The 65,289-nt window shown below is 49.7% G+C and overlaps 2 protein-coding genes and 1 long non-coding RNA gene across 16 annotated transcripts; 2 read left to right on the top strand and 1 right to left on the bottom strand.

Moving 5' to 3' along the window:
* The first annotated feature begins 26,003 nt into the window (after positions 1–26,003).
* Positions 26,004–29,194, top strand: Islr (immunoglobulin superfamily containing leucine rich repeat). Of its 2 annotated transcripts, none has more exons than XM_005316787.5 (2): positions 26,004–26,409; positions 27,221–29,194. In XM_005316787.5, the coding sequence occupies exon 2, from the start codon at positions 27,229–27,231 to the stop codon at positions 28,513–28,515; it is 1,287 nt and encodes a 428-aa protein (XP_005316844.1). In that variant the 5' UTR covers positions 26,004–26,409; positions 27,221–27,228; the 3' UTR covers positions 28,516–29,194. The 2 variants fall into 2 exon arrangements, with proteins under 2 accessions (XP_005316844.1, XP_040130350.1); XM_040274416.2 differs by lacking the exon at positions 26,004–26,409 and adding an exon at positions 26,910–27,036.
* A 2,349-nt stretch (positions 29,195–31,543) lies between these two features.
* On the bottom strand, positions 31,544–63,472 carry Stra6 (signaling receptor and transporter of retinol STRA6). Of its 13 annotated transcripts, XM_078049301.1 has the most exons (21): positions 63,333–63,471; positions 59,206–59,325; positions 58,559–58,704; positions 52,328–52,455; positions 49,078–49,158; positions 48,778–48,844; positions 48,385–48,470; positions 47,162–47,301; positions 46,464–46,630; positions 45,119–45,241; positions 43,324–43,391; positions 43,080–43,159; positions 42,762–42,823; positions 41,683–41,845; positions 37,072–37,147; positions 35,769–35,902; positions 34,547–34,664; positions 34,361–34,462; positions 33,551–33,714; positions 33,072–33,227; positions 31,544–32,433 (listed from the first exon to the last, which is right to left on the bottom strand). In XM_078049301.1, exons 3-21 carry the CDS (start codon positions 58,562–58,564, stop codon positions 32,264–32,266), a joined length of 2,091 nt encoding a protein of 696 aa, XP_077905427.1. In that variant the 5' UTR covers positions 58,565–58,704; positions 59,206–59,325; positions 63,333–63,471; the 3' UTR covers positions 31,544–32,263. The 13 variants fall into 13 exon arrangements, with proteins under 13 accessions (XP_077905427.1, XP_077905429.1, XP_077905428.1 ...); XM_078049303.1 differs by lacking the exon at positions 58,559–58,704 and having other exon boundaries at positions 59,177–59,325; XM_078049302.1 differs by lacking the exon at positions 58,559–58,704.
* LOC144377697 (uncharacterized) lies at positions 63,420–65,040 on the top strand. The gene is made up of 2 exons (XR_013438703.1): positions 63,420–63,558; positions 63,867–65,040. It is a non-coding gene; the product is annotated as an uncharacterized LOC144377697 (long non-coding RNA).
* Positions 65,041–65,289: the final 249 nt, after the last annotated feature.

The following is a 65,289-nucleotide window of genomic DNA, read 5'->3' as shown; positions in this document are numbered from 1 at the left end:
CTCTGAGTTCTAGAAGTGGGGTGGGGGGTACTTATGAGAACAAGACTGCTGTGGCTTGAACAAGAGAAACAACACAAATATCAGAGCAGGCAAATGATGTCAACCAGCAAAGGGGAAACCTGGCAGGTTGATTCCACAGAACAAGCTGGCACCTTAACCAGCTTGTTAAGGTTAAGTACTGTCCCCAAGTGTGAGTGTCTTGTGGTTGCAGGTGGGGAGTGAATAATGCATGGATGGAAAGCATGTATGGAATCAGGCTTGAGATGGTAAGTAGAAGAGGTGGAAGATCAAGGGAGGATGCTGTGCTCCTCACCAGCCTAAAAGGCTGGGGGTGGGCTGCCTGTATGTTTCTGCTGAATCCCCTCAAGGGGTAGGAAGTGGCCAGGAAGGGAAGTGAGAAAAGAAAAGAACAGAAATGAGGGGAACAAGTAGATTCCATCCTTTTCCTCTCTCTTCCTGCTTCAGATCTCTTCACCCATGCCCTCTTTGTTAGTTTCTTGTCTTCCTAATCGGGCTTGTGAGACACTAAATGGACCCAGGTCAGACATCCAGCATCTTGACCTGGCCCCAGGTCTGTCTTCCTGTTGAGGTGATAACTCAGGGTCTGGGCCCAGGTTCCCTTCCTAGACCAGCAAAGCTGTTTCAGAGGGAAAAAATCCTTCTTAGGGTCACAGGCTCAGTCTGCCCCAGGTCCTAGACCACGTCCTGCCACTGCAGCCCAACCATTGGAATATTATCTTTTAGAAAGAGGACTGCTTTGTTCCACCTGCCAGTCAATTCCTAGGGCTGGTTCAGGGATCTACCCATAAGATTGCTGCTAGGTACAGGCCTGGCTGGGCCAGAGGGTGCTCAGGGATTTGAGTCCAACCAAATCCTCTGGCCATAGGTCTCCAGTGAGGAGAAGGGCTCCTTCCTGTCTCTCCCAGTCCTCAGGATTCGGGCCCTCCTGAGCCCTCCAAGGATCCTGGATGCCCACTAGGGAAGGCACAGAGGTGCTGAGAGTCCAGCCTCTTCTCTGCCTAGGACTAAGCTTCTTAAGAGATGAACAAGCCCTACTCAGCTAGACCTTGTGCTCCCTGGGAGAGGGCAGGCCCAAAGACTCTGCTAATGGGACAGGAATGGGTAGTGTTGGAGTCCAAGGACCAGGATGCAATGCCAACCCTCTCAGGAACTCTCCAGTTTCTGACCAAATGTTTGCACAGAATGGTCTCTAGACTCTGGCTTTCCTTCATATTTCCTTTTAAATTTTCTTTTTTCTTTCCCATCTTTTTCCTCTGTTCTCTTTTCAGTTGTTCCAATTCAACTACCTTTAGATTTAATTCTTTTTTACAGTCTCCATGTCAGGTGGTTGTGCAACCTTGGCTTGTACTTAAGTCAGAGGTGGGGGAACTCACTTTTTATCTCTCCCCTCAAGGTACACTTGTTGAGCAGTTTCAAATTTGTCTCTCCCTGCTGCCACCCCTCAGGCCTGAATGCCACTGGCATGGGCTGTGAGAACCTGCAGAGGTTTAGAGATGTAATCCCTACCTCCACCCCTGACTCCAGGGCTCCACAGTTTTTCTTTCAATGCATCTTCTTTGAATGTCAATACTGTATGCTTCAGGTGCTGTCCTAGCTTAGTGTCCCACATTGTCTTTAGTCAGAAAAGGTATTTGGATGCCACATGGGAATGGAATCTAATGGGTAGAGGAGTGTGTGTGTATGTGTGTGTGTGTGTGTGTGTATGTGTATGTGTGTGTGTGTGAATGTGTCTCTTAATGTGTTTTGGGGAACCTGGAAAATGGTCAGCAAATGCAATATGACAGCAGTAGCCTTGGAATTCAGAAAAATTCATTAGAGTCAGTAATTCTTTGAGCTACAGACACCACATGTCCTGGATGTGGACTTGAATCTGATCAGAAACCTGTCTGCACAAATGATTTGAAAGGAGAGCTCCCCCTCCTCTGCATGCTTCGTAAAGATCAGCTGGAATGAGAACCATCTAGATCATCAGAGAAAATCCATTAATATAAAGGAACAAAGGCTAGCTGGGCTTCTCTGAGAAAAAGCAGCTGATGTGGATCCTGGATTCCAGATCTTGTCTGGAATGCAGCCCTCCCCCCACCTGACAGTCCAGTAACATCTACAGCTAATGCTAACATCTCCAAAGATCAGGCATGGCAACAAATATTTAGAATATTGCTCCCTGATGGTGATGTGAATCTCAATTTTCTTCCCTGGCTTTCAGGGTAATGCAGGGATCTTGCTTGCTAAGACTGCCCCTTTCTGGATTTTTTAAGCCTAGAACTCAACCTGTTATCTATATAAAAGAGGTATCATCTGCAGAGAAAGGATCATGACTGCATGAGCACCTTTCAGGTACACACCTGATGGAAAACCATCTCCAGGTACAAGGACATTAAAAAGCTCTATGTTGAAGCCATAAATTGCCATAAATTGCCAAGTTTGACCTAATAAATACTTTTATCCTGAATATCTGCAACATACAGGTATCGATGAGAAATTCTGCTAGAAAACCTGGGCTAAAACAAGCAGAGCCATTTCAGTTGTAATGTGTCAACCAATTGATTGTTTTTGAAACACACCCACCTATACCTATATGTTCAATGACAAATTTTTCCTTAGGGCTCAACAGGGAATAACATTATATTGAAAATGAAAAATCTGCTGTAGCTGGCATATAGAAGAGATTGAATTACAAAATATCTTACAATGTTAGTGTTGCCTTTAAAATATAACCAATGCAGGGCTGGGAATGTAGCTCAGTGGTGGAATGCTTGCCTAGCATGCACAAGGCCCTGGATTCAATCCCTAATATCAGGAAAAGGGTGGTGGTGGAGAGGGGTAGCTAAATATGATCAATATTCCTGAGGAGATTTGATTTGGATTTTTTAAAAAATAATTTTTCTACCCCAGGCTGGGTAGAAAAAATAAATTGTTGGGTTAAATTATTTATCAAGACTTTGTATCATCCCTTGGTTAAATAAGTTATTTGAAGATGATTGGATTTCTGAAATTGTGCTAATTGTGTATGCTTTCTTTGGACATGCAGATGTAAGTTTAATAATGAAATTTAAGTCCACATGGAACAAGAAGAATAAGTGTTTATATTTTTATCAACTGCCTACTGCTTAAGTATACCCCCTTGTGTATTAGGAGTTAATTTGGTTTTGGCATATTAGATGCGTTTTCTCTTAGCAACACTCTAGCAAACTGGTCCTTAAATTGAGTCTAAAAGCCATTCAAGGCATCCAACCATTTGAGAGAAAAACTGCCATGATCACAGACATTAGAGAAGAACTTCATAAGAATTGATCAGTGTTGAAATGGGGAAAGAACTGGAATGGAGAATTAACTATCAAATGCTTTTTAATACAAGTGGCTTATTAAACATCTAAACCAACTAAGCGTTCTCAAGGTCATCACCTAATATTAATACAAATAACACCAATGTAACCAACATTTATTAACTCTTACCATATTCCAGGCATGTATTATGGACTTTATAAGCATCATTTTATTAATTCTTATGACAATCCTGTGAAGTGATAATATTCTTTTGCAATTTACAAGCAAATAAATAAAAGAGCAGAGAGGGTTAGTAACTCACTGAAGGCCCCACAGCTTTGTGATTTGCAGGGATGATATTTGTCTGGTTCTCTGAATCTAGTGCCAGAACTCTTAGCCATCAACACAATCCTCCTCTTGATATCTTTATAAATCAGATCCTGTGAAGGATATTTTATATATTATTAAATTTGCTGCTAATTATGGAGCTTGTCTAGAAGGGGTTTCTCTTGCTGTCTCTTATTTCTCAAAATAGCACCCCCCCATTATAAAAGTAACATGTGCTTAAACAATCAAAAATTTAGTCCTTCAAATCACACCAGCCACATTTCAGGTGCTCAATATCCACCTGGGACAAGTGGCTCTGTGTACTAAACAGCAAGGATACAGAACATTCCATCATCAGAGAAAGTTCTTTTGGTGGTGCTGTATGGAAAAGTTCAGAAATTTATGGTAAAAGTAGTTTATTATTTATAATTCCCCTGTCCAATGAAAAATGGGGTTAACAATTTATGTTTTTTCAGTCTCTTTCTAAAATAATTTTATTACATTACATGAGTAGCATATGAATGCATTCTTATCATAAAATAATAAACTGATAAACTGAGTTGTGTGTGGTGCTATACACCTGCCATCTCAACCCCTCAGGAAGTTGAAGCAGGAGAACCTCAAGTTCAAGGTCTGCCTTGGCAACTTAGGGAGACCTTGTCTCAAAAAAAAAAAAAAAAAAAAAAGAAAAAGAAAAGAAAAGAAAAGAAAGAAAGAAAGAAAGAAAAAAGGATTGTAGACGTGGCTTAGTGGTAGCAATTTCCAGTACCACAAATAAACAAATAAATAAAAATTTGATAAATGAAACTTCCCTTGACCACCTCCTGCAATTTCAGAGCTCTGCCTGATGGTAACCACTCTTACTAAAAAGGTAGACATCTTTTCAGACCATTTTTGGCATCACTTATAACATGCATATATCCATATGGAAATATGCAGTGGTGTAATTAATGCCATTCCAACTCAAGGAGCTTCCACCTGATTCCGCTCAGTCTCCCCAAGTGCCATCTACACCACACCAGAAGTCTAGGGTTCTTCTTCCCTTCATCTTGAGTTACTGTGGTCCTGGGATATTGTGAGAGGGGATATCACCTGGAGCAGGTCAGATGGGGACCAAACATAGAACTGACAGGTGCTATTCCTGTGGGGTGTTCCTAGAACAAGGTACTGATGGTCGTAAGTCAAGAGGAGTCCTTACTCCACGCTGACGCTGTGGGGAGCTAATCTGTGGCCCAGGGCCAGCCTGAAGGTGGTGCTAGCTAGGGTGGAATGTGTGAAGTCTGCAGGCTCAACTGGCTCCCAGTGGGTCTGCTCAAAGAGGTCCTTTGCTGTTTTCATGTGCTCCACACTGGAGCATGGAACTCTCCTAAGGCTGCCCTGGATCCTCTTGCACTCATTTAATAGTTTTCTTTCTGGTTGGCATTGCAGGGACGTAAAGCACAGTCTGATCCAGACCAATATATCTCTCCATGTTTACCTTTTGAGTTCAGTTCTTAATTCATGAATTTTTAAACTTTCTTCATCTTAGTGTATACATTTATAGTTATTAATGTTCCCTTAAATCCCACTTTAACAGGTTCCCCCAAGTTTTGATAGGTGATGGTTTGCGTTGTCATTCTGCAAGATTTGCTCTTTGGCTCATGAATAATTTAAACACATGCTTTTAAACTGTCAGTTTTATGTGAGTTTTTTTTTTCCTTGCCATTTTTGTTATGTTTTTGATACTAATCTCATTGCTTTGTTGTTAGAGAATGTTGTTTGATGTTGATTATTTGGTGATTATTAGAACTTGGTTGGAAGAACAGCATGTAGTCCATTTTTATAAATGTTCATATAAGTTTGAAAAGAATGTTTGTTCTTGAATTATTGGGTTCATGATTTTTACAAGTTCATTAGATCTGGTTCACTAATATTGTTGATTCCATAGTCTATTTTCTCACTGATTTTTGGTCTGCTTGCCCTATTAATTTCTGAGAAAAGTGTTTCAGAATCTCCTATGATTGTGGATTTGTCCATTTTCCTTGTAATTTCACACTGTTAATTTTTAAAAAATTTTATTAATTGATTGATTGGTACTAGGGATTGAACCCAGAAGTGCTTAACCAAAACACAAAAGTGCTAACCACTAAGCCACATCTACAGCTCTTTTTTATTTTTTGTTTTCAGAGAGGGCCTTGCTAAGTTGCTGAGGCTGGCTTTGAACTTGCGATTCTTCAGCCTCAGCCTCCAGAGCTGCTGGGATTACAGGTACATGCTCCCATGCCCAGCTCGCATTGTTTATTTTTTAGGTCATGTCTGAAGGTGTATGCATCTTTCGTGAAGTGCAACATACAGAAAAATATTTCAAAAAGAGAAAATAACCATATAACCTGCACCTAGTTCAACAAAAAAAAAGAAAACTACCAGCACCCAAGCTGCCTCTCCTTGTTTCCTGAGTTGCCCCTCCCTAACCATCCTGACTTCCAACATGATGTGTTAGTTTGCTTGTATTTGAACTTCATATAGTGGAATTACATAGTGTGCTCTCTTTGAGTCTAGCTTCTGTTCAACCTCATGTTTGTTTGAGATTAATCTATGTAATTAGAGAAATCATCCATTCTTGCTTTTGTGCCATTCCATTGTAGGGAAGGTACCACATTTCCTGTACTTATCCTATTGTTGATGGACATTTATGATGTTTCCAGTTTGGAGCTATTACAATAATGCTATTGTAATTATTCCCCTATAGGTCTTTTGGGGATTGTTCACATTTCTGTAGGCTTGTGCTCAGTGTATTTATGCTCAGCTTTGGTAAATACCGCCAAAGAATTTTTCAATATACACTAGTTTACACCTGCACAGTTGTGAGAGTCTCACCAACACTTAGGGTCTTGATAAATTGCTGAGGCTGGCTCTGAGCTCACAATCCTCCTGCCTCAGCCTCCCAAGCAGATAGGATTACAGGTGTGTGCCACGGCACCAATCTTTATTCATGGATTTTGGTCAAGGTTTTGTCTCAGAGGTATGAATGAATGCCTGTCGTGCCTTCTGCGTGGACAGTACTGTCCATTCATACAGCACAGCCTCCTTGTTCTTCATGCATTTTGCCTTGAATTCTTTTTTTTCTGATGTTAACATTGCAATGTCTGCTTAATTTTTTTAGTATGTGACTAATATACCTTTTTTCTATTATTAAAACTTATTAAAAATCAAATAACTCTCTAAGATTTATAATTAAAAAAATACAGTCCTGTGCTTCACCTGTTTTTCCAATTCCCTAGGGCAACCCCTTCCAACTTTGTTTCTTCTGCTATTTCTCTCTCTCTCTCTCTCTCTCTCTCTATATATATATATATATATATATATAATATATAATATAATATAATATAATATATATATATAAACATGCTTTCCTGTTTTTTTTTTCAATTTTCTATATGACTTACTGACTTCCTATAGAGATTGAAGAAGTAGCACTCTCTCTCTCTCTCTCTCTCTCTCTCTCTCACACACACACGCACACACACCTTCCTTCCATCCTTTCAGTATGATTAAATTGCAATTTTTGCTTAAGTTGGTGTTCAATGTTTTTATTATGATAATTATACAAACACTATTCATGGCTGGTTCATGTAATAAATTATGCTCATACGTCTTTTCTTGTACAACCTTTTGTTCTCTCTGGAGTTGATAATTACCTTGTTTTTCTCATTTGCTTATTTTCTTTATTTCCATTGCTGCAGCCCAAAACTTGCAGCAGAAAAACAAATTTCTTCACAATATGTTTACATAATTAGATATTAGATTGGTTTCTTTTCTTCTTTTTGGGACACCTGGAGCACTGGGTCTCTCCTCCCACCAGGGCTGCTGGCTCTCTAGGCTGGCTGCATGGCTTTCAACCTGGGACTTCCCTGGCCAACATCCCTGTCTCCTGCAACCTCTGTCTTCCTCTTCTTGATTTATTTCCTCTTTGAGATGAAGCACCATTTCTAGAGAAGCAGGTGATGATCCCAATTTTGTGGGCCCTAAAATGCACACAGTTATAAGAAAATCATGAATGGAAAATTATGCATCCTGGAACATATTTCTTTAACATGGAAAAAAGAAATGACAACAAATTGCCATTTTGGAAAATGGTGAAAATAAGCACAAACCACTAATTCAAGGGAATTAACATTAAATTGCATTGCATACTTTATAATAATTTTCTCCTGAACTTTTTAGTTAGTGTTAGCCAAGGTTCAGTCAGAAGAAGATGCCACTAGAAGGACATATTTCTACTTTTCTCTCCTATCTATCTAACTAACTATCTGTCTATCTATCATCTCTCTATGCCTTTGTTTCAGGGCTCTGACCTCACCTATCCAGCTGTGGAAGCCAGTAAAGGTGTCATGCTTTGTATAGCCTTTCCTTTGCTGTCCACAGGGCAGGCCTGATGGAAAGGAAGATGGGTATTAAAAAGGAAGTGACCGAGGCTGGGGCTGGGGCTCAGTGGCAGAGTGCTTGCCTCACATGTGTAAGGCACTAGGTTCATTTCTCAGCAGTGCATATAAATTAAACAAAAAAATAGGGCTGGGGTTGTGGTTCAGTGGTACAGTCAGTGCTCACCTAGCATGCATGAGGCAGTGGGTTTGATCCTCAGCACCACATAAAAATAAAGGTCCATTAACAACTAAAGGAAAAAAAAAAAAAAAGACAGTGACTATGAACAAGCTGGAAACAAGAACATGAACTGGACGGCCCATGAGGAGAGACCAGAACTCTCTCTAGCCTTGATCTGTAGGTGTCCTTCAGGAGAAGTTGGTGCCTCACTCAAACAGCTAACTCTACACCTGACCCAGTTATCAGAGAAGTTGGAGGGGAAGGTGGAGTATTCATAGACCTGCTGCTGTTCCACACCTCAGAGGTGAACAGGCAAGTAATCAACGATTGGCTGCTGTTTTTCTTCCGCCCTCCATGCTGTCTTCTAAAACATCTCTTGTCTCTCCAACTGAGATTATTCCAGAAACGCAATTCTAAGAAACAGTTCAGCTTAGCCAAGTTAACATATTACAAAGCCACTGGGCTTTGTCTTAGTGATAATGATTTCACAATATTTTCCTCAGAGAAAATAAAAAGATAGTTCAGGCTTTTCTTTAGCATTTTTGATCAAAAAAATTTTTTTTCCAGTGCTGAGAATCAAACTCAGGTTTTCGCACATGCTAGGCAAGCACTCTTCCACAGACTACATCCCAGCCCCCTAAATTTGTTTTTATTATTGTTAGTTGAGATTCATAAAACACCTGAATTCCCATAGGTAGATTGAACTTCCTGATGCAGTTGCATTTTTGTATTCTACCAACAGAGATTCTGATAAATTCTATTTCATGTGATTCCCACTCAAAGAGAAAGAAGAAGCCAGTTGTGGCATACACCTGAATTCCAGTGACATGGGAGTCTGAGGCAGGAGGATCCCACGTTCAAGGCTAGCCTTGGCAACTTAGCAAGATCCTGTTCCAAAATGAAAAAGGGTTTTTTTGTTTGGTTTGGTTTGGTTTGGATACTGGGGATTGAATCCAGGGATGCTTTCCTACTGAGCTTCATCTCCAGCCCTATTTATTTTTTATTTTGAGACAGGGTCTTGTTAAGTTGTCCAGATTGATCTTCCTGCCTTGGTCTCCTGCATACCTGAGATTACAGGTGTATGCCACTGCTCCTGGCTTCCCTTAGTATTTTGCAATACAGAATATATTCTTGACAGAGAGACTCTTAGCTTTGACTAAGCCTTAATAAGGATTGAATATTCTCCTTATAAATTTGTACATCTAATAATGGGAAGAGTTTTCTTCAGACATGTTTTGCCTCTATATTTTTTTCCTTTCCTACCCACATACATCATTGCCAGATGCTGTAGAACAAATTCATATAATGATATAACATTTGGCCCTGTCCCTTCAAGTCAAGGTGCTGGTGAGTGGGCCCAGTGGGTGGTAGGACTATCCCCAAACATCCTTTTTTTAAAAAAAAAAATATTTATTTTTTAGTTATAGGTGAACACAATATCTTTATTTTATTTTTATGTGGTACTGAGGATTAAACCCAGTGGCTCAAGCATGGTAGGCAAGCACTCTGCCACTGAGCCACAACCCCAGCCCCCCAAACATCTTTTTTACAGTAAGATAACCACCAGCACATAAAGACAGCTGAGGTGCCCAGCCAATAGCAATTATCAACTGCCAGACATGTATGGAGGACATCTGGAACCCCCAGCCCTGCTTGAGTGGTCAGTTGACAGCAGCCACATCAGTAACCTCAGCAAGACCAAAAGAACTGCCTAAATCAGGATGAGTGTACACACTCTGAGAGGCTGGGAGTAGAGGCATGAACCCAAGTCATTGGGATTGCAAGTTTGAGGTCAGCTGCAGGAATTTAGCAAGACCCTGTCACAAAATAAAAATTAAAAGGGGCTGGAGATATGGCTCAGTGGTAAAGCACCCCTGGGTTCAGTCTCTAATACCAGGGAAAAAAAAAGAATAAAAAGGAAAGAAAAGAAAAGAAAAAAGAAAGAACTGCCCAGATCACTAACCACAGGATTGTGAGAAATGATGATAAATCATTTTTGTCTAAAACTACTAAGTTTTGGAGTGTTTGTTATGTAGCAATAGATAACAAAACACTAGAAGAAATGCCTTTCTTTTAATGGGTGACAACTGATTGACAATTTATTATACTTAATGATACATTTGACTTGGTTGGAAACATCTTATTTTGAGTTTTCTGTCCTCATGCTCCCCTCCCCCTCCCCCATTATGTTGTGTTTCATTAGCTAGGTCACATTTTGTTTATTGTATTTTTCCTCCCATTGTCTGGACATTACAAATCCTATTTCAATTCTTCTGGCCTTTCTTATTCAAGAAACAAAGGAATCTATCTAAACCCATTTCCTCATTTTTCCCTTAGCTATTGGATGTGCTTCAGGTTTAATTAGGTTGAATTTTACCCATCAGAAGGGAGTTACAGTGAGTGGCCTAGAAAACTATGAAATACAGAGTAAAGCAATCAAAATCACCACAGGAAGGGAGTCCTGTGGGTCTGTCTGTATGGGACGTGCTAATGGATGCTTCTCAGAAAATGGTGGAGGAATGCAACCCATCACAGAAGCCTTTACTTACCAGCTACCCATCTGACACTTATCGACAGCATCAGTTCCAGAGATTGACCAAGTGTCTGCTGTGGCTTGTTTCTTACCCTCTGCTTTGCCTTGATCAAGAGTCTCTTTCCTAGAGACCTCTGAGCTCTGCATTGCTAGCACAAGGAAAAAAAAAAGTGGAACGTGACCCCCCATATCAGCCTGTCCTGGGAGTTGCCTGACTGCAGCCAGCACTTCCTGTCAGACCCTACAGAGAATTTCCCCTTGCAGGTTCAGCTTTTTCTGGGAAGATTTTGCTTGTTTCTGCTCATCAGTCCTTCACCCTAAAAAAGAAAACCATTTTTTGTTTGTTTGATTTTGAGATGCTTAACAGATTCCAGAGATGAGATTCTCCATATTGGAATCATGTTTGTTTCTTTCTTTTAAATATTTTTAGTTGTAGATGGACACAATACCTTTATTTTATTTATTTATTTTTATGTGGTGCTGCGGATCCAACCCAGTGCTTCCCACGTGCCAGGGAAGTGCTGTGCCACTGAGCCCCAGCCCCAGCACTTGTTTTTCTTTCTAATTAAAGACTCTCCCTATGGAAGTGTGGATTTTTTTAATTTGACAAATGATACATAGTCACCATTTCATGAGAACGAAAATGTGCATAACGTCAGAAACCTGCAGGGCCTACTCCTTACAGTCAGAAATACTGGGACTTAGACAGTGCTTAGGGTGTAGTAGGTGCATTAATGTGTGTTTTACCAATGAATGAATGAACAAACAGTTGCTAAACACAAGAGACAGAAAAGGACCTGGTGTCTGGCCCCGCCTTTGCCTAGGAGCTACATTCTCCTCTGTCACAGCTGAAGCTTATGGAAACACATCTTGCTGCTATGGAAATGAATGCAGTCACACAGAGGGTCGGGGTGGTGGTGGTGGTAGAAAACCGAAGTTACTTTTCTGAGAGAGTTAAGCCTCTTAGGAGCAAATCTCTAAAAAGTCTTGGCTTTTGCAAGAGTTGGTGACTGGGTGACAGTAATCAATTTCACATGGTTCATTGTGACAGTGTCACATGAAGGTAAAAGAACTGGTTGGAGACACAAAAATTATTGCCAGTTACTTGAGATCCCCACCAACCTTCGCCTTGCCTTGCCCATGTCTACCTTCTCTGGCTTCTTGCAACCAGATGTATACAAGCGTCCCAGCCACTGCCTGGCCCACCCTAGGCAGGAAGTCGATCTCTGAGCCTCAGCTGCTTTTGAGAAAGCTGAGTCAACTAAAATCTGTTCACTCTTCTCTCTGAATCTGCTGCTCAGGCTGCTCCCCACCCTCTGGCGGCTTTGCTAGGTCTTGTCATCACGCTCCATCGTCTCTGGACTATTTCTGGACCATATCTGCCCTCTGACACACCTGGCATCTTTGCCAGCTTCCTGATGTCTGTAAGTCTAAGGGGCATGGAAAAATGACACTGTCCAACAGAACCTGTGTCCACTGTGCCAAAAAAACAGAATCACCAGAAATAATGTGGGCACATATGAATGTCCCTAGTAATGGAACACTCCCAGTCCCTGCTTTTCTCCATCTGGGTAATTTATTTTCCAAGGAAAAGTTTTCAAACATTTATGCATCTTGAGGCATTTTTAGGATATGATTTTATAATTTTGATGGATTTTTCCCCCTTAGTTAAGAAATCATTAAAATCCATTTTGGGCTGATTATTCCTCCTCTGTTTGTAACAGCAACAAGCTAAGACTGACTGAATTATCCAGTCATAAAAGATACTTCCCCACTGCCCTGTGTGCTCTTTGGGGTTTGGGCTGAGGGCTACTGATCTCCTCCCGCTGGCCTTGTGGCTAACCTGTGGCTTGGTGGCCCAGCCCTCTCTTTTCCCAGAAATCTTTTTCAAAAAGCTGATCTCTGCTTGGCCCTTGCCAACCTGAAAGAGAGCCTTCTTGTTCAGGGTGGGAAGAAGGGCTAATGGAACACAGTCCCACCCACGAATAACTGCTGACAAAATTGCATCCAATCCATGTCCCTATCCTGCTCACTGTTCCATGAAGGAGGCTGCATCTGCCCATCTCTTCCACCCCCTGCCCACCCACTTTCATGTTACTGAAAGCCTCCTCGCTCACCCCCACTGCCCAACACTCCCCTTTTCTCTCAGTCACTTGGGAGGCCCAGGAACAGGCAGGATGATTACAGTATCACCTCCCACCTTCCCAGCTACATGGTTGAATAGCTCAGCACATCAGTCTAGAAAAGTCACCCTAAAAAACAGTTCTAGTTTGGGGAGGTGATACATTCTTGCTTTATCTCACTGCTGTCATTGCAATGAGGGGAGTGTGTGTCCTGGGCTGAGTGCAGGAGGAAGCTGAGTCTCAGCAGTCTGGGATGAGACATGTACTTCAAAATCAATCAATCATTCAATATCAATCAAGATTTTTCCACTTTCAAAAAAACACTAATGGCCAGTTGAAAATAGCAGCCACTGAATTAGCTTGGGTTTATCACACCAATAACTTGCATTATCACATTGTTTCTTTATTTTGTTTAAAAAAATAAGTTATGTTTCATGGTTTGGAGGTTGCAACTAAAATATCCTGTGAGGGAATAAAAGGAGAAATTTTGATAAAAGATAGGATCCCCCTTTACAGTGTAGAGCTGATTCTGTGAGTTTTTCCAACAAGCATGCTTTCTATATTATATTAAGCAAATATTGGCAACAAAAACCTATTCTCCCTGTCTCTTGGGTATTTTGATTTGAAAAATAGAGTTTCAAGTTGTTTTCCTGATTTCTATAAAGATCTATAATGGTCTTAATGAAATTGCAGAAAATTTTTGATATTTTGATATTTTGCCTAAATTCAAAGTAGACTTTGCTCATCTAGCTGCACTTCTGGCAAATGGAGTAAATGTAAATTTTGGAAAATTCCACTCAGTTTATAAACTTTATATCAAAGAAAATTTTTAAAACTTATCTCACTAAATGTCCTGAGTACCTTTTATATAACCATGCTAAAAAGATATGTGATTTGTTTCCCTGCAATATTGATGATTTCATAATGAAATTTGTGATCCCCTTTTCAGTTCCCTCAAAACATGCAGAAGCAAGCACTTCATGAGCTTTCTGACTTATGGAAATGGAAGGAGATAGATTTCTTAGACATATGCCTACAAGATGTCGTGTAGAAAAGATGTTAAAATATAGGCCTATCATAAAATCACATTTTCAAAGTGTGAGATGAGAAAAAAAAATGTCCTTTCTGTAGTTGAAAATATACTGAGGATGAGAACAGAGAAGGTTATTGTTGATGGGAACATGTCTGCCATGTTCTTTAAAACTGCTTCAAGACCTTAAGGAGGCAGAGAAAAGGATGAACTTTTTACCTGACTTCTTCCATTTAGATGTGGGTTGTGACAAAAAACTCATCTGGTGGAAAATGACTCATTTCTTAGTATAAGACTCTTTTGGAACTTGAAAAAAAAATCGTTAGAAAAGGACAGCCAAGTTAAACAGGACTTTCTCAATGTCTTGCTAAAACTGTAACTTATTTAGAATCCAATTTCAATTTCACAAGTTTGAATTGCCTCTGTGCTTTACATCCATTTTCCAGAGAAAAGTGGCTTACCTTAGATGACATCCAATGTCCTTTGAAGTGTTTTGGGATGATGGAGTTTAGACATGGTTAGCTTGTCTGATGAATTTATGGATGCAAATACCTGACTGACATTTGTCTACTGAACAAGGCAGGTCTATAACCAGCCTTTAGCTTCAAAAGGTAGTCATTAATTCCTACAAGTCTAAAAATCTGCAGTTGCTAGTAAGTAAAACCTACATATTCCATGCCTAGACACTTTGTTGAAAGGATATTTAGCTTCATGTCATCACATCAATCTGACACAAGGAATCAGTGTACTGTGGGCTTGGGAAGAGCAGAGCTGGAGTAAATTTTACATTTACCTCTAACTGATTTTACCACTACATAAGAGAAAAGATGGCTGGTCTGAATGCCACAGGCAATCATAGAAATATTATTAGAAAATTAACTTGGACGAGTAAAAACTCTCCTGGGACAGAAGGAAATGCTTCATTGCTATCTTTTATTAAATATATGTAATATTTGGTTAATCCTACTGCATTTATGTTTTCCTTTTGGAAGTCTTACATTTGTGTATCTTAACAATATACAATAATTAATCTATAAATTTAAATATTCTATAAGGAAATTTAAAAAGTTAAATTGCTGTATAGGAGGATAGAAAAAGGAGCAAAATATATATTTCTCACACATTTTACTTAGTTCTATTAGTTACTGCTAATCACCACTATATAGTCCTATTATTTTGTTTGAAAACAGCATATGTAAAAAAAAATACAGAATAATATTGTAAATAATACAGAATAATAATTCCAAATCACTACCTGTTTTTCATAGTATATAGTAATGCTTTAAAAAATAGTAGCATATATGGGTATAATTATTTATTATTTCTATGGCTTTCTGGCGTGGCATGGCTGTGTCCTGAGCTGTCTTTCTAAGGGTTGGTGATCCTATCCATCACTCAGCACCATGCTTCTGAGATACCCCATGCTGTCATGCATGTCACTAGTTCAGTTCTCTTTGTTACTAAGTAGTGTTCCTTCATATGACATACCTCTGGTGGGGTTTTTGTTTTGTTTTGTTTTTGAGATGGGCCTGCTACTCAGGCCAGCTTTAAACTTGCAATCCTCCTGCCTCAGTCTCTGGAGCAGCTGGGATTACAGCAGCTAGGTATACACCACCTTGCCCAGTTTATCCCTGTTTTTTTTCTGTTTGTTTTACCTACTCACTAGCTGGTGAATATTTGTGTTGTTTCCAGTTTGGGGTGATCATGAATATACTATTATAAATATATGCATGCAGGCTTTTGTATGAACATGTTTTTGTTTCTCTTCGGTAATACCCAACGGCAGAATTCATGGATTGTATGGTAGTTGTATATTTTGCTTTGCTAGAAACCCTCAAATGCTTTTCTCAAATGGCTATACCATTTTGCATTCCTACCAGCAATGTATGAGCTGCTTTGCATTCTAGCTAGTACTTAGTAATTTCAGTGTTTAGATTTTTAATCCCTTCTTTAGTCATTCTAGTAGGTGTATTTCATTATCTTAAAATTTCACACCAGGCATTTTGATGGACATTCACAACTGCCTCCCATGGAACTGAGACAAAAAGAAAACAGAAAGAAAGAAAATTCCTCCTGTGAAACCAAAGAATAGGAACAGGTGTGGCAAGGGTCTGGGAAATGTGCGAGACACAGACCATATCCTGGGTAAAGAATTAGCTTTGGCTGAGCTATGTGAGGGTGGTCAGCTAGACTCTCCCTCCCCTCAGGAGCTCCCTCCAGAGCTCTGATGTTCCCCTGTTTGCTGCTTCAAGAGGAAAGGAGTGGGGGGAGGGGAGTAGAGCACTCTTGCTCAGATGGCTCATTCATGTCACTGGCTGTGAGCTCCATGAAGGTAGCTGGCCATCACTTTGTCCCCTGCTTTGCCCTAGAACCTGGTTCACTGCCAGCCTCATAATAGGAGCCCTGGAGATACTTGTGGGATAAATGAAGTGAGTGGGTGAATATCTCTGGTCTGCTTGGTGCACCTCCCCTGACCCTCTCTTTACTGAACATCACCTGGAAGCAGTGACCGCGCTCTCTCTGCCACTCTGAGAAAAGCCCTCTTTGCTCAGCTGACCCAATTCATGGCCCATCTAGTCATTTCTTACCCCTTCCACTGACTGTCCCTCTTCCTCCCCCTGCATCTCTGTGCCATTGACACAACCTCCCTTGCCACCCTCCCTGCCTGCCACAATTCCCTTGTCTCCCCCATTTTATGTTTGTTTACCTGTAGTAGATGCCTTTAAAAAAAAAACAAAAAACCTCAGGGGTGCTTAACCAGAGACCCACATTTCAGCCTTTTTTAAAAAATATTTTTAAATTTAGAAACAGAGTCTCACTGAGTTGGTCAGGGCCTCACTAAATTGTTGAGGTTGGCTTTGAACTCATGATCCTCCTACCTCAGCCTCCTGAGCCCCTGGGATTACAGGCATGTGCCACCACACCCAGCTAGATGCCAAATTTATAAATCTTAGTTCTTATTCTGAACTTCTCATATCCAAGCACCTATTCTAGCTCTCAGGTGCATGCAAGAGAAAAGCCATCAGAGCACCTGGCCATGGCTCCTTCCTACATTCCAGCTCTCACTGGCCTCCCTGGAAGGCTCAGAATTTTGGTCACATCCTTAATCCTACCCTTATCCAAGATCAGACAAGATAGGGGCTTTCGGGGTGGTATGGCCATAGACAATGATGCCCTTTCCTGCTGAATCCCATCTTGTCCAGTCTATATGACCCCCTCATCGGAATGGAGGAACCAGAGCTTAAGAATTGGAACCATGGGTTTGGACTCTGGTCATCTATTTCCTAACCAAGGAGACAACAACAATTCTTTAATGTCAATCTCAGTGTTCTTTTCTTGGGTCAACCGAAGTTTCTGCCTTATAGTGTGGTTGTAAGGAGTTGTTATATAAGAAGGGCCTTACTGGCATGTAGTAAAGAGTAATAGATATGATTTTTGGTAATTCCTGCCTTAAATAATAATTTAAAAAGCTAAAAAGAGGGGTACAAAATTTATCTAAACCTTTTCTCTCCAAAAAACAGAGAACACTTTCCTAAGGATGTTGATGGAACTGCCTGGGTGGAAATAGGGTTTTAAGCGTGGTGCTCTGCCCCTGCCTAGTGAGCAGCACACCCTAAAGAGAATCTGGTCAGTCAGGATGCTGCCCCCCCCTACTCCTCTCTACCTTGGGCCACAGGCCTTATGGGTTAAGACCCAAGTGCACAGCAAGAGTGGAAGAACAGTCCATGAAGGAGAATGCTTCCACTCCCAACCACAGACATTGGGGACCACCCCAGGAGCAAGCATCATGAAGGAAAAAGAAAAAGACAAACAAACGAAGGCAGCTCCCTGGCTCGGGGCTCTCTGAGAACACAGCCAAGTACCTAAGGATGGTTTGTATTGTGGTATCCTTTCCAAAGTTCATGTTGAAAATTAATTTCTAATACAACAGTATCAAGGGGTGTGGCCTTTAGGAGGTCATTCTTTTCCTTCCTGAATGAGATTAGAAAAGGGTTTGAAGGAGGGAATTCTCCCCTTCCATCCTTCTGCCATGGGAGGACACCCTGTTCCTTCCCTCCAGAAGACATAGCAATAAGGCGCCATCTTGGAAGCAGTCCCCCTCAACCACTTGCTGGTGCCTTAATCTTAGATTTTTCAATCTCCAGAACTATAAGAAAATAAATTTCCTTTCTTTATAAATTCTCTAGTTCCAGGTATTCGTTACAGTAACACAAATGGCCTAAGACAAAGTTGTTCTAAGAAGAGGACACTGAACAGTTTTCCAAAGTGGATGGACCTTCTTGGAGTGAAAAGTTTCCCAGCATGGATAGGATTCTAGAAGGGACATGATAATCACATATCAGGGAAGAGAGTAAAGCTTCACATGGACTCTTTAATTAGATGCCTTCTGAAGTCCAGTCTCATTTTAGAGGTTACATTCTAGAAGACTTTGAGATCTCCAAGGGCTCCCAGCTGCTTGAAAATCAAAAATAAGTAGAAGCAGCTTGTACGTCAATGAGGCAAGTAATTAAGGAAAGTAGATACTTTTAAAACCAAGGTAACATCAGCACAAGGAGATGTGCACAAAGCTGAGTTATTTTTAGTATTTGGTGAAGGCATATTATTCTTCTGACAATGAGCATAAAGAAAGCAATTAGAAACTTCAGGAAAACCAAAACCTGTACAAAAAAAAAAAAAAAAGCCCATCTATAAATCAAATGAAATGTGGTGTGCCTTTGAGTCACTGATGAAGCATAAGAAAATTGGATACATTCGACCTTGATGCTAAGAACCCCCTTCTGAGTGGCTTGGGCATCATGACATTGAATCAGGAGGGAAGGAAATGTAATCCTTAGATATTCCTTGGCTCAGCAGTGGCAGTGAACTGCCCTCATATGGGCATGAGAATGTGATATTGGTTTATTGATCTTTTTCAACTTTTAGAATCAATCCATGGGCAAAATGCAACCAATGCAATTATGACTTCAGAACAATATCTAAATATTATCATATTTAAAATATAAAAATAAGATGATGAAAGACGTAAAACCGAGAGAGAAAGGAGTAGAAGGGGAAGAGGAGAAGCAGGAGCCATGTCTCTCGTTTTATGTAGTGGGATATTATTAGATTTTATCTCCACTCTGTGAAGTAGGAAGTAAGGTGTATTATTTAAAGCTCCAATGTCACCAATAAAAGAACCAAGAATATTTTAACTAGCAAAATCCAAAAGAGTAGGGAGAGATGACGGGCCATCTAAGTGAAATGAAACCTTAGTTTTCATAGAATATATTTGTTTTCTGGGGCCGCCATGTTATGAACCAAAAGCTGGGTGACTTGGACAATAACATTTCTCACCTCCCAGTTCCAAACGCCAGGAGTGTGAAGTCAAGGTGGTGACAGGGCTGGTTCCTTCTGAGGTCTTTGAGCAGCAATCCATTCCCTGCCTCTCCCTGGGAATTTGCCCCTTTGCTGGCAATATTTGGTATTTCTTGGTTTGTGGTTGTGCCACTCCAAGAGCCTCCTTCTTCTCTATTTGGCATCCTCACTGTGACTTCACATTGTCTTTTTTCTTTGTCCGAATGTCCACTTTTTATAAGGACACGAAGAATTCTAAACTTAAACTTGGATTTCTTTTTTGATGTAACTTTTATTTCAATCAATAACATATGTATGTATGTATGTATGTATGTATGTCCTGGATCAGGTGATAAATGTATTTCTTTAAATTTTTTAAAAAATTTTGATATAGTCTCATATTTTGAGAAAATTTACAAAAATACACAAAGAACCCTATGTAGCCCAGATGTTGGACTTGGCTTTCCAGATGGTCATGAAGGTACATTTGTCAAGGTGGGAGAATAGGACACACTAAACAACTTGTAGGATGTACACCTTTTAACTATTTAGACAGAGGCTGGGGTTGTGGCTTAGTGGTAGAGCGCTTGCCTAGCACGATATGTGAGGCCCTGGGTTCAATCCTCAGCACCCCATAAAAATAAATAAATTAAATAAAAGTATATATATATATATATACACACACACATTATATATAATATATATTTATATACATTATATATTTATATAATATATATATGTATATATATAAAATATATATATTTAGAAATATGGTGTGTGAGCCTCTCACTGTACCTGTGTCCTGGACCCTGAAAATATTCCAGGCAGGCCTGAGGTGTGTGACCACAACAGAAGTAAACACAGAAACCATCAGAAGCTGTTGCCTCCGGCAGCAGCAAGAGGGGAAAGGAAGATAGGAGAAAGAGGATTGTAGAGTTTTGTTGTAAACGTCTCTATCAATTTGATTTTCTGTTTGACCATTTTCATGCTTTAATTTGGTAAAACTTAGGAAAATTATTCAAGTTCCCCCTTGCTCCCTGGAGTCTTCCTGATTCCCAAGCTCTCACTTCCCTCCTTGGACCTTCTATAACCTTCAGTGGCTCCATACCATGCTCTCCTTCCCGGGGCTGCCCTCCTAAAGGCTCTGCAACCAGTGCCACCTCTGTAGGCCACCTACCTTCCCGCTAAGGTTTTTCTCTTGGATGAAATCAGTGTGACCTCTTTGCCCTGCCCTTCCCGTGGCCAGCAGCCTCAGCCAAAGTCTGTCCCCTCCCTCAGTGTCCAGCCAGAGCTACCACCTCCTGGTAGGCCTCATGGGTTGGGAGAAGTCGGGCCCTTTCTGCAGCCCATTGGAGCAGCATCGCTTGGAAACAGCACCGCAGCCTGACCCGTTAATGAGAAGCAGGTGCCTGTAGCACCACATGGCTCTCTGCTGTCAGCAAGAGGCTGGCCTCCCTCCTGGCTGTGCTGGGCCTTTCCCACCACCATTCTCTTGTTTCTGTTTCCCCTCCCCTTTGCATCTGCCCCTCTCTCCTTGGTTTTCCTTGTTCTCTCTTGTACTTGATTCTTTCCCCATGGAGCAAATGGCCTGTTGCTACTCTCCAGTTCCAGACCCATTTTCACCCACAAAGCTTGCATCCATACCTAATCCTGGCCTTTCACCCTGACCCCTAACAAGGCCCTTGGCCCATTCTTGAGCCCCTGCAGCTTCATACAGGGGCAGGATCCTAACCCTGGAACTCTGGACCCAGTCTGGAATCTTGATCTAAAGCCTCTCATTCATATTCCTAAGAGCCTTTGGGAGTGGCAAAAAACTGGACATCTGCCCAGGGTGTGGCTAGGGGCAGCATTCCTGGAGACTGTAGGACCAGCTTGGAGGAGAACAAAAAGGATTCCTATGAAGTACACCCCACTGAGCCCTGCTGCTGAGAAGTCCCCTGTCCCTGAGGACTGAGGGGAACTCAGGAGGGGGCAGTGAGAGGGAGGGCAGTGACACTCAGGGAACAGGACTCAGGAGTCTCTGGACACAGAGGAGGGCTGGCAAAGGCTTCCTGCTAGAGGCCAGAGGTCATTCTTCATTCAGTCACTCAACAACTATTTATTGAGCACCGCCCAAGTGGCAGACCCTTCACCAAGACCTGGGGGACAGCAAAGAGCAGAATCAAGTCCCCCCCCCATGTGGGCCTCACATTCATATTGAGGAGACAGACAAGAAACACACTAAAAGATATGTTGAATGACAAAGTCTGTCTGCATAAGGTGGCCCAGGAAGGCCTTTCTGAGGAGTGGCATCTGAATGAATCTTAAATGACCCGAAGAAGTGAGGCCTGCAAATATGAGGACACTGTCCAAATTAAGTCAGGAGCAAGAACAATGGCCTCAAGGTGAGAGCAGGTGACATGTGGGACTGAACATAGTGAGCAAGGACAGAGACAGGGGGTGACTCCAGAGAAGTAGCAGGGTGTTGATTGTCCACAAGGCTAGTCCTGGATTCCAAGGTCCTGGGAAAAGGAGAGAGTTCCCAAGGTAGAAGGGGTGTATGGAGAGTGGGGAGGAGACGTATGGAGAGTGTATGGAGGTGTATGGAGTGCAGTTACCCCAAGTAGGGTCAAGGTGGCCTGGAATAGAGTCAGCTAGGCACAGCAGGAGAGAAGATGAGGCCCGAACCATTTCCCCACCCATGGCCCCAGGTGCACACACAGCGAGCTCAGGCTTGCTTCACTCTACCCGGGACACACACCAGCAAGCACAGGTGGAGAGGAAGCAGAGGCTTGCCTTTCCCCTCCGTGCACCGAGAAATAAGGACACACGAACACGTGCACAGAACTCCTTATGTAAATGCAGACATTCATGAGAAATCCTAGCATGGCAAAATATCAAGGCTGGAGGACTTTAGAACAACTCCTACATATAACAGAGAAACTGAGGCCCAGAGAATGGAAACCTCATTTGGTGGTCTAGGCAGATCTCCATCTGTCCCCTCCATGTGTGCACAGGTGCGCAGTACTCACACATACCAGCCCAGGGTTCCTTCTATAGTCCCATCTTCTCAAGGTTCCAGGCCAGCCAGTCCCTAGAGACCCACAGGCTTAATCAAGTCCCACCAGAAGTGAGCTGAGTTTCCTCTTAATTATGCTAACAAACTGTCAAGCATGTGGGCTAGGGACTGAGGCCAATGTGCCTCTCTTTTGGGACGACTCTAGTCCCACAACCATGGCTGAGCTCAAGGTACAGCAGCATCCCTCCACCTGTTCCAGGGTCTGTGGCCTTTTGTCTGTTTCTGGGCCTTGCCTCCTTTAAATCTTCCCTTCTCTGACCTGGATCTACCCTGACTGGCTGTGACTCCATCCCCTCCCACCCACTTCCTTCCTCCAGATCTCTTTCCCACTACTCCGTCTGTCTCTCTCCAGTTCTCTCTCTTTCTGCTGGGTTCCATCCTTCTCTCTCCATTTTCTTTCAGGATTTTTTTTTTGCCATCCAGGAAAAGTTGACATGTTGCTATGCCACAGCAGCCCAGGGCCTCTGAGTGTAGGAGTGTCCAGGCTAAGCAGTTGCTGCTGGGGTGGGACTGGCCACCTTGTTTGGAGATAGCAGGACCCAAGGGGAGAGGATGTGGGAGGAGCTGGAGAGAGGGCTGAGTCTCTGCAAAGCAGGAGAGGGAGGGAGTGGTGGAAAAAACATGGAGGAAGTCCCTGTGACAGTGACCAATTTTCTTGGTTTGCCTTTGAATGTCCAGATGTTAGCTCTGCAAATTGTGTGTCCCAGGAAACCCATCAGTTCCAGGAAAGTCAGAGCAGTTGGTTGATCACCCTACACACTGTCTGAGAACCCCTGGAGCTGAGGCCTGGACTGGCAGTGGGGGCTCCCAAATCTGGGCCCTTGCTTCCCTCTTCAGGGACCTCAATTCTCTTTTTCTCTGCTGTAGGGTTGCTGAGACTCAGGATGGCAGAAGGACTTGAGAGGGTCTGAGAAGAGCTCTCTAGTCCTGAGCCTGGAATAAGGTCAGCTAGGTTGCCATCAGTGATCTGGGGACAGTCAAGGTGCCACATACCCACTGAGGGCCCCCTACCTCCAGGCTTGAACCATGGTGGCCCAGGTACATGCAGGGAGCTCCAGGCTGGGAAGCGGATGGGGAGCTGGGCTCCTGGCTGGCCTCCTAGCGCACTGTTACATCTTGTGGGGTGGGTTTTGCAGGAAGAACTTCAGCTTGGGACAGCAAGGAGGAGAGGGACTGCTTAGGAGGTAATAAGTACCCAATGAAAGGGCACACAATGGCTCCTTGAGCTCTGCCTAGGGTGGGCCCGTTGTGAAACACTGTGGAGAGTCAGATAGTCCTTAGGTAAAGTCTGCTCAGCCCTGGTGGCCCTTGTCCAACTGTCTCCTTCCTTATGGTGGTAGGACAGAACTGCACCCTGCTGGCAGCATTAGGACCTGGGTAGACCACTGACTGACACACACATTCTCACTTCTGCCTAAGTGGGGTGGTTCCTCTTGCTTTGGCCCTCCACTCCCCAGGGGGTTGTTCTGATGTGGGATTCTGAGAACAGCCTGGTGTTTGGCTACCGTCAAAGGCTTCAGTGATGGAGAGTTAGAGGGGCCAGGATTCCCAGACCCCAGGAATGCTGATGACTCACTCACCCACCCAACTGAGTATGGGTCTTCTATGCCATATACAATCTTCTCTGCATGATTTTAGGCACATCCTTTCCCCGGGTCTATGCCTGGAGTCCCCATCTATGCGAGATGGAGGATGCAGGAATGGATGATTGGATGCCAGAAAGCGCTTTCCTTTCTGGCATCCAATCATCTGACTCCCCCAATCCATTGAATCAAAAAATGTTAATTGAGCCTCTTCTCTGCACCAGGGATCGATAGCAACTGGGAAGGCAAGGCATCTGCCCTCAAGAGACGCACCCCTCTAGTAGAGGGGTCACACTTTAAACATGTATGAATAAGTCATTGCAATTTATATAGGAAGTGCATAAAGAAAAAGGGGAGGTTGTGAGAGCAATTAACAGAGAACTCCTTCAGACTAGGAGGACTCAGAAGGCTGCTCTGATAAGGTGGGGTTTAATGCATGTGCCAGAAGGAACTAGCCACACCAGGGGGGACTAGGGCTTGGCAGGTGGTGATGGTGGGGTTTCACTCTAACCCTGATGTTTTGGAGGAGGGGAAAGACAAGGGGACTACAAGCTTCTTAGAGTCCCTGGATGTGAGGATGGTGGCAAGGCCTTTGTGTAAGTGAGAGTAAAGAAGCCAGTGAAGCCCCCTCTAACAGGAAGTCCTCCCTGACTGACACTGCGGTCCCTGGTTTTCCCCCTACTTTATTGACCCCTGGATGTGTAGGCTTCCTCTGCTTGACTCACCAATTCAGGACTTCCTCAGAAACTCTCCAGCACAGTAAGGATGGTGCAAGAGGGGGCTTCATCTGTGGGGGGTGGGGGATCTAAATTAGACCACAATGATATCCTCAGCGCCAGAACCCAGTGTTTGCAGGCAGCACACTGTGGACTTCTGCAGCCTTGCTTGGTGAGAGAGGGGTGTGATGAGCTGGAATTGGGCTCCTCAGAAGCTTCCAGCCAAAGATGGTTCCTGTTCGTCCTTGGTCCTGCCAAGAGGGTAAGTTCAGCCACAAGCAGAATTCAGCAAGTTAACAGACAAAAGGAACAGGCAGCTTGATCTAGTCTAGAAAGTTCTTTTTGGGCCTCCCTCATCTTTTGGTTTCTCCTCCAGCAATGTTGTTTTAGGCCTCTTTATGTCTCCATTTCTATTCCCCTGAGCCCTCCTGTTTGAGAAAAAATGTCCAAGGTGTGTGTATACCCCTTCACACAGTTTGGGGACCGCTCGGGGCCCAGAGGGGACAAGCTGACAAGCTGAGTGCATGGAGGTCCGGCACTGACAGTGGATTTCAAGCACTTTGAGGCCACAGAGAGAATGTGCCAGGAGTGAGACCCTCCACCTCAGGCCTGTGTGCCAGTGGGCTGTACTGGATGGAACCTCTCTAGGAGCCTGGATGTCCCCGAATCCCAGCCAGGGACACTGATGCTCAATTGGTTCCTGTCCCCAGCTTTCTGTTACCAAGTTCTGAGCCAGGCTTTCTGTCGTCCCCCCCCCCCCGCCTCCTGTCCCTCCCCACTCAGCTCGGGTGGGGCTGGGATTGGAGCCTTGGGAGCTTCCTGGGCACCACCAGTGGACGCTGCCTCGGCCAGCAGGATGTTTTCCTAAAAACACGCCTAACATTCTGGCCTCTTGCTGAGGGTTGGGACCTGGCAGCTGCTTCACACACTGTGACCTTCTCAGTTTCTCACTGCGACTGCCCCCCCCCGTCCCCCGCCACATACACATCAGTTCACACTCACTTCCACACACAAACTCACACACCAAGACAGACCCAGGGTGTCACACCCACAACGACACAGAGTCCCAGCACACAAAGACACAGCCGCTCCCCCCAAACCTTCTCAAACACAAATTCACACACACACAGTTTCACACTGGAATCTCCACTAACACCTACGAATTCATCCACACACAGTAATACACAATCCCAGCCCCCTAAATTTGTGCAGGCTCACATGTACAAACACACACAAACACCCGGGACAGCCGACTGGGAGAAAGGAGCCGCTCCTTTTTTTTTTTTTTTTTTTTCCTGTTTGAAGTGAGGTTAGAAGTTTCCCACTTTCCATGATATCCAATTTCTCACCCTCCCCCCACCCCATAAAAACTCTTCTGGCCTCATCTTGTCTTGGGTCCAGTCCAGACAGTGCTGTGTCTTTAAGGAAGTTGAAACTGCTAAAAGTGAGAGAGGAAAAGAGAGGGAGAGAGAGAAAACACAACCCAAAAAAATTTGGCCTCTTTCCCCCTCCCGTTTCTGGTGTCACTTATGAAACACGGGTCCCTGTTGTTGCAGCGCGGCAGTTGTTTTTTGGGAAGGAGGCAGCAAGTGGCTGCCCTGGCTCCTCCCTGCAGCCTCATCCCAGTGCAAGGTTCCCAGGCACCCCATCCCGGCAGGGTGGCCACAGGCGTGCAAATTGAAGGTGGTGTGGGACCAGGCCGCCCCTTCCTCCAGCGTCCTCTTCCTCCCCTGGGCGCCCTGGCCTTGCTAACTCTCGGTGCTAACTTGGTCTTTTGTTGCTTTTTGGTTCCATCTTGGAAGAAGCTCTGCTGGACTAAGGAAGAGTAGTTTGAAGGTAAGTCAGGGAGTTGAAGGGCTCGCAGGGCCTGTGGGTGGAGGTGGGGGCCGGTTGGACCCAGGAGCTGGTTCCCTCTTGGCACATCCCTGTTGGATCCGGTGCTGGGGACAATCTTGTGCTTGGAGCCATCCGGGGAGCATCTTGCTCCTTCAACAACCAAGACCCCGGAAAACCCCAGCTGTGTTTGGCTGGAGCCACGGGCCTTGCCCAAGTCAGCTGAGAGGTCCTGGCAGGGGTTTTCTTAGGCAGCTGCCTGGCGTAGTTTGAGCAGAACAGGCCATGGGTGTGATTCTGCAGAAAGGGCCTGGTGTCTGCTGTGGTCACGGCCAGAGCAGCAGGAGGGAGAGGGTGGGGTGAGGGGGTGGGTGCCCTGCACAAGGAGCCTTGTCTGGGCCAGGGCAAAGCTTACCTATGGGGGGGCTCCAGTGGGAGGGACTGCAACCAGGATGTGGGAGGGCAGGAGGGCGGTTCTGTAAAGTGCTAGGGGAGGGGGCGGCTGGAAAACAGATTTCGAGTCATAAAGTCAGCCAGGGACAGGCCGAGGCAGGGAGAGCTCTCTGTTTGAAGAAGAAGCTGGGGTCCTCTTTTGTCCTATCTTCACCCTGCCTGGCTGCGTGACCTCGGGCAAGTCCCTGCTTTTCTCTGGGCCTCAGTTTCCCCCTCTGAAGAATGGGGGGTGGTGGGTTTTGGCTGGGTTATGTGGGGGTAGGACCTTGGGATGGAGGTGAGTTTGGGCTGGGGTCCTGGGAGGGACGAGTCACTTGGGCAGGTCCTCGGGATCACCTGGGTGATGTGTCCTTTTCCGCAGGAGGTACCATGCAGGAGCTGCGCCTGCTCTGCTGGGCAGTTCTCCTGGGCCTGGTGCAGTCCTGTCCCGAGCCCTGTGATTGTGGGGAGAAGTACGGCTTCCAGATTGCCGACTGCGCCTACCGCGATCTGGAGGCTGTGCCACCTGGCTTTCCAGCCAATGTGACCACACTGAGCCTGTCAGCTAACCGGCTGCCAGGCTTGCCAGAGGGGGCCTTCAGGGAGGTGCCCCTGCTGCAGTCACTGTGGCTGGCACACAACGAGATCCGCACAGTGGCTGCCGGTGCCCTGTCCCCGCTGGGACACCTTAAGAGCCTGGACCTCAGTCACAACCTCATCTCTGACTTTGCCTGGAGTGACCTGCACAACCTCAGTGCCCTCCAGTTGCTCAAGATGGACAGCAATGAGCTGACCTCTATCCCCCGCGATGCCTTCCGCAGCCTCAGTGCGCTGCGCTCCCTGCAGCTCAACCACAACCGCCTACACACGGTGGCCGAGGGCACCTTCACACCTCTCACAGCACTGTCCCACCTGCAGATCAACGACAACCCCTTCGACTGTACCTGTGGCATTGTGTGGCTCAAGACATGGGCCCTGGCCACGGCTGTGTCCATCCCGGAGCAAGACAACATTGCCTGTACTTCGCCACACGTGCTCAAGGGCACTCCGCTCAGCCGCCTGCCACCACTGCCTTGCTCCGCCCCCTCAGTGCAGCTCAGTTACCAGCCAAGCCAGGATGGTGCTGAGCTGCGGCCTGGCTTCGTGCTGGCACTCCACTGTGATGTGGACGGGCAGCCGGCCCCCCAGCTTCACTGGCACATCCAGACACCGGGAGGCACTGTGGACATCGCCAGCCCCAACGTGGGCACTGATGGGCGTGCCCTGCCCGGCACCCCAGCAGCCAGCAGCCGACCTCGCTTCCAGGCCTTTGCCAATGGCAGCCTGCTCATCCCCGACTTTGGCAAGCTAGAGGAGGGTACCTACAGCTGCCTGGCCACCAACGAACTGGGCAGCGCTGAGAGCTCAGTGAACGTGGCACTGGCCACACCGGGCGAAGGCGGGGAGGATGCACTGGGGCGTAGGTTCCATGGCAAAGCGGTGGAAGGCAAGGGCTGCTATACGGTTGACAACGAGGTGCAGCCATCTGGGCCTGAGGACAACGTGGTCATCATCTACCTCAGCCGCGCTGGGAGCCCTGAGACTGCAGCAGCAGGGGAAGGGGCCACTGGGCAGCAGCTCCCAGGCCTGTTCCTGCTGGGCCAGAGCCTCCTCATCTTCTTCCTTGCTTCCTTCTAGCCATGCCCTGACCCAGGCAGGGCTGGGACAACCCAGAGGCCTCCCTAACTTCTCTACCCAAGCTGCCCTTCTTCCTGATAAGTGCCGAGAGGTCTGGAGATGGGCGGCTTGAGGCCTGCTTGGGCAACTCCACATTTTCCTACCTCCCCTCCTAATATCTCTGGAACACCTACCACCCCAACTTCTAGATCTGCTCAGAGCTAGTGACAAGGAGGGACACTCACCGTCTGTGGTGCTAAATGCTGCTAACAGCATCTTCGAGCCTCCCTATCAGGGGCGGCAAGCTAGAGGTGCGATGTCCTAACTAGACTGGGAATTCCAGGCACTGTGATTGACAAGCTAGTGGGGGCTACCCGGGAGGTGGGGGTGGGCATGGGGTGTGGCTGAGAGGTGTCCTGGGGCAGGCAGCACAGGAGAGGGTGAAGGATGTTGGCGGTGGCCAGAGGCTCTGTGCCCTGCTGCAGCTCCTTCTGCCCCCAGGTGTTCTCTGACCTTGTGTGCGGGGGGGATAGAGGATACAGGCTGGGCCTCCCTGTCCTCTCACCCTTCCTCTCAGCCTGAGCCCTCTGCCCAGACACCCACCCTTGTTTTTCCTCCAAGTACGCATCTATAGCCTGCCCCTCCTAAGAAGCCAGCCAGCCTGGGGGTGGCAGAGAAATAAATAGCATTTCTGATGCTCCCCTGTGTCTGCCTGGAGTTTTGTCTGGATCTAAGAGTCCCTCCTGGGGGTTAGGATCAGGAGTCACAGAGTAAGGATAGCCACATTTATGTGCCCACATAGGACATGGGTCTATGGGACATAACATGAACTTCGTGGCAGGCAGCATGGTTAGGGGTGGCCCAGTGGTGAGAGAAGGCAGGGCCTTGGCTTGAGCTGGGTGCAGATGTTCCCTGCCTACAAACTACCCCACAGGACAAATCAGGGTGGGAGCCTGACAATCATTAGAGAGACTTTCCTGGGGTCACTAGTGACCCTGATTAGTGCTTTACACTGAAGTGAACTGAGGCATTTTGGAAATGGGCAAGGCAATGGGAGGGCCTGGGTTGTGGCTCCACTTCCCTGTCCTGCTTTCTGGAAGAAATATTAGAAGCAAAGTGGAAAAGGGGGACAAGAGGGGCAAGAAGGAGGAGAGACAAGAAGGGAGGAGGCAGAGGACAAAAGGACAAGAGAGAGAAAAAACCCTAGAGAGACTGAGAACAGGAGAACAGACTGGAAAGGGAGCCAGAGAAAATGAATGGGGCTTGCCTTCCCCCTTTCCAGGAAGAGGAGATAGCATTCCCAGAGGTCTCTGTAGGAAATTCTCCCTTCCGAGTCGATGTGTCAGTAACTGACCTGGGGTGGGATGGGGGTGGGGACTGGTTACAACTGGTGGGGTCTCTTAGAATGGGGAAATGTGGGTGTGGACCCTGGACACTTGGCAGAACCTCATATCTGCACCAGGTCAGAGATGTCTCCCTACAGTCTCCATTCTGTCATTTTCAAGAATGAGGACACTGTGCACAGGGACAATGACCCAGAGGGGGAGGCTCTGCAGCCTCTGCTCGGAGCTCCCAGGACTGCTGAGCTCAGCAAAGTGAAGGAGGCCGAGGGGTCTGGGGTAGCAGCTGTAAGCCCTGGCAGTTGGCCAGCCCCTCCCCTGCCTCCTGGTCTACATACGGGGCCACCCCCTCTTCCCTTGTCCTCCATTAGCTTGCAGCTCTGACTGAGCTGACGTCTCCAGCAGGCAGGGATGACTCCATGTCTGGTGGAAAGCAGCAGGATGGAGCCAGATCCCACGTGCAGTGCCACCTTGGGTAAGTCATTGCCCATCTCTGGTCTTCAGTTGCCTCAGAAATCAAATGACAGGTAGAACTGAAAGGGTAAGGCAGATACTGCTTTGGGGCTCAACGGACTAGTTATCTAAGGCTTGACCATCCTAACTGCACTTGGACCCTGCCATCTCTGGGGCTTGGCTTCTTGAAACAGGAGGTGGATGTACATCCCAAGTCAGGGAAGCCTGGGAACAATTGTGCCAAGTGCTACTCCCCTGCTTTAAAGTCTTCCATGGCTCCCACTACCCTGGAGGAAGCCTGAATTACCAGCCTCTGCACCTTTACTTGTACTGTCCCCAGCCTGTGCACTATTTCCCTGTTCTTCATTTGGCTAAGCCATACTTTAGGATGCAGCTTGGGCACCTTCAGAAAGCCTATCAGGATGCCTCCTGTCCCCAGTGTGCAGTAGCCCCCTTCTTTGCTCACAGCTCCGGCTAATCACAGTCCATTGTAACTCTGTCTCCTCGTTAAGAGCAAAGGCTAAATCTGAGTCCTTATCTCTGTGACTGTGTCCATGGCTAACAGAGGACCAGGAAAGCATTTTCCAGGGGTCAGCGCATGCCCTCTTTAGCCTCCCTGGGCAGCCTGGAAAGTGGTTTGGAGCTCCCCAGCCCCACCTCAGCTTTGTGAGTTTGAAGCATAGTGGGGGCAGGAACAGGTGTGGGGTGGGGGGTTGCCAGTCTAATTGCACAGACCACAGACACTTCTTGAGGCCTGATGCCCCAGGTCTGTGCAGTGGCCATACTATCCCTGTAGCCCCCAGCCCATGGTAGACCACACCCAGGGCTTCTCCCTTATTCAAGCATCCTCCACCTCACCAAGCCCCAGCAGGGAAGGGTCTCCAGTTGGTCTCAATACCCTTCCACTCTGCATACTTGGTCTACCCATCACCCCACAGCACGACACCCCTGTCCCACCCCCATGCCCTTGTTCATCTTGCTTCTCCGTCATTCTTGAAGCCCCTCCTGCCCCACCAACCCTGCCCATCCTTTAAGACTCAGAAGTTCAACATGTACTTGCTTGGGAGTGGCATCATAGGGTCCAGTCTTCATCCCCCAAAGGGATGAAGCTATGGGGTCTCTCTGCCCCCACCTCCAGCCCAACCCTGCACATAGCCAGATACCCCAACTCATCAGAGTCCCATAGACACACAGTGTGGATTGACTGACTGTGTGGGCAGGGTTCCCCTGCGTCCCCTCTCCCATAAGGAGGGCTGTTTCTCAGGGACAAGTTTATTACCAGGAACACACTAACCTCTTTCATAATAGCTAAAGGCATAAAAACTACAAAAATATCTGGCTCTCAGGAGTGGGCAGCTCAGGGTGGGGCCAGGGCTGTGACTTCACCGCCAGTCAGGAGCCCACGTCTTCCTCATGGGCTTCCTTGCAGGCCCCACAGCTGGGGAACCTTCAAGCCACTCCCGGAGGAGAGGAGAGGGGAGAGCTGGGGGAGAGGGAGCGCTCTGGCAACCAGGGAGGGCCAACACTGAGGTGGGGCTGAGCTGGAATGCAGGGCTTTCCTGGCCCTGAATCACGGAGCCTGTTCAGAAGAGGCCTCAGTGAGGCCCTGCAAGGTTGGTGGCAGAGCCAGGGTGGGGAGGGGCTTGGATGTGGTCACCCTGCTCCACTGGCTCTTGGACCAACCCTAACCCTCACCCCCACCCCAGTTGCTTTCTCCAGAGTCCTCTCTACAATTCTCAAGACCAAAGGGGCAGACGAGAATTCTTCCAAGGCTCGTAGGAGGGACAAACCTTCATTCAACCTCAGTGACCCCAGGCCTCAGCTAGTCACTGGGACCTTGATCCCAAGAACCTGCTGGCTAAGCTGCTGCTAAGGGGAGGGGCTGCCATGGTTGGGGTGGTGTGCAGAGAACGGGGGAGGAGGGTAGATGGGCACGTGCCTCAACACACAGGGCAAGCAGGCTGCCTTCCTTGCCCTCAGGCCTGAGCACCATTGGCCTGGGCACCTGAGAGAGCTTTCTTCCGGAAGGCCTGCAGGGCTGGGTTGTTTAGTAGCGTGTAGGCCAGACCCCAGCGGGCCCTGTTCCGGCTGGCTCTAGGCCCCGTTTCCTTGGCCATAGGGTCCTTTGTCTGGAGCAACTGCAACCCTGAGGGAGAGAGACCTTCTGTGAATAATTCTGACCCTCAGCCAAGTGTCCCCAGGCCCCAGACTACATATCCCAGAGAGTCTGCAAATCCCGTGTATAGTAAGGTGTTGAGCCTGGGGTTCCAGCTGCCAGCTCAGAGTGGGAAATCGGAAGAAGCTGGGCTTGGGGTGGGGGTGAAGGTTCAGGATGTGCACCCGCAGCTGGCGGACAGAAGCAGGAGGAGCTGAGGTCAGTGGAGGGACCAGAGGCAAGGCCAACACAAGGGCACAGAGCTGGCTTAGTGTCCCCTCCTATTACACACTTCCTGGGCAGTAGGGAAGGAAAGGCCTCACACTTCCTGGGGAAAGACAGGAGGTAATGGGGGGGGGGGGGCACAACTGAGCCCCTTAGCAAGGCAGCCATTTCCTTCTCTGTGTGCACAGAGAAGGTGTGTGTGTGTGTGTGTGTGTGTGTGTGTGTGTGTGTGTGTGTGTGTACATTTGTATCATGGGAAAAAATTATCATGAGACTGGACCAGGATGGGGGATCTCAGGCAGCCAAGGGAGAGGGGAGGTGACAATTTTCCTGGTGCTCACTATGCTGGCAGGGACATGCTGAGCTGGGCAGGCTGGGCTCCCATCCCCAGTGGGAGAGCGCACCTTCTTCTTCCTCCCCAGTTCTGAGATTTCCCTTGGGGTCCACTGGAGCCTGGAGGCGAGGACTCCGAGCTGCAAGGAGCAGCGTGCAGAAGGCTGTCACAGCAGGATGCGACTGGCTGGCCTCCAGCTTCAGGAAGTTTCTGTATGTGCAATAGCCTGGGGTGGGGAGGGGGATGGCAGTGCTTGGCAGGAGGGGCCAGTGGCCGACTAGAGGCACCTAGACACCCCTGACACACACAAGGACACACATGCGTCCAAGCCTGCAGACACACAGGGCCATGGCACATATGCTGCACACGGACACGCGTGGACCCATGGAACATGCCATAGGTGCTGCACACCCTCAGACCCCAGCAGTACATAGAATGCATGATGCTCATGGTCATGATCATCCTCCATGAACATATCTGCTGGAGGGCCGGGGGGGCAGACCCCCTCCTACACTGTGTAGGCCCCCAGCCCCTGCCCAACGATCTTACCAGGGTCCAGAGTGGCAGCTCGTGATGACAGCAGACTGAGGTCCATCTGACTTAGGTGGACGGTGTTATAGAGGGCAGAGAGGGACATTCGCCAGGTGGCCACCACCCCACCCATCAGCATGTTGATGGGAAAGAGGAGAAAGGTGGCTGCATAGAGTGCTCTCCTGGGGCAGGGAGGAGAAAGGCTGAGGCAGGCTTCCCAGAGCCCCCTCCCAGGACCAGTGTCACACCTAGAGGCCCACAGCAGCTGTGTTTATTGAGCGCCTACTGTTTGTTAAGTATGCCTTCTGAGTGACATGCTCTATGCTGGGCCTTCCCTCTCAACCCACCACCCTGGAAGACAGGTGGTATCACTCTCTTCTTTGGGAGGGAAACTGAGGCCCAGAGAACCTGGTGACTTATTCAAGTCTATCTAGTTACTCGTTGGACGGGCTGGGATTTTAGTCCATGTCTATCTGGGTCTTTCCATGAACCCAGTGCCTTCTGTCTCCTCCTCTGATTTCCCTATCCACTAATTCAAATTCCCTTGTGGGGTCAAGGTTTCCCCACAACTCTGCCATCTGACACAGAACTTTTTTCCTGCAAAGTGAGAAGATGTAGGGTTTGGGGGCAACGAGGATCCAGGGAGGAGTGTAGATCCCACAGACAAAAAGGGATCCTGGGGCTAATTTATGCCTCACGTGATATAGAGAAAGATATCTTGGAATGTCTCTGTAGGTAAGGCAAGCTCTTTCTTCTACCTACTGGGTAGGAGACACTGAAGAAGAGGCTGAGGGCCCTAGGGAACCACAAGCTCAGAGACCACCTCACCGGTTAGTCAGCTCTGGGTATCCATGGTTAGTCTTCAGGAAGACCCAGTGGGCTGCTATGTTCTGCAGGGTCACAGCTAGGATCAGAGTCAGCCAGAAGGGCCTGCAGGTGGATTAGGGAGGGTGGTTGCTGTTAACAGCCCTCTATAAAAGGGTTCCAGAGCCCTCCACTCCTTGCCTCACTCACCACGAGGACCCCAGGGATCGTAGGAAGAAAAGGTTCCTGCCGTGCAACACAGGCACAAACACTAGGAAGGCAAGGACTGTAGTCCCCAGGAAGAAGATGATCTGCTGTACCAGGAGCCCTGCAGGGATCGGGAGCAACAAGAGGATAGATACCAAGTTATTTGGGAACTGGTGCACCTCTGCTTCCCTCAGGAATCCAAGAGCTTTGGATTCAAGGGCTGACCTGGTTTCAATCCCTACTCTTCTACTGCCTAGCTGTGTTGCCCTGAGCAAGTTACATTACATCTCTGAGCTGTGGTTCTTCCTCTGCAAAATGGTGATCGTAGTCCCTACCTCAGAGGGCTATTGTGTGATCCAAAGAGATTGAATCAGTGGCAACTCTTTGAAACCAAAGTGCTTTGCAAGCATCATTTTTCCCCACTTGCTCCTAAGTTCCTGGGGACAAGACCCCTCTGTAAATCAGGGTTGCATTCCTACCAGCCAGAGCCTGGTGTATCGTAGGTACCTAAGAGTTGTCTGTGGAAACAACCAGACCAATTGATCACATGATATAATGCGTACAAAAGGGTTTGGCAAGCCAGGCATGGTGGCACTCGCCTGTAACCCCAGCTGCTCCAAAGGCTGAGGCAGGAGGGTCACAAGTTCAAGGCCAACCTGGACAACTTGCCTCGACTGTCTCAAAATAAAAAATAAAATAAAAAGAACTGTGATGTCTCTCAGAAGTAGAGGTTCAATCTCTAGTTGGAAAAAGGAAGAAAAAAAACAAAAAGACTTGGCAGAAATCATGACTTTTCATCCCCGTAATTCCTCTTCATTATCAACGTCTTTCTCCTCCCCCAAGGAAGGGAGAACCAATGTAACCTTGGATTTACAGCCTTCGTCCCAGCCCCATAAGTCAGGATGCTTTACCAGCTGCAGGAACCCCTTTGCCATCCCCAACAGTATCCATGGAATCCTGCTTTCATACTTGTGGTGACAGGCTCCCCTTACCTTCCAAGGCAGCCCAGTGCAGTCCCTTACAGGAGCTGCAATGTGCCACTTTGAACTTGCCACCTCCAGATCTGGGTATACACCTGCGCGTAAACACCTGGTGGCACCCGGGGTTAGTCTTCATGTGAAGGGTACCCTTCTCCCAGTGCTCCTTGATGCTCTTACTCTGGAGCATGCTTCCCTCCGCCACCACAGGGACCAAGGTCTGGGCTGGGGGAGGGGAAGGGGCTCACCGAAGCAGGTAAAGGCAGTGTGGTAGGCGCTGAAGCTCATCCAACAGAATATGGCCTTGCGGGATGGTCGAGTGCTCTGGAGTGGGGGGCCCAGGTCCAAGGCAGCCCCTCTGTGCAAAGCTTGAAGGTTGGCCCTGGGGTGTGAGCAAGGGGGGCAGTACCCTCAGGGAGGAAGACACTCCCAGGTGCCCCTGGGCACTCTCTGGCCAAACCCCTAGCCTAATTAAAACCCTCAGCAAGGACCCTCAGAGCCCTGAGGCCACTAACTCAAGCTGGCAGGTCTTCCTGGAAGAGGTGACATCCTGGGAGCCTTACAGGGTGACTGAGGAGACAAAACCAAGCAGAGGTTCAACCTGAGCCATGTCGGGATAGTGGGAACCAACAGTGAGAATGGAGGTGACACGCGACTTGGGCAGCATGCGGGCAAGCATTCTTGTGGAACCTTGAAGGCCAGGGTCAGAGGGGCCAATCCTGTGGGAAAGAGCCCCGGACAGGGTCTCTGAGGGCTGTCAAGTGCACAGAGCACGGGGGCCAGTTCTCTGCCATGGTGAGCTCCTGCCTCCCTTCCCACAAGGCCTGTTCCCACCCAGAACTCAGAATGCCTCAAGCTCTTCAGCGCTCACCACAAAAGGGCAAGCTGGGCAGTTTGGCATTCAAATTCCAGAACAACGCCTCCAGTCCCCTACCCCTGCCAGACCACCCTTCACGCTGTCAGGTGCACCCACTTCTCTACTTACTTGGGGTGTGGGTACCAGAGATTGAACTCAGGGGCACTTGAGCACTGAGCCATATCCCCAGCCCTATTTTGTACTTTCTTTAAAGTCAGGGTCTCACTGAGTTAACTTAGCGCTCTCTGCTGCTGAGGCTGGCTTTGAACTTGTGATCTTCCTGGCTCAGCCTCCCCAAGCAGCTGGGATTGCAGGCGGGCACCACCATGCCCAGCTCTCATGCTCTCAAGAGGTTCCTCTGGCCTGTAGCACTCTCAGTCCCTTGCCACCTACCTCTTCTTCCACTCTTAGGTAGAATGCCAGCTGCCCAGATGGCCTCCCTATTGAATTCAGCTCTCCGGGGTGGCCCCTTCTCAGAGGTACCCTCTCCTTTCAGTCATGCCCCATTTTCCTTGCAGGTATTTCCCCAATCAGACAGCGGTCTCAGAAGGCAGCCCCAGGGCCCACCTCTCCACCCACTACCATGGAGTCTCCAGGGCCTTCCCTCCCTGCAGCCCCAGGGCTTCCAGACACACCTGCTTGGGTCTCTGGCCCTTTCCCACTTCTGCACAGGGTTAGTCAGAGCTGCCACCAACCTGTGAGTTGTCAGCGAGCGGATCAGGAGCAGGAGGGTGAGTATGCAAGACAGGACCAAGGCCGAGATGTAGCAAGCTGGAGGGGGAAAGGGGGCACAGTGGGAGATTGGGTCCTGGAGGATCACTGGGGAGCCTCCGACCCTTGCCAGGATGGGACCCTGGCCCCCATCCCCCTCCGAATGGAGTCTTCTTGGTCCTGTCCCTATCTTTCAAGGGATTCCACCAACCAGGCTCCTGCCTCCAGCCCCACCACTTCTTGGCTGTGGGAACTTCAGGGGGACACCTCACCCCTGAGCCTTGCTTTGTTCGTGTGCACCTCCCAGGCACATTGTTGCTCCTGGGATAACTCAATGACCACAATCCCCGCCCCTGCCTGACCAATGGCTTTTGTTCATGGCACAGAGGATGTGAGTCCATGGCAGTGTGCCAAGTCTATAAGGACAAGGAAGGTGGCCCTGCCACCCATCTTGGGGGTGTGACCCCACCTCTCAGCTCCTTCACCCCAACCCCGGCCATGCACGCAGGTAACGAGATTGCTAGAAAAAGAGCTGGGAAAAAGCGGAGGGTGTGTCGTGAACAAATACTGAAGACTATCAGGATGCAATCTTCCCACCCTCCATCCACAGACATCCTCACCCTGGATCCCCCGAAGCAACCCCAGGAGGTCAGACACAGGAATTGTTCCCAGGAGGCCAAAGAGGAAACAAGGTCAGAGAGGGGGCTTAACACAGCCAACCCCACCACCAGGTATGGTAAGTGCAGCCCTCCACTAGATCCAGAAGGACCCAGGTTGCCTGCACTCTGAGCTTGTAAGTCAGCCCAGAGAAGTGTCCCCGGTTCTTGTGTTTCCACCTGGAAAGGTGACAGCAAACACATGAGTAAGACAAGCACCCGATCCATGTAGCCAGAGATGTGGGGGCAGTGGGTCTCAGCACTGGTAGCACATTGGGGTAACCTGGAGCTACCCGAACTTCCCACTGCCTGGGCTGTCTCCAGACCAGTTAAATCAGAGTTTCGTGGGGGCAGACCCAGCGTTGATGCTGGGAAAGCAACCAGGATTCCAGTGTGCAGCCAGGTCGAGCAGCACTGGTCTGCAGGTAGAGCCTTTAGGAGTTACTTCTGAGACAGGAAGGGAGATCTCCCTCAGGCAGATAGGATAAGGCCTTGGGAGAAGAACTGGAGGGGAGAGGGAAGGGTTACCCACCATGCCTTCTTCTGCAATAGAATGCTTGTCTCTGCCCTTCCTTTGTTACCCTTGCCCTTATCCCTAGCAACAGCTGACCATGAGCAGACCCCTACCCCAAATGCTTCCCCTTTCTAAAAGATGTGTCAGAATCCCGGGTGAGACCTGTCCTCTTTAATAATGTAAATAAGGGATTGAAATTATACACTCCTGTTTGGCTTATTAAACTCAGGATTTAGAGAGCTTGATTGGTCCATACTGCACCCCTGACCCCACCAATCACCTGTGCCAGGCCATTAGATATGCCTTTAAAAACCCTGAGACAACACACCCATTGGCATCCCTCTCTTGGGGACCCTCCCCTCTGGAAGGCTCTGCTTTTTTCCTATTAATCTCCCTCCTCCTCCTTCTCCTCCTCCTCCTCCTCCTCTTCCTCCTCCTCCTCCTCCTCCTTCTCCTCCTCTTCCTCCTCCTCCTCAGGAATTGAACCCAGGGGCACTTAACCACTGAGCCACACCCCCAGCCCTTTTTGTATTTTATTTAGAGACAGGGCCTCACTAAGTTGCTTAAGGCCTTGCTAAATTCCTGAGGCTGGCTTTGAACTTGTGATCCTCCTGCCTCAGCCTCTGGAGTCACTGGGATTACAGGCATGCGCCATCACTCCTGGCCCTCTTTCTATTACTCTAATAAATCCTGTTACTTTACTCTCACCCTGGTGTCTGTGGATTTCATTCCTCGAATTCATGAGACATAGAACTCAACTGCCTGGATCCAGTGTGACACTTCCAATTAATTGGAACCAATCAACCAAGCAATACTTAGTGCCTCCTATAGGGGTTCTCAAACTTTTGCTTGTGTTACAATTATTGGGTGGGGTGAATCATAGATGCCCGGCCCCACCCTCAGAGTCTCCAATTCAGTAGATCTGGGGTGGTGACTTCAAATCTAGGAAACTTTTTTTTTTTTTACATTTATTTTGTTTATTTATTTTATGTGGTGCTGAGGATCGAACCCAAGGCCTCACACATGCTAGGTGAGCACTCTACCGCTGAGCCACAACCCCAGCCCCAAATCTGGGAAACTTTAAAAAAAGTTATCAAATATTCTCATATACAGCTAGGAATGAGAACAACTGTTACAAAAACAGGAGCCTCTTTGCCTGTCCCTGGCTTCCCCCTGTAATACCCTCAGGGATACTTTTCTGTAAAGTATGATTGAGAGATAATGCTGGGCATGCACAGCTCCAGCCTGCTGCATTGCCCCTTTTGGAGCCAACTGAGCACCAGGCAAGGGGCATTCTAGACCACTTGCTGCCAGGAGGAAGGAACCTGCCAGCCGAGCCTCATCAAGTGAATGAACAGGCTAACGGAGGGGAAGGGTTGGCAAAGCTGGGTTGGCCATTTACCTCCATCTGTCTACCTGCTGTTTCTCTCTCTTTCCCTCCAATGGCTCCAGACTTGGGTTGCTCCAAACCCTGGCACCCAGAAAATTTTTCTTCTTTTTGCAACTGCTGGGATCCTGCACCTGCCCCCTCTAGACACTCCTTGTGGACAGATCTACCTTCCTCAACCAATCAAGGGCCTCCTAGACAGGTGTGCCCGTTTAACCTCAGCATCCATATTGCAGGTAGGGAAGTCAAAGCCGGGAGAGGTGAAGCAGCTTGTCCAAGGTCCCACAGTTTGTAATCGATGGAACTGAGAGTATAATCTGGCCTGCCTGATCCAGGGTCTAAGCTTTCTGGAAAACAATGCCAGAGTTATGGCCCAGGCACCAATGGGCAGCCCCAACACAAGAGCTCAGAAGACATTAGCTTCTTAGCTTAAGAACAGACCAAAGGATGCTGGGTGCAGTGGCATAAGCATGTAATCCCAGTGGCTCAGGAGGCTGAGGCAGGAGGATCATGGGTACAAAGCCAGCCTTAGCAACTTAGTGAGGCCCTGTCTCTAAATATAAAAAAGAGCTGGGGATGTGGCTCAGTGGTGGAGTGCACCTGGGTTCAATCCCCGGTGCAAAAGAAAAACAGACCAAAGGCTCCAAGCCCAGCTCTAACCTCAGTTCCACAACTAGATTGCTAAATGGCTTTGGGCATATCTCTAATCCCTCCCGGGCCTCGATTTTCCTTATCCTAAAACTAGGAGAGTAAATGCTGCTTTGTTTGGCCCCCACTTCCAAAAAGATCCCAAAGGGAATATTTGAGCCTAGAAACTGGAACATACAACTGTAAATGCAAGGTGTGGTAAGAAGACTCACTACCCTGGGCACTTTACTTGTTGCCCGAGAGCCTCAGTTTCCTGTTCTATGAACCAGGATCACTCATGCTGATCTAACAAGGCCATGGCAAGTAAGGATCAGAGCTTGGATGTGGGCATAGCTAGGCCACATCTGTTCCTCCCTGTGACCCAGGTCACAGCCCTCTTCAAACCTGTCACCTGTCCAGCTTGTGGACCTGAGCAGCAGTTCCCAGGCAGCCTCCAGTGTGGGAGCTGAAGCCTTCAGGCATGTGGTGGGAAGGGTGGGCAGGGAAGGAGGAGGTCACTGGGCACACCTCTGCCTCTTCCCCACTCTATGCCCCACTTCCTGCCATTTGGCATTGCCAGCTTGCCTTGGTCTGTGGGACAGGATGATATTCATGGTCGGGAAAGCTGCAGAGCAGCCTACAATGCTGGCAGCCTCTGCTCCAACTACCACGGGTTACTCCCCAGAAGCCAGGGTGCCCATTATTGAGGGGCCCTCAAATGAGCCAAGGGGGTAGGCCCTAGGACTCTTGATCTCCAGACTTATCTCATGGTGATGGAAAGAGCCCCTGAGCTCTAGGCGACCTGGCTCCACTCTGCCCTGCTGCACAGCCGTAGGCCAGCCTTTCTTCATGTGCCCAGTGGAGACTATGTGGGGAAGCCTGGGAGGTGCGGGGAGGGCCTGGGAGGTGGGGTGGGGAGGTAACTGCAGGAATAGGACTCCAGGTGGCATCTACCATTCCCTGGCTTGGGGGTCTCATTTCAGGGGAGGCAAGGAGAGGAGATGGCCTGAGCAGACAGGGACTGGGAGAGAAAACGGGTACCCTGCCCAACCCCATCCCCTGGCATGGGTTAGCCCAGAAATCCTGGCCCACTGCCCCACATCACTGCCTCCTTTCCTCCCTCCCCTCCCTCAGCTCACACTTGCCAGCCTTCTCTGTCACCACACCTGCAGAGTGGGTCAAAGACCCAGGAGCTGGGGGCAGGGGCAGGGGGCTGCTGAGACAGGTCTCTAAGTCTCAGAAGCTTGGCACTGGAAACTTCAACTGTCCCCATTTGGAGACAAGGCAGTGGAGGCCCAGAGAGGGGAAGGAAGGTGTCCAAGGACCCCCAGGATGTCTGTGGCAGGCTGGGACCCTATCCTGGCTCCTGGCCCCTCTGTGGCTTCGGGGCTCCTGAGGAGGGGAGACTCACCTTCCAGAGCCCACAGATGGTGTTTCACTAGCTCCACCACCTCCTGCCTGTCCTCGGAGAGCACGATCCCAAAGCCAGCCAGCAAGTAGGAGACATCCGTGGTGATACCTGCCCTCACCTTCTGCATGGTAGGAACCACACTCACCAGCAACAGCAGGGCCACCTGGGAAGGCCCCACAGTGAGGATGCCAAGGCCTGGCTGTGCTCACACCCGGCATCCCACCTAGGAAGTGTTTCCTATGCAAGCAAGGGGACTTCAGAGGGGACCGTACAGCAGGCTAGCTACAGCACATGCCTGGAGACCATCGGAGTATCCTATCCACACCTTAGAGCAGGGGCCGCACCCCTCTACACAGTATGTATTGGACACCTCAGTGGTCTGGCAGGTCCCCCAGGAAGCATAATGCATCCCCTACACCTCTGCCTGTCTATTACCTATCAATCTAGGGTCTTTATATTCTAAACTTTAGAATATAAAATTTCTAATTTTTTCATGTTGGGCAAAGCAATGAGCATTGACATTTCATCTAGAAATACCCAGATTCAGATTTTAGCAACTCTGAGATAAATTAGCTGTAGGAATTTGACCGAGTCAAAGTCTCTGAGCCTCAACTTCCCCTATCTACAAAATGGAGAGAAATCATACCTACCTTCCAGGATTTTGTTTTGGGTTTTTTGCGGGGTGAGTGGGGCTGGTGGTGGTGATGGTAGTGAGGATTCATCAAATATATGGTCTCACTGAATTTTCTCAACTAACCAAAGAGGAAAATGATTCTATTTCTTCCATTTTATAAATGAAGTAACAGACTCAGAGAGGTTGAATGGCTTGTTCAAGGTCACACAGGAGGCAAATAATGGAGGTAGGATTTAAATCCATTTTTATGTGACTCCAAAACTCATGCTCTGAGTTGCTATACTCAGTCCAATAAGGGCTGACACCCTGCTCTTCTGGGCCAGCATTCCAAAGATGGCCAGAAGCAGCTGGACAGGACCATGGGTGGGGCATTTGAAGAGCTGAGTTGGGCCTGAGCTATTCCAGGATTGGGGATTCAAGGGTCACTACAGGGTGTAGGACATACCTGGTAAATGGCTGTCCCTGTCAAGGTGGCTGAGATCACTAACTTCAAGGGGAGGCGGAATCCTGCAGAATCCAAAAAAAGGGGTATGGTGAACAGCACCACTAGCTGTTCCCATCCCTCCCAAGGAGCCCAGGAAAAGGGACGGAGCTCACAAGACCCTGGGCCACCAAGGCCAGGCCAGGATCTTCCCCTTGTCCCAAGCTGGCAGTTGTTTCTCCTGGTGACAAGGGAGCAGAGGAGCAGGAGCCAGCCTTCCACTGCTGCTTCTGGGCAAAGAGAAGTGAGGACACCTGTCACTCGGCGTCAGACGCTCGGTACCTGGCTGTGGAGTGTAGGTGTAGTGTTGGCAGCAGCTCCAGGCCCGGGACAGGAAGCCATGCTTGGAGGTAGGACAGGAGCTGCAAAGACCCAGGCAGGCAGGGGAGGCCCCAGGTAAAGCCCCAGCCCCAAGACCAAGCTGCAGAGCCTGGTCACTCCTCACCTCTGTCCCCACTGTGCACCAGCCTCCCAAACATGGCTGCTCAGCAGCCCTGCCCGCCATTCTGCTTGCCTGGGACCTCACCGGCTTTCCTGCTTCTTTTGGCAAAGAAGACTCCTCAGATACTCCTCAGAGCGGCTGCTCTGCAGCCCCTGTGGAGACAGGGAAGTGGGGAGCAGATGAGATCTGCCTTGAGCCATCCCGGGGGCCCTGGCTTAGGGCACCAGAGTGGACACCATGTAGGTCCCCATAAATGCCTGGCTGTGGTGGTGATAGTGGAGTGTGGAGAGGATGACCTGTGACCTAGGGGAACAAGGTCCATGACCTGCAAAAGTGTCCTCTTTTCCTGGCAAGGAATTCTCCCCTCAATGCTGTTCTTCCTACACTCTAACTCCAACTCTTCTGCTTTACTCACTGCTTCCCTTCCCCCACCCCAGCAACTGGAGTAAAGGAAAGCCTGTGTCCCTAGGGCCCATCTCTGCCCAGAACTTAGGATGAGGCCATTCCAGGGCAGATCCCTCAGGCTTCTCCTCCCACTCAAGGGACATCACAAGGGTGATCCGATTTGCCTAAGCCACATTCCAGGACTTAAGCCGCCTGCAAAGTGGCAGAAGCCCATGGGAGCATGAGGTTAGCCACTGCCCCGGATCACTGGGAGAAAACAGGCCATGGTCACCTGTTACTATAGCAACCCCAGGACCTAGGGCTGGAGTGGGTCAGCTCAAAGCTTGACTGGGTCCTTTGTGGCTTAAATCTCTTTGACCAAAGTCCAAAGAGGATTTTCTTTCTTTCAAGCTTTGGCAGAGAGGTTTACATGGAGGGAGAGGAGAGAAGGGGCCCCCAACGGAGAGATGTTCCCCTGCCATGCAGAAGCCCAACCAAGATGCTGGGGCCATTGGGACCGGAGGGCTGCCCTGGCAAGCGGACCCACCTGGCCTCTCCTCACTCCCCATTCCTCCTCAGTCTTTCTATAATCTGCCTCTGCCCCTTTGAGGGCCTCTGGAGTGTTCGTTCCTTCTCCCATGTATAAGCCACTTGACCCCACCTATGCCTGCGTTCCAACATCAGCTGGAGGAGCCCCCTGCACATTTCACCCACACTGCACCCATCTCCCCCACATAGGGAAGCTCCTGGAGACCCAGCAATGATCAGTCAGCTCGGAGGCCCTAGCAATTAACCCAAGGCCTGACATATACAAGGTGTTTCTTAAGAAGATTGCAATAGCTTTCAAGAATTCTCTCTCACAAGATGTATCTATCCATCCATTCAAAAATTCAAAAATGTTAGCTGAGTATCTATCTATTATATGCTACAACCTGCTCCATGCTGCCAGGGTAGACACGAACAAAATAGACACACACCCCTCAGTCCCCTTACTCATGCTCCTTAGTCTCTCCCCACTCCACATTTTCCTTGTCCTTCAGGCCTCTTGCTAAAATCCACCCCCTTCAAGAAGCCCTCCCAGACCTCTTCTGCATCTGACATCATCCAACAGTATCCAACATAGCACTGATCTATAATGCAGTTCTGCTCTGGATGCTTTGTGAGTCATTTCAGCATCTGTGGAACTCCCAGAAAGCTCAAGGCTCCTGGCCCATCTCAGTTCTCCAGATGGTTTCAAAGATGAAGCCAGAACTTCCTGTTTTCCCACCCAGTCATCCTTTGTTGAATTCCTGCTGTGCACACAGCCCAGTGCCCCAGGTACCCTGGGTGCTGATCAAAAGTGCAGCCACTAAGCGGTCACTCAGTGACTCAGAAAACATTTTCTGAGCACTTATTACATGCCTCATACCTATATATGGGGGAACCACAGACATGGGAGAGTCTGATGTGTTGGGTGCTAAGTAGAAACCAGCCCAGCCCTGCTCTATCCATTCACCTTGGAGCCTGCTCCTGTCCTGTGGGTGAAGCTTCGCACCAGTTGCACCGGGTACCATAGGCTCAGGAATCCAAGGCCCAGTAGAAGAGGCAGAGAGGCCAGCAGCGAGTAGTACTTGTAAATCTGGACAGATACACAGACACTCAGATAGACCTACCTTGTTCTTTCTTCCCCCACCAAGAACTAGAATCCGTTTCCCTCTCCACCTCAGATTGCCATGAGGATGCTCTGGAGGGCCATGAGAAGGCTTCCAGTTCTATGGGCCCCCAACTTGGGCCATGCTTCACCAACATGCCCACTTCACCTTTTCAGGCCCTGTACAGATCCTCCTGGGAGGAGCATCTGGCCTGGGAAGAGCCAAAGGACAGTTAATGGCCCTTGGTCCATCCCCATGGGCAGTGAGCCCTGAATGGAGGATACCCACTCTCTAGGTTCCCATGTTCCAGGCATGTCAGGCAACAGGCCCCTGAAACAGGACAAAGGCCTAATTTCTTCAGTATGTAGTTGGCCACCTGGGCCTCAAGAAGCCCATGCTCTGCCTCCAGGGGCTGAGGCCTTTCTGGGTTGGGCTCCTCATGTATTCATTCATTTGTTGGTTAATTCAATGTCTTTTTATTGAGAACTTAGTGTGTGCCAGGCTCTAGGTAGTGAAAAAGACCCACCAAGTCCCTCCTCTCAAAGAAACCTCCTAATCTTCACCTATCCAAAGGATTGTGCTATCAACTCCATTTACAGGTGGGGAAACTGAGTCTCAGAGAGGTAACAGTTTCCTCAAGTCACCTGCTTATCTATTTATTGTGTCTCTCTTTCTAGAACAACAGCTCTGGAGTCCAGGGACTTGGCTTGTCTTGTTCATAGCTGTTCCAGTGCCTGGAGATACCCCTGTCCAGAGTATGTGCTTCAGATATGTTTGTTGAATGAGGAAGACTGGGCAGCTTCACAGTCCTGACCAGCAGCCAGGGAACCAGTTTCTGAGGTTCTGGAATTCTCTCTAGCCCCTGAAACTATCCCCTGACTGGGCACTTGCCATCCTCCATCTCTCTTCACTTCTGTTCCCACTCCAGCCCGACCTAGGGATTGATGGGGCGTTGCTGGCTTTCTCTTCTTCCTCTGCCCCCTCCTGTCCTGGAAGCTGCTGAGGGCAGGGCCCTGCTGCCTTGTCCCCTGTCCCACCCCTGGAAAAGCCAGTCTGGCACAGGCACATGTTGAAAGGTCTGGAATCCCGTGCATAACGGAAGGAGGCAGAGCAGCCCAGCGTGTAAGGAGAGATGAAAGGAGCCTCGCAGGTCGAAGTAGGTTCCTCCCGGGTATCCCCTGCCCCAGGCAGTGGTGAGTCAGTGGTTACCTTGGGCGTCTGGGGACACTCTGCCCTCTGCCAGACCTGGATGCTAAAGTGAGCCCAGGACAGTACGCTGCCAAGCAGGTATGCAACTCTGGGCCCGGCCACGGCACAGGCAGCCAAAGGGTAGTAGAGAACGGGATAATAGAGCAGGGCCAGAATCTTCCAGGACTCTGGAAGGCGAAAGAGGTGGAGAGACACGTGATGGGGGCTGACATGGGGCCTGAGTGGTGCCCACCCAGACCTTTCTCCCATCTCCATCTTCCAAGCCCTCAGCTGCTTCAGTGGGCAAGAGCTCAGAGCTCAAAGCCAGGCTCTGACTAGGCATCAGCTGTGATCTGGGGCGAGTTACTTCTTGGAGTCTTGGCTTCCCCTCTGTGAAATGGAAAGAATCACAGTCTAGCAACAAAAAGGAGATCTATGCACAGTGCTTAGCCCAGCACCTGAGTAAGTTCTTGAGGAATTAAGGTTGTACTTTGTTGTTGCTTCTTTCTCTCACTCTCAGTTCCCTCCACTGCAAAATGGGGCTCATGTCCAGACTTCGTGGGGTCTGCTGATCTAAAGAGGTCATGCCAAGGAGCAAAGGCTCCTCCCATTGACAACTGCTCTGGTTACCATCACCTCCTGAGCCAAGCTTAATACCCTTGGACCCCACCCTGCCCCATCCCATCAAGCCAGCCTCAGGCCACGGCTGCACTGGGTACCTGAGTTGGGCAGTGAGGCAAGGGTCAGGAAGGGCAACGGGTCCTCGTCAGAGAGCAGCAAACACAGGGAGCTGAAGAGGACCATGAAGACGGCAACAGGCACTGTCTGGGGTCTGTCCCCAGCCAAGAAATCCACAGGGCTGATACAAAGACAGGGAAGAACAGGTGGGCTTGCTCAGCCCCTGTACCCCCATTACCTCCAACTGTGTTCCATAAATAATGTGGTAGAGTCAGTCCCACCTCCCAGACAGGAAAACTGAGGAATGAGGCTTGTTTATTATTCATTCATTCTATAAATGTCTGTGAGTACCTCCCATCTACCAGCTCTGGGTGCTATGGCAAAGGACGTACACCCAGTGGGAGTAAGCACCAAATACCTCCACACTAACCGATTCGTCTGTCTGGGAGGGCAGATCTTTGGAGAACACAGTGAATCACTGCATCCTTGTAGACCAGCCCCGACCCTGGCTGGGTGTGGCCTAGGGTACAGGGCAGACAGCAGGCCCAGATGTCCTGGTTGTCAACCCTGTGGGCTCAGGGCCAGACCTTCTGTTTCTCTATTCCACCTTGCCCTCATGAGGCTCATCCTCTCTGAGCCCTCTCCCAGACCAGACAAACTCTGTCCTGAGTCAGCCAGAGACCTCAAGTGGCTCACCACAAAGCCAGCATAGCAGTACCCGTTTCAGTGTGCAACCCAGGTCTAGGGTACAAAGCTGTCTACATCCCGGTTCCACCCGCCACTTCCCCAACGCGTTGGTGTCTCCTACACCCGTCTGCCCAGTCCCATCTCCTCAGTGTCGTGCCTGCCCCAGACTCTGGGTTGCAGGGCTGAATGAGAAAGTTCCAACTGGAGGCCAGACCCTCAGAAATGACCTCCAGCTGGAGGCCAGACTCTCAGGGGAAATGATGGTCAAGACAGCATCAGGTGGCTGTGACCAGTCCAGACCCTGGGGCCTATGTGAGAGGACTTGTGTTCCCTGGAGACTTTTACCCCAATTTTGGCACAGCAGAAGCAAAGGGAGCTGGATGAGTCCCTCCCCTCCCTCTGGGGTTCCTAACTAACCTAGGAGACCTGGGTGGGGGTGGAGAAAGCCCAGACAGAGAAGTGGGGGTATCTCTGAAGTCAGAGTTGGCTTTTAGATACCCAACCAGTCACCTCCCCACCCAGAGGGCCCTGTCAGTCAGGCCCCCTGAGTGGAGGGATCCAGGTCCCAGGAACCAACCTGGGCAGTCTGGGCCTGCCATGCCCACAGCCAGGCCAGAGGCAGTGGCGCCTCACCAGCACGGCCAGCAGCAGCAGCACGAGGATCTGAAAGGAGAGTTCAGAAGATGCTTGGGGTGCCCAGGCTGTCCCCAAGGGTCTGAGTCTGAGTTCAGTTAGTCCCAGAACACCTCCCACTTACCCAGTACACCCTCATGTAGCATTTTGAGGAGTGGCCAAGAGGTGACAGAAGTCTGAAAGGTTGGATGTGGCCTGAATCCTAGTTTGGACCCCCACCTGGGCAAAACTCCCAGACCCCTCCCATGACTCCCAGATGCCCCTGCATCCACCCTAACAAGAGACACAAGTCCCTTTGCCAAGACTAGCAGCAGATTGCAAGCCAGATTGGACTCACCGACAGCGGGGCCAGGCAGGCATGGAACAGGCCAGGTGGCACACTGGGGTCACAGGAAGGCACAGCCCTACAGAGCAAAGGAAGGTTGGCTCAGGCCTGGCAAGACCCCATCAGTGTGCAGCTGGGCCTGGGGTTGGAGGCTGTCTACACTGAGGCTCCACCTAGAACTTTCCTCCACCTTCTGCTCCCCCCATGGTATGCCAGCTGGGTGCTAAGCTCTGGAGAGACAGAGCAAGAGTCAGGAGGCTCCCGGGAGGAAACAGCGGGCACCAGTTCATCCAGAGCATCTTTCTTGCTCACCTCGATGCTTCCAATCCGGAGGCTCTCTTCCTCCCTCCTCCTCCAGGAAGACTCCATGACTGTTCCTGGCACCACAGACCTCTTCTCAGAATAGAGATTGGGCCTGCTACGTGGATCAGACACTTCATTGCTATGATTTGCTCTCTACTTCCTAGTACCTCGGGTTGACTGGAAGGATCTTTCCTGGTAACCCTCTTTTCCTGTCAGCTGGCAGGTTGCTGGCTGCACAAGTTTGCTCAGCCACAGAATTGAGTGTGACGGGAAGTCCAGGCCACACTGCCCCTCCACTCCCTGAACCTACAGAGCTGAATACAGCTAAATGGGGGCCATTTATCTAACCATCACAAAGGCTCCCTCTGGTTTGGCAGAGGTCTTGCTCTCAGCGTAGCTGTGCACAGAGGGAAGCCTGTGGTGACAATAAAGAGATCAGTGAAGTCAACAGAGAAAGCAGGTAGGGCAAGAGCTCTGAGCTAGAGTTGAAGCTGGAGATGGATCCCTGGATCAAGGTGGCCTCCAGGTAGCCCAGCTGGAGCCTGGGAGCCAGAGGGAGGACACTTGAGTGGATGCTCTAGGAGGACTGGTTACAAGGGCTGTCCCTGTTCAGAAAGCTCAGGTACCTTCCTGCTGCACAGAAGAGAGGACCAAGGCCTCCTCATCTCCTGGGGTGAGTGCAGAGCCCTGGGACCCTCTGAGGGGCGCCTCCTCTCTCCAGCTTGCTTTCTTTCAGGAAATTCCAGAGGGCAAGCAGTGGAAAAGAAACTGGTCCTTGGGCTTGTCCCTGGGGTATGGGGACTGAAGAAGTCTGTTCTTTGCCACTTCTTGCCTAGGGCAGAGATGGCATCTTCCCAAAACACGGGTTGAGGTGGGCCAGGTAGGGAATCAGGTTCTCATCCCTCAGCTGGACCTTGATCTCTCCTCTCCCACCTCTTCCTTGGCACACTCAGGTGTGGGGGTGGGCTTGGGCCAGCCAGGACAGAGACCGGGCACACTGTCCTGGAGCAGCATTGCCATTTTCCAGCAAACCCCGCCCCCAAATGAGGAGCCACCTCCACCCTGGGAATCCCCTCCAGGGCACTGTCTGGGAGAACATCTGGCCCTTTCTGTATCCTCTGAGGTCTCCATGACCCCTCATTCAAATTCCAAGTGCCACACATGTGACAGGCAGCAGTCCCCACCACCTTAGCACACATTTGGGTGATGGCTTGAGGACTGTGTTTTGTGCCATGGGAAGGCAGGATGACACAGACATCACACGGGAGTCATATGGGGAGGTGGGAAGCTCCATGCTTAGAGAGGCCACAGAAATGGGGTTGGATTTGAGTTTGAAATCTGGTTAACAGCTTTTTAGGCAAAGAAGGGAAAAGGAAGCTCTGTTGAAAGGACAGCCTGAGGAAGCAGTGTCAGGCAGCCAGGGTGTGACTGGCCCCAGGCTAGTCTTTCAGTTTGTTGGCAGCCCAGAAGGTAAGACCAGGTTAGAGCAGGCACAGGAGGCCCTGGGAAGCCACTGAGGGTGTCTGGAGCTTAGGATATTTCTGAGGCTAAGTCCATCCAGGCCACTGTCACCAGTGCCCACCAATCCCAACTCTAGCCTGATGTGCTGGTCACAGTGAGGGCACAGGGGAGCTGCCATCAGAGCTCCTCATGGCTTTCATGTACCATATCCCTGGGGTGTGACTCACGCCTGGAGAGGTGAATCCAAGTTCATCTCCATGGGATTTCCCTGTGCCCAGCTTCCCGCTCCCAGCTTTCAGGGTAGGGGGGTGGGGGTGGGGAAGGGAGATGGAAAATATCTAGACTTGCTTTTACTGCATAAGTAGATTCAAATACTCTTCTTTATTTTTAAAGGTTCCATGTTTGACCGTGGGAGAAGGGAGCTACAAATCCCAAGTGCCAAACATGTGACAGGCAGCAGTCCCCATCACCCAGTCCCTACCATGCCGGGACTTTATTCTGAGACTGTATCTAAATACTGCCAAGCACCGTACTAGTTGCAGGCGCCTGGCCCTTCGCCAATGCCCAGGCCCTGGTGCTCCCAAGGAGGCAATGTCCTAGCATTCCTCTGATTAGTACCTAACCCCATGCTCCATCTGAGTCCTCAAGGATTTCCTAGCCCCTCCCCCAGCCCATGCATAAGAGCCCAGCACTCTCAATGGCAGTCAGGGAAGATGAGTGGGGCATACCCTTGCCCAGAACAGGGCTATTTTCCAGGTGTCAGAACCCGCCCGAGTCCTTCAAAGCATGGCTCCTTCCCCCAGGCCCAGGTGGGGACTCTGTCCCTGCTGAGTGACCCAAGCCTGGCCAGGGCATAGCCTCAGCCCCCGGGGAGGCACAAGAGCATGTTTCCTTCTCTAGTTTCAAATTTTAATGGAGAACAGATGTGCACACATCTGGTTCAGTGTCCCCCCTCCCTTCACCTTTCCAGTTCCTGAAACCCTTAGACAGAGGAGGGAGGCAGGGGAAGGGCCAGGGCCAGGAACAACAAGGGCCGGGGGGCTGAGCTGGGGTCCCACAGAGGCAGCAGTTGGGGTCACAGAGAGGCCCAGTCCCTCTGCCAGAGTGGGCAGACTAAACAAAGATAGAAAGGGTCTGGGCCAAGAGTCCTTGGGCCACCCCGGGGTGGGCTGGCGGCCCCCTCCCTCTGTTTGCACCCTCCCTGGCTTGGCTGGAGCACTCTTGCTACAGAAAACAGAGCCTCCTCATCCTCCCTCCTCAGACTAAGCCATCCAAGACAATGGGCCACAGGGTCCCTCCCTCAGTGACTTTCCCCTAGACTTTGGTCCCAGTTATCTGCCTCCCCCACTTCTCCCCAGCCTGCTCCAAGAACCTGAGGCTTATAAACACTACACCCCAAGTCCTCACCACAGAGACCAGTAACCCCTCGATTGTTTCCCCATCCCAGATACAGGCCAGATCACCCGGGGAGCAGCCCAGACCTGCTAGAGCTGAACCTGCAAGGATGGGGCGGGGAATCTGTCTTTTTAACACATCACACAGTGCTTTTCAGATTGACCAGGTCCTCTGACTTCAAGTTTCTTAACAGCAGGCCAAGGGCTAGTGTTCTCAAGTATCAGATATAGAAACAAGCCCAGAGAGGCTATGACTTGCCTAAGGGTCACACAGTGAATGAGTAGCTGAACCAGTTCTTAGCAGCTCTTGCCCAGGGTCTGTCCCCCCACCACACACACACCAGTTGGTTACCTCTGCCACACCCGACTCTGATGGTTGACAGAGCCAAGGGTGGCACACTCACCCCTCTGGCTGGAGGTCCTTGTCCCCCTGGGGCTCATCGATGTACCAGCTGTTGTAGTAGTCATCTGTTGCCCCCAAGAATGAGGTCTGGTTCCCTGCCGCCTGGGACGACATTCTTGGGCCCTTCTCCTTTGACCCCCAGACAAGAGAAAAAAAAAAAAAATCCTCTACAAATGTGAAAAGAAGCTTAAAGGGAAAAAAAGAAAATCCTAACAAAGAAACATTTCTTTTTAATCCTAAAGGTTACTTTCTTGCTTTTAGCTCTCTGGGAAAAGCCCTGGGACTGCAGGCTAGGAAGGCTGGCCCAGGAGGAGGGGAAGGGCCTCTCGTGTCCCCTCCTGTCCATTCCCGCCCCATCTTGCCCCACCCTGTAGTTATCTTAGTGTACCCCCTCAGGGTCCATGGGCTCTCACTGGAGGACTATCTGGCTGCTGAACGGCCATCAGCTGACCTTAGCTCAGAGGACCGCTCTCAGAGATTTTCCCATTCAGCCCAAGCTGCCCATGGAGACACCTTTCCTTCTCCTCCCAGCCCACCTAGACGGACCCACAGACACAGCAGAAGGGAGGACCAGGAGGAAGGAGTGCAGAGATGAAAGGCTGAGCGGGCTGTAGGAGGCTCCATTGGGCCTGGGGGTCAGGCCCTCCCAGCTGGGTTCCCACCCCTTCTGCTCTAGGGGTCCAGCCCAAGCCTCCCTCACTTTGCCCAGGCTCTCTGGAGACCATCCCCCAGCCCCAGCAAGGCCCTCTCTCACCACTTGTGCTTCAGTGATGGGGTACACAGAATCCAGACAAAGCCCCCTCCTGGGAGGAGGTCCCAGCACCGTGGTCCCCTTGCCCTGGAGGGGTGCAGCCGGGAGGGCGGCACTTGTCTGTGCATGCACACGTACCTGCCCTCAGCGCCTGCCCCGGAGCCCCCACATTTTTGCCTGCCACATTCTCAGAGTCCAGCACTGTGGCAACCCACAGATGGGGCTGGCCGGCAGATTCAGGGAGAAGGCCCCGTCCATGCCTGCTGCTGGGATTTCCATGAAGAGGGCCTCATGTGTTTCACTGGTAAAACCTTTTTGTTCCTACAACTTGATTTCACAAGAAGATAACTCACCCGCATAGGCGGAAATGAGTCCTTTAAACACGAACCAGACCCAGGGGCAGGCAAGGAACGCCCCGCCTGCCTGCTGCTTCTCCAGGGCCCAGGGTAAGGGTTCCTCCGGTCCTCCTCCCCTGAGAAGCTGGACCCCTTGCTGCCTCCCCTCCCTCTCCCTGGCCCAGCCCACAGGGAGGGGTGAAATGCAGACAGGCAGAGAACTGTGCTCAGCCACCGCTCCTGGGTGGGGGTTCGGGGCCCTGAAACTTAGAGGGTCCCTGTCTTTCCAAGGGGCTCAGGCCTTGTCCTACCCAGCTAGGTATTCAGTAAAGAAGCTTAAAAAAAAAACAAAAGAGAGAGACATTCATTTGTTGCAGGGCATGGTGCCATAAGCCTATAATCTGTTGGCAACTAGGGAGGCTGAGGCAGAAGAGTTACAGGGTCAAGGCCAGCCTCAGCAATGTAGGGAGAACCACCTCAAAATAAAATAAAAAGGGCTGGAGGTATAGTTCAATGGTAAAGTGCCCCTGAGTTTACTACCAGTAGACTCTCCCGCCAAAAGAAGTGTGTTTATTCTTTCAATAGAAACATATTGAACAGCTACTATGTGCTAGTACTGTTCCCTGGGAACAGTGTTTTGGGGGTAGAGGGCCCGGATCAGTATAAAATAGCCCTTGGCTAGGCACTGTGCCTGTAATCCCAGTGGCTTGGCTCAGGAGGCTGAAACCGGAGAATTGCGAGTTCAAAGCCAGCCTCAGGAATGGTGAGGCACTAAGCAACTCAGTGAGACCCTGTCTCTAAATAAAATACAAAATAGGGCTGGGGATGGGGCTCAGTGGTTGAGTGCCCCTGAGTTCAATCCCCTGAACCAGAAAAAAAAAAATAGCCTTAAGAACAGAGGGTTGCAGAGGGAAGGCACAGGTGCCCTGGTTATATCCTGGGAAAACCAATTTGGTTGGGGAATTGGGGGTGGGAAGGATTCCTGAAGAAAATCACTTTGGGTAAAGATCAGGAGTTAGGAAAACCAGTTGGGCTGAGGAAGGGGTGGGGCAGTCGAAAGTGTGGTCCCTACGTGGGGAACAGCCCGAGTGAATCTCAGAGTAGGAGGCCTTGAAGTCCTCAGTGTCCCCGCCCTCCCACGTTCCTGAGCCAGGCCCACAAGGCAGGATTAGGGCCTGAGCTCTGGTAGACTCATTCCTCCGCCTCCTTCCCCAACAGCCACTCTTCCAGGAAAGGGGCTCTGACCTCCCTCCCGTCCCACAGAGAGATCAGCTGACTCCGAGCTGAACCGAGCTTAATGCAATACAGGAGACATGATGGCCCTTGGCCATCGGATCCCAGGTTCTCAGGTGAATCATGCCTCTTCAGCCTGGGAGTGGGCTCCCTGAGGGCAGAATCCCTGCCTCTTCTTCTCTTCCTGATGCACAATGCCTGGCTGTGGGGCTCAAGGGGCTTTAGAAATTGAGATTTGTAAAGCCATTGCTTGTTCTAGTGACCAACATTCAACCGTGGGCCTGTCCTATTGTGCCCTGAGGTTCACCTGCTGGGCTTTCCAGAGGCCTCTGCTCAATATCAAAGCCCAACACGCCCTTCACCACTCAAAGATCTGAGTTTAGGGAGCAATCAGCTCCTGTCTGAATTGGGGTTCTTTTTGGTACCCAGGATCCAACTCAGGGACACTCAACTACTGAGCCACATCCCCAGCCCTATTTTGTATTTTGTTTAGAAACAGAGTCTCACTGAGTTGCTAAGCAGCTCACCATTGCTGAGGCTAGCTTAGAACTCGTGATCCTCCTGACTCAGCCTCCTGATCTGCTGGGATTACAGGTGTGCGCCATTGCACCCAGTTCCTATCTGATCTTTAATCCCCCTCTTGATACCTCCAACAATTGAAGGTTAATTCCAGAGAGAGAATGCCCTCCCTGCCTGAGGCAGAGACATGCATTTGGCCAGAACCGTGTCCTGCCCTGGAGGGAGCCAGACTCTGTCTTCCAGGCTCATTTGTTCATTCAACAAATATGTGCCAGGTTGTAGCCTTGGGGCTAATGATACAGCACAGGGCAAGTCCTGCCCCTCAAGGAACTTAACATATAATGGTAGGGGCGGGGGTGTGCTGAGAGGAAAAATATGTCAGGGAAAGAGAAGAGAGGCAGAGAGAGAGGAGCTGGCTGTTCTGGATCAGGTGGTCAGGGAAGGCTTCACTGAGGAGATGGTATTTAGCTTGTACCTGAAGGGATGCAGAGACCCCATCAGGCTACCTGAAGGAGCCTCTGCTGAGCCTCTATCAGCATCAGGAGGGCACCAGGTTTGCCCCAGGAGAGCCCAGGCACTGTCCCTCTCCCACTTCCCTGGATCAAACCTGCTCCCCCTAAAGGACTACTGAGTACACTGCCCCCCCCCATCCCACCTCCACAGCCCGGGTTCTATGATACCACCTTCGTCTTCACTGGGGAGACACAGAAGTCACCTTCATGGAAGCCCTATGCAGAGGTGAGGAAAAGATGAGCTTTATCCTTCTGCCCTGATATGGGCTCAGCTGGCAGAGGACATCTTCATTGCTAATATGGTACAACTACCGCGGGCCAGGCTGAGCTGGAAATGGGAAGGAGCGTGGGAAGGTAGGTGGGGTAGGAAATGCCAGTTGGTAAGGTAGCCTACCTGAGTTTGAGCCCTGGAGCTGGCCCTGAGGCTCCCTTCTCAGGTCATGGCCCCACCTCTGTCTGCTCCAGCCTACAGATTCTTCTGTTGTGGGTTCTCCTCCCCAAAGCCCCCACCCCCTGCCCTCAGTGACTTCATGGCCCAAGAATGTGTATCCAGCACATCAGATACTGGTTATAGCAAGCAGATCAAAGCCACAGAGGCTGGCTGTGACTTCATAGCCTTTCGACCCACCTGGCCTCCAGCTCCCACACCCACTCTGGCAGGGGCATGGGATAGATCATGGGTACTGGGTGGCTACACAGCTTCAGCTTGATAAAGATCCCATTTCTTGAGCCCAAAGTAATTCTTCAGCCTGGGGGCAGAACAGCTTGGAGCTCGGGAATGCTTGGAGCTGCAAATGAGAGGGCTGGCTGGCTCTGAGATGGAAAGAGGTCATCTGGCCAGACTACAGGAGAAGCACTGGGGACAGGAAAAGGGTAAGATGCACCACTGAAGGATTTCTCCAAAGGCCTGGGGAGCAGGGCCCAGGGCCTGCCCTCAGGGGTGGGTTGCACAGGAACATTGGTACCCAGGAGAATCCGAGGCCAGCCTTGCCATCAGGAGAGGAGAGGCTGCAGAGCAGAGGAACTCGGAGACAGAACTGTAGAGGCCCAGAGAGGGAGGAAGAGGGAGGAAGGTGACAGCTTGCATGATCTTGGGGGCTTCCTGGAGGAAGGGCGTGGAGCAAAACCCTGAGGCCAGAGAGGGCCAGGAATGGTAGCAAGAATGAAGTCTGTCTTAGGAGAGCCAGAAGAGGCAGGGGAGAGGCCTGGAGAGAGTCCTTCAGAGGTAAGGGGAGGGTTGGCCTCCTGCTGAAACCAGCAATGGGCCCCTGTGGGCATACTCAGATGGAGCTGATGTCAATGTCCCAGGAGTAGCTAGAGCCAGCAGGACTCAGGGTGGACTTGGATGGGGGTGGTTAAGCCCTGCCCACTGTGGGAGGAAGTCCAAACTTCTGGACTGTGAGCCCATGAAGGTCATCTGCCACCTTGGCCTGGCACAGAGCTGCCCTGCCCTTTGGGCTGGAGTTGGCCTGTGAAAGCCTTGGGACCTGGCTTCCTTCCTCTCCATGTTTTTGTTCAAGTTGATTAAACCTGAGGAATGTTTGTGTCAAGGAACAGAGGCCTGCGTGCCTGCCTTCAGCTGGCTGTGGTTATCAAAATCTTCAAAGGGCAAAATGCTAAGATTAGAAGGAGCTAAGAGTTGTGTGGAAGGAATAGAGAAGGCCAGTAGCATCCCCACAACCTCAGAAACACCCCCCCCAAGAGCCCCAGGTCTCCAGGACCCCTCCAGAATCTCATCAACATTCCCTGAATTTCAATAATGTCACCAGAACCCCAGAACTTTAGTATTGCACCCAAGAGCTCTCAGAAGTCCCTAAACACAACAGAATACCTTAGGAACTCAAGCACACTCCAAGGACCCTCAGACACTGGCAAAGCAAGTGCAGGTTGCTGTGAAATGGCCCAAACCACAGTAAGCAGCTGCAGGAAACAAGAGACCTCCCCCATGGCTCCCCACCCTCCTGTCCCTTGGCTCTGAGTCCAACAGCATACCCCAAAGTCCTATGACACCCAAGCCCCAGCAACATTCCAATCCCACAGCACAGCAGAGAGGGCCCAAAGGGCGCTTCAGCCTAATAGGGGGACTGGCCTGGGCCCGCCTGGGCAGCCTGGTGCCCTGAGGGCCCAAGGGTGAGCACTCAAGGCTGAGTAAAGCTCAGGAACTCAGGAACCTCAGAGTCTGCTCATATGGACCACAGCACACTCTTATAATATGCATAGGGACTTAGCTAGCCTGGGATTTCCAGCAGTGGGCTGGAAAGCAGTGTTATTGACTGTCAAGCTCAAGAGAGGAAGAGTGCTGGGTGCCTATGATCCCAGAGACTCGGATGGCTGAGGCAGGAAGACTGCAAGTTTGAGGCCAGCCTCAGCCACTTAGCAAGACCCTGTCTCAAAATAAATAAATAAATAAAATGATTGGGGGTGTAGCTCAGTGGTAGAGCACCTGGGATCAATTCACACACACACACACACATACACACATTCACACACACACGTGTGTGTGTGTGTGTGTGTGTGTGTGTGTGTGTGTGTGAGAGAGAGAGAGAGAGAGAAGAGAGAGGGAGGGAGGGAGGGAGGGAGAAGAGTGTGAGTGGCTTTGGACTCCTCCCTCTCCTCTGCCATGCAAGAGAGGCAGAGCATCATGTGGTACATAAGCCCTTCCTGGGACTCCTGTTGCCCTCACCAGTCGCATCACCCTAACTTGAGGGACTTAGGCCAGGCCGATGTGGTGGGAGTGTGGACCTGGTGAGCAGGAGGAAGAGGCAGCTGCTGTTCTGGGGAGCAGCACATTCTTCCCCTCCCAGAGTGCTGGGCTAGAACTAACTTGGAGGAGGGAATGCAGGGAGGCAGGTTTCAGCTCAGTTCAAACGTAGTTTTCTTACCCTCATAGAGTAGTAAGCCTCCCTTCAGGTCCTATGACCTGAAGCAATCACAGAAGCAATGGAGAAAAGGCGGAGCTGGGTGCAGGTGGTGTTCGCCTATAGGCCCAGCTGAGGCAGGAGCATCACCTAAGCCCAGGAGTTCAAGCCTGGACAACATAGCAAGACCCTGTCTCAAAACAACAACAACAACAACAAAGCGGCTGGCAACACCCAGGAGCTACAGAGGGTTTTCTGCCTTCAGAGGTAGATAGGCCAAAGGCCCTGAAGATTCCCCAGCTGTAAGAGGCCCAGATTCTCCTTTCCCAGCACACCTTCCCTAGGGGGATCACCATGGTCTGGCCTTGAGGAGTAGGCTTCATGCTGGACACTGCCCTCAGGGCAGGGCTCTCCATAAACCTCCTGCCCACAAGCAGTCAGGCTCTACTCAGATGTGACTTGTGCTATCCCCCTGCCCTGTGGAGCCCCTACTGATTCCCCAGTGGTGCCTGAGGACAGCCATCCCCTGATCCCTTAGAATGCCAGCCCTCCTGATCCTGCCTCTCCAGCCTTCAAGCCTCAGTTCATGCTCCATCCCAATGCCACCCCTTCTCCCTGTTCCCCCACCTGTTCCCATCCTACCTGGCCTTCCAGGCCTGCTCCAGTCCTACCTCTTCCAGTTGTGTCTTGACCTCTCCCTTCCGTTTCTCTTCTTCTTTTGCTGATCACTCTGGGGAGACTCCAGGGTGCTCCCTCAACAACTGGTACCTCCTCTGAGACCCTCTGGGACCCTGAGAGGATGGCTGGTTGTGTGGGCTCAGCAGTTGGCCCTGAGCAGGGTCCCCAGCACCTGCTTTAAAAGGTGCTTGATCTCCTCCTCCCCCACCCGGAAGGCAGCCCCCTCCTTCCCAACACTGGCCCTGCCCCTCCTCCTGCCCCCCAGACCTCCAGCCTGCCATTCCAGGATCACAGAAGCCCACCCCACCCCCTTCTCTGGCTGCGAAGGGGCCCCACACAGCACACAGGGCAGCTTGTCTCCAGCAGTGGAGCCTCTCCGCCCCTCAAACCATTTGCCCGAAACTTGATCTCTTTGGCCCTCAGAATCACCTCAGTGGAGAAGCCTGCACAGAGCTTTGAAGGCTGAGTTTCCCCAGCTGTGGTGGATGGGCTCAGGAACCCCCTGCCTCCCCTCATTTGTCACCATCCATCACTCCCAGGGGGCCATCACCTGATGAATTGCACTGAGCCCAGCCACCAACTCAGCTTTTAATAACCGATCAGCATCCTGCTGCTCCCCAGCTGGGCCAAGGGCCCTGACCAGAGTTGGGAGGGGGACTGGGGGTGGTGGCATCACACTTTTAGGTGGCTTGGGGTTGGAATTCAGGTCTAATTCATCTCAGGGGGAAGCCCAAAAGGCTCCTCAGAGAGTTCTCTCTTCCAATCCTCATAGAGAGGCTCCAGCTATGGGGTCCTGCTCATCATCCCCAACACATTTCTGCAAACTCCAAAGTTGCAGGGACAGCCAAGCCTGACCCCTCAGCACATGAGCAGGATTCACAATGCTCCTCCCTCTTCCTCCTAGAGGGGGCGCCCTGCAGGGATGGCAAACAAGACTGGAAAAGGAAAACAGGAGCTCAAAGGGTATCAAAACCTGTGCTGTGGCAGGCAGGAGAGGAGGGATGGATAAAGGCCAGGACAAGAAGGGGGTTCTAAATTCTCAAGAGAAGGGAACTGGGGAGGGGGGTCTCTTCCTCTTTGAGGATAAAGGCAATGCAGTCAATAAAAGTGTTGGGCAGTCCAGAGGCTCAGGCCTTGGGATGTGGGCCTGGCTTCCATTGCCGGTGAAGACCCAGGATGTGAGGGCACAGGGGCAAGAATGGTGCCAGGATGGGCAGCTGGCAGCAGGAGAGAGAGGCAGGGATGAAAAGCACCCTCCCTGCAGCCCAAGCTAAGTTAGAGAAGTGGTGAGCCAGCTCTGGCCTGCCCTCCATCTTCCTCATGCTGAATTGCCATAGGAAGAAAGGAAAACACCCACGCAGAGAGCCAGGCATGATAGCCCACACTTGTAATTCCAGCAGCCCTTGGAGGCTGAAGCAGAAGGATCTCAAGTTTGAAGCCAGCCTCAGCAACTTAGCGAGACCCTGTCTCAAAATTTAAATTTTTTTAAAAAGGACTGGAGATGTATGTAGCTCAGTGGTAAAGCACTCCTGGATTTCATGCCTAGTAACACCCCTCTCCCCCAAAAAATAAAGAACTGAAGAAGAAAGAAACAAAAGACCCACACAAAGAGAGAAGTAACCTCTGGCTCACTTTTAGGAATCCATTCCCAAGAACAGCTTACATAGATAGGCAGTCAAGATGCCCAAGGCTAAATGTAATAGGAAAAAAAAAATTGACAATAAACCCATATTATTAATCAATAAAGCTTTTAAAGTTTTTTGTTGTCGTTGTTTTGTTTTGTTTGTTTGGTGTTTGAGCATGCTAGGCAAGCACACATGCTCCCAGGCCCCATCCATCAGCTTAGATAAAGCTATATAGTGAAGAACTATTTCTTTGGGTTTTTGTTGTTGTTTGTTTATTGGTACCAGGGATTGATGCAGGGGTGCTTAACCATTGAGCAACAATCCCAGCTCTTTCTTTCTTTCCTTCTTTTTAATATTTTTTTAGTTGTTAATGTGGACCTTTATTTTAATCATTTATTTATATGCAGTGCTGAGAATCAAACCCTGTGCCTCACACATGCAAGGGAAGCGCTCTACCACTGAGCCACAACCCTAGCCCCCCAACCCCACTCTTTTTTAAATTTTGAGACAGTCTTGCTAAGTTGCTTAAGTTGTTGGTTGTTTTTGTTTTAGTACCAGTGATTAAACCCAGGGGCACTTAACCACTGAGCCACATCCTCAGTCCTTTTTTTTTTTTTTTTTTTTTTAAATTTTGAGACAGAGTCTCGATAGATTTCTTGGAATCTCACTAAATTGCTGAGGCTGGCTTTGAACCTATGATCCTCCTATCTCAGCTTCCTGAGTCGCTGGGATTACAGGCATGAGCCACTGTGCCCAGTGTAAGGCTGGTTTTGAACTTTTGATCCTTTTGCTTTGGCCTTCTAAACTGCTAAGATTACAGGTCTACACCACCAGCCAGCATGGAGTACTATTTCACTATTTAAAAAGAACAAGGTATTTCCTGATGGTGGAACTTCCAAGATATACTGCCAAGTAACAGTAACACAGTAACCAAGAAAGCTAGTTGTTGAACAATACATGAGTCGCAATCCCATTTTATGCTTCCACTGGGTAGACATTTGTGTGTGCCTGTGTGTGAGAGAGTGTGTGTGTCTATGTGTAGATATAAAAAGTGAATCTGGCAGACATGCAGCAAACTGTTGGCAGTGGTCACACTTGAGGGAGGGGTGAGTTTGACAGAGAGAAGGGGAGTTTCACTTGTTTGGAATGTGTATTTTAGAACATGCATTGCATATGTAATTTTTTTTTAAATAAGTAAAAGGAAACTGTAAGTCTCTGTTGAAGGTTAATGTGAGGACAAATCTGCGAAAGCATCACTGAGCTGTGTAAATGAATTCCATCCCTAGCCTCCCTCAAAATTAGATTCTACCCTAAGATACAGACTAAGCACTGCCCAATGGGATGGGAAAAGAAGTTTTAACCAGGCATGGTGTCATGCCTGTAATCCTAGCAGCTTGGGAGGCTGAGGCAGGAAGATCGTAGGTTCAAAGCTAGCCTCAGCAATTTAGTGAGACTCTAAGCAACCTAGTGAGACCCTGTCTCAAAATTAAGAAAAAAAAAAAAAAAAAAAACTGAGGTTGTGGCTCAGTGGTTAAATGCCCCTGGGTTTAATCCCTGGTATCAAAAAAAAAAAAAAAAAAAAAAGAAAGAAAAAAAAAAGAAAAGAAAGAAAGAAAGTTAGTTTTGAGCTTAATTCTTAGGATGTGTTCTTTAAAAGAGAGGTGTTTTCTTTACCCCTTCCTCCTTCAGGCTGGCTGAAATGCTGTTGCAATGGCTAGATCTCGAGAAGCCATATTGGACTATGATGCAAAGGTCCTAAGTTCAGTAGGATGGACAGTAAGTTAGCTGCAAAGACAGAGCCTGAGCTAAGGTCACATCATAAGGCCGCAGGAGACCTCAGAGTCTCCTACTGCACACAATATTCCATCACAGCCAAAGGAAACTTAAGCCCAGAGAGATCACATGATGTGCCAGGTCAGCGACTGAGCTAGAAGTTTTTCCAGAGATTATTACCCCTACACCACCCCCACCCCACTCCCCTCACCCCTCACTACTCTTTCCCCAGAAACCTTGCTTCCTAGTACTTGGACTATGTTCTGCTCTCTGGAAGCCCCCTGCCTCAGTTGGTTAATCTAAATGCAAGGCCTGGTGCACCTGTCAGCAGAACCTCACCCAGGGCACTCACTGTGGGTCTATATGTCTATCTTTCCTATTTGGCTTCTTTTTGTCTCATTGTCCTTCTGTCTGCCTATCTGTCCCTGTCCATCAATCTCTCTTTACATCCCTATTATTGTCACTCTGTCTCACCCTCTCTAACTCAGTCTGTCTCCCATCTTTCTGTCTCTCCTTCTCTCTCTGCCTCATTCTTTCCTAACTATGTCTCTCTCTCCCTAGCCCCCCACCCCCATCCCCACCCCTGTGGCTATAAAGTTTGTCTCTTTCCTCTAAAAGGTTTCAGGCAGTGCCTTTTCTAAGCCAGCTTCCGCCCTGCCTAAGTCTGAGCTTTTGCCTGACCAGGGCTGACCCTGCTGAGTCCTGCTCTATCTACCTCTTACCTGCTTTGTCTGTCCTGGGCACTACTGGTGATCACGAGGGAGGACTGGTGTCTGTCTCCAGCCCCCAGAGTCTGCAGGACTCAAGCCAGTGGAACACCACCGTCCGGGGGTGAGTCCTGGGAGCCTGCTGTAGGAGGCGGACAGCTGGGCAAGCAGAGGCAAAGGCCAGTCCTGCTGGAGCTGCCAATGAGGCCACCCCCACCTCCTGCCACCCCTGGAACTTCAGGTGCTCTGAGGCAAGGCTGGCCAAGGGTGGGAGGTGTCGGGGCAAGCCCAGGGGTCACCCAGGGGGCCCTAGCTCCCCTCCTCCAGTTTCTGCTCAGCTAAAGCCAGGACAGAGGGCTTTGGGGAGGCCTGGGCTGCTCCACAGAGCCTGGCGTAGAACACCAGGAGGGAGGGCAGGGTGTGCAGCCTGAGTGGGCCTGAGGCATAGGGACAGGACCACAAATGCTATTTATGGGGGACAGTTTATAGGCCCTCTGTGGAGAGAGGAGACAAGGCTTCTAATTTTGTCTTTACCATTTACAATCTAAGCAACAACCACAGTCATTCCCTGCTCTGGATCTCAGTTTCCCCATCTGTGCAGTGGAGAGAGAAGGCTGCCATGCTCCCCCACTATGCCAGCCTGAGTCTGTGATTCTGTCACCCCCACAAGCCTGGGTGCTTGGATCTGAAGGGAGTGGGACAGGACCTGCAAGGTAGGGGAGCTGCAGGAGCAGCCCAGGGGCTGCAGGCCCGAGTTCCACTGTGTGGAGCAGCAGTGACCGCCTCAGCCCATGGGCCTGGAGACCTGAGTCCACCCGTCACCACCCACCTGTTCTCTCAAGACTCTGTCTTCTTCTGTGGCAGGAGATGATGGTCGCAGCCCCAGGTCCTGGTAGGATCCAGAGGACTCACAGATGGCCCTGCTTTACTGGGAAGACTCAGCTCTGAGCAGAGGCAGGGTGGGTGGGCAGGGAGGGAGCTGGAGGTGGATGCTTGAGGATGGGTGTCCAAGAGCCCTAAGGACCCTGGGGAGTGTTGGGGGAGGGGTGGGCTGAAAGGAGCCATTGTGGGAAACAGGATGAGGGACTCTGGGGTGGGCTAATTACAGGCCCAGGCTCTTCTAGACAAAGCCAGCGGCTTCTAAGTGGCCATTCTTTAGGGGAAAAAAGAAGAGTCCAAGGCCCCATTAAATCACTCATGCTGGGGCTGCAGAAGGTGGCTTGGAAGTCAGCCTTCCACGGCTGCTCCCCCACCCACCCCACTCCCTCCCAACTCTTTGGGGTCGGGGGCAGCCAGGCCCTGCCACCCAGAGCAGCCTTGTCTGGAGTTTAAACCTTTGGAAAACTGCCAGAGGCAAAACCAAGGAGATATCTAGGAGTAGTAAGAATTCTGGGGTTAGGGACTAGGACTAGGAACGGGCTCTGCGCTCTGCGCTGCTAGGCTCAGTTTCTTCAGCTGTAAAATGGGAGAGTCATCCAGCCCTGCCATGCTAAATTTCACTGAGCTTTCCAGACTTTCTCTGCAGAACTAAGGCCAGGTCTAGAGAAGCCTTAGCACCAGAATCCCCGGCCTCCTCTGTTTACCCCCCTCTCTGCTTCCCTCCTTTCTGGGTACCAGCTTGCCTACGGAGGCCTCAAGATGCCTCTATCTGAAGCCAAGTTTGACTCAAAAGCCCAAATGGTTTTTGCTTCTCATGAATAAAATCCAAATGAAACAACCAAAACCAGAAGCTGAGTTGGGTGTTTTTATTCATTCATTCATTCATTCATTCATTCATTCCATAATGCTTTAACCATTCCCAGCCACCCATCTGTTGCCCAGACCTGTCCTGGGCACATGTGTGTGATTCCTGAAGAAATGTTCAGTTGAGGGTGAACAGGTCAACGTGCAAGACAGGAAAGGAAGAGGGCCAAATTGCTCACCCGGGTGGTAGGTAGAAGTTTCACCAGTCTGCAAGGAGGAGGAAGTTGCT

The sequence above is a fragment of the Ictidomys tridecemlineatus genome, chromosome 5 (genome assembly GCF_052094955.1).
Source record: "Ictidomys tridecemlineatus isolate mIctTri1 chromosome 5, mIctTri1.hap1, whole genome shotgun sequence".
NCBI lineage: Eukaryota > Metazoa > Chordata > Mammalia > Rodentia > Sciuridae > Ictidomys > Ictidomys tridecemlineatus.
This window is presented reverse-complemented; position numbering and strand designations above follow the sequence as displayed.

Bases quoted from the DNA above. Each gene is read 5' to 3' on its own strand.
- Islr (XM_005316787.5), top strand. From the start codon at position 27,229: ATGCAGGAGCTGCGCCTGCTCTGCTGGGCAGTTCTCCTGGGCCTGGTG.
- Stra6 (XM_078049298.1), bottom strand. From the start codon at position 56,354: ATGATCTATCCCATGCCCCTGCCAGAGTGGGTGTGGGAGCTGGAGGCC. The intron at 42,824-43,079 runs GTACCGAGCGTC...TGGATTCTGCAG, and splicing joins CACCTACACTCCACAGCCAG to GATTCCGCCTCCCCTTGAAG. The intron at 37,148-41,682 runs GTGAGTCTCCCC...TTCCCCCTCCAG, and splicing joins CCATCTGTGGGCTCTGGAAG to CTTGCTACATCTCGGCCTTG.